We start from the raw sequence: 72,089 nt of genomic DNA on the forward strand, positions 1-72,089 counted from the left end.
TCCGCTACAAGACCATGGTGCTTGCCTACGGAGCTGTGAGGGGAACGGCACCTCCGTACCTTCAGGCTCTGATCAGGCCCTACACCCAAACAAGGGCACTCCGTTCATCCACCTCTGGCCTGCTCGCCTCCCTACCTCTGAGGAAGCACAGTTCCCGCTCAGCCCAGTCAAAACTGTTCGCTGCTCTGGCACCCCAATGGTGGAACAAGCTCCCTCACGACGCCAGGACAGCGGAGTCAATCACCACCTTCCGGAGACACCTGAAACCCCACCTCTTCAAGGAATACCTGGGATAGGATAAAGTAATCCTTCTAACCCCCCCCTTAAAAGATTTAGATGCACTATTGTAAAGTGGCTGTTCCACTGGATATTATAGGTGAATGCACCAATTTGTAAGTCGCTCTGGATAAGAGCGTCTGCTAAATGACTAAAATGTAAATGTATTACTATAGGACAGCTGAAGATCGAATTTGAATACAAATGTTGGAGACAAACAGCAAGGTTTTCTCAAATCTCCGCTCTTGTAAAATAAATGTTAGTCTAAAAGAAATGTGAGATAATATTTAGATTATTTTTATTGTGGAGATGAAGTTTATAAACTGCTTGGCTGGGCTGTTGAGACAGTGGATTGCGCAGTCAGATGGAACAGAGAAAATAAGCATTTTAATGTCATAGATTTAGCCGGTGTTAACTTATGGAATAGACACTGGCTGGAATGTGGTTCTAACCAATACATCAAATCAAATCAAATTTAATTTGTCATATGCGACGAATACAATACCTTACAGTGAAATGCTTACTTACAAGCCCTAGCCAATAAAGCAGTTTTAAAAAATACCTTAAAAAATAAGAATAAGAAATAAAAGTAACAAATAAACATTCAGGATTAGACCAACCCTGTCATGTCTACTCCTACTTCGCCTCAACGTCACTGGTTTACTAATCACTGGCCCTGACAACCATCATAACGCGCACCTCCGCCTCATTATGAGACTCATCTGGACTCCGTCAATTCACTGATTACCTTCCCTACATCTGTCACTCCCTTAGGTTCATTCCCCAGGCAGTATTGATTATGTGTTTCATGTCAAGATGCTACTATTGTTTTGTATCGTTCATTGTTTTGTTAAACTGACCAACTGCTTCTTGACTCCCAGCATCTTCAATACATACCCGTTGCATAAACACACACAAATATATATATTTACTGTATGCACTGCCCTCTGTAGTGCCTTGCGGTCGGAAACCGAGCAGTTGCCATACCAGACAGTGATGTAACCAGTCAGGATGCTCTCGATGGTGCAGCTGAATAACTTTTTGAGGATCTGAGGACCCATGCCAAATCTCTTCAGTCTCCTGAGGGGGAATAGGATTTTTCATGCCCTCTTCACGACTGTCTTGGTGTGTTTGGATCATGATAGTTTGTTGGTGATGTGGACACCAATGAACTTGAAGCTCTCAACCTGCTCCACTACAGCCCCGTCGATGAGAATGGGGGCGTGGTCAATCCTCCTTTTCCTGTAGTCCACAATCATCTCCTTTGTCTTGATCACGTTGAGGGAGAGGTTGTTATCCTGGCACCACACGGCCAGGACTCTGACCTCCTCCCATGGTTGTCGGTGATCAGGTTGTGACACTGTTGTGTCATCGGCAAACTGAATGATGGTGTTGGAGTCGTACCTGGCCATGCAGTCATGGGTAAACAGGGAGTACAGGAGAGGACTGAGCACTCACCCCTGAGGGGCCCCCATGTTGAGGATCAGCATGGCAGATGTGTTGTTACCTACTCTTACCACCTGGGGGCGACCCGTCAGGAAGTCCAGGATCCAGTTGCAGAGGGAGATGTTTAATCCCAGAGTCCTTAGTTTAGTGATTAGCTTTGAGGGCAGTATGGTGTTTAACGCTAAGCGGTAGTCAATGAATAGCATTCTCACGTAGGTGTTCCTTTTGTCCAGGTGGGAAAGGGCAGTGTGGAGTGCAATAGAGATTGCGGCATCTGTGGATCTGTTGAGGCGGTATGCAAATTGGAGTGGGTCTAGGGTTTCTGGGATAAAGGTGTTGATGTGAGCCATGACCAGCCTTTCAAAGCACTTCAGGGCTACAGACATGAGTGCTATGGGTCGGTAGTCATTTAGGCAGGTTACCTTAGTGTTCTTGGGCACTGGTACTATGGTGTTCTGCTTGAAACATGTTGCTATTACAGACTCAGACAGGGACAGGTTGAAAATGTCTGTGAAGACACTTGCCAGTTGGTCAGCACATGCTCGGAGTACACGTCCTGGTAATCCGTCTGGCCCTGCGGCCTTGTGAATGTTGTGCATGGCTACTTTTCAAGGGTGGCTACTTTGAAGAATCTCAAATATAAAATATATTTTGATTTGTTTAACACTTTTTTGGTTATTACATTATTCCATATGTGTTATTTCATAGTTTTGATGTCTTCACCATTGTTCTACAATGTAGAAAATAGTAAAAATAAAGAAACTCTGCAATGAGTAGGTGTGTCCAAACTTTTGACTGGTACTTTATTTACGTAGTCAATTTCAACCCTTGCACAAGCACAGTAGGATGATTTAATGTATATCAGTGCTTGTCCAGTGGACTGGCACTTATCCACATGGTGCCTATTTAGCAGACACACATGTTGTGCGTACAAGATGATTTTGTTCACAACTGAAGATAATGTCCCTTCAAATATGAAAGATCATGTTTGAGAAGCAGTGATGGCAGTGTCTGACTGTTTAACTTACAGAACAACTAAATATTCCTATGTCAAATTTGAATAAATATGAGTTACATTTGGAGCATAGAATAGCATAAATGCAGATTGTAAATAACACCGGTAGTATATATATATATTCTCCACTAACATCAAGGCGGTGACCCGATCCTGTAGGTTCATGCTCTACAACATTCGCAGAGTACGACCCTGCCTCACACAGGAAGCGGCGCAGGTCCTAATCCAGGCACTTGTCATCTCCCGTCTGGATTACTGCAACTCGCTGTTGGCTGGGCTCCCTGCCTGTGCCATTAAACCCCTACAACTCATCCAGAACGCCGCAGCCCGTCTGGTGTTCAACCTTCCCAAGTTCTCTCACGTCACCCCGCTCCTCCGCTCTCTCCACTGGCTTCCAGTTGAAGCTCGCATCCGCTACAAGACCATGGTGATTGCCTACGGAGCTGTGAAGGGAACGGCACCTCCATACCTTCAGGCTCTGATCAGGCCCTACACCCAAACAAGGGCACTGCGTTCATCCACCACTGGCCTGCTGGCCCCCCTACCTCTGAGGAAGCACAGTTCCCGCTCAGCCCAGTCAAAACTGTTCGCTGCTCTGGCACCCCAATGGTGGAACAAGCTCCCTCACGACGCCAGGACAGCGGAGTCAATCACCACCTTCCGGAGACACCTGAAACCCCACCTCTTTAAGGAATACCTAGGATAGGATAAAGTAATCCTTCTAACCCCCCCCCCCCCTTAAAAGATTTAGATGCACTATTGTAAAGTGGTTGTTCCACTGGATATCATAAGGTGAATGCACCATTTTGTAAGTCGCTCTGGATAAGAGCGTCTGCTAAATGACTTAAATGTAAATGTATATGCTAGTACATTTTAGCAGATGCTCTTATCCAGAGCGACTTACAGTAGTGAGTGCATACATTTCATTTCATGCATTTCTGTTTTGTTTTTTGTACTGGCCCCCCATGGGAATTGAACCCACAACCCTGGCATTGCACACACCATGCACTACCAACTGAGCCACAGGGAAGACCTAGTTGTGGTGAAGAACAACTGCATGCATACTCTAATAACCAATTTGCTGGAATTATTGTTGAGAGAGTACTCCATGTCCATGCAAAAATACTACACCAATGTAGCACCTAATCACTGACATGTAGGCCTGAAGTGTTACCTACTTCTACTGTTACCTGATCCATAATCTGTTGATAAATTATGAACCTGTAATCTGGATCACAAATTTGGTTGCCATCGGTGTGAGGATACATCAAGTCAGGAACAACATTCTTCATGCAGACAGCGAGCAGATCTCTGTGCGATTATCCTACCCCTATGAATGCCCCTACACCCCCTATTAACCCACTGCACCACCTCCACAACCCCCTTTTGCTCCTCCAACTTTGAGAGGACCTCTTCTGTGACCCCATGTTCGCGCAGGAAATCCGACGTATTGATGATTGACATCTTTAGGAAGCTGGACCGTTAGCTACAAACTGGACTGCTAGATGTCCTGTGTAAATAGTCGTGATGAACAGTCATTTTGAATGGAGACTGTTTAGTCTAAAATACACTATAGTGACCTAGAAATGTGATGCCATTGCTAAAGTAGGCAAATATTTAGTTGGATACAACTTTGCCATCATTATCAGGTCATCTAATTTACTATAGACGTGACAATGTTGTCATTAGCGAGCAACGTTCATTAGAAATAGCTATAAATGCTAACGTTAGCTAGCTATCTAAAATCCACTGGTCTCCCCTCAATCTAGCTAGCTAATATTATACTGCATCTAAAGTCAGTCTGGCGACATAAAATTGATGACAATGGTTTTCCTACTAATTATTTGCCTCCTTTTAAAATGTAATTTTCCAAGCCACTGTAATGAACAAACTAGATTTACAACTCTCCCGTGTACCAGCTGGCTGGTCTGCCAGTGGTGGTGTAACTACAGTACTATCGGGATCTGTGCAAATGCCAGCAGTCGCATGTGATTATGGCTGTGAAAAATGGCCTGAGTCGCTTAATGTACAGAAAATCTAAAACGTTTTCAACTTTATTCAAGAAATGTTATTTTGACTTTATTCTCTAAATATTGCCACTTGCAACAAAAAAATGTTTTCCAAGTACCACAACCCATGGCCGGCTAGTTGTAAATCTAGTTTGTTCATTACAGTGGCTTGGAAAATTACATTTTAAAAGGAGGCAAATAATTAGTACGAAAACCATTGTCATCAATTTTATGTCGCCAGACTGACTTTAGATGCAGTATAATGTTAGCTAGCTAGATTGAGGGGAGACCAATGTTCATTTGGCCCTAATAGTTTTTGGTACCTGAACAGCAATGACACAAGTCGACCCGGACAAGTTCTTGAAGTTCAGCTCACGTGCAGAGAGAATTGGGGGATTGTTTATCCAGTTTGCTCCTTAGGACCGTGAGATGGGGGAAGCAGAAGTGTTGTTTGAAGATGAAAGCACGTCGAGTACTGTTGGCGAGAAAGATGAGTGGACAACAGTGAAGTCCAAAAATGAACAAAAAGGGCTAAAATTGTTGTGGTAAATGAGTCTGATGAATCATTCCTTGTTGGAGTACGTTTTTTGGATAAAGATGTTTATTTGGGAAACCCTTTTGTAGTCACGAGGATGGTGAGGAGGGCGTTGGGAAAAGTGGATGCAATCAAAGTAACCAGGAATGGTATGGTGTTGATATCATGTGTATCTAAATAGCAAAAGGAGCGTGCGTTGTGGCTTGCGAAAATATCGACAATTGAAGTGAACAGCATTGATTTTCGGAGCAGGGCACCAGTAAATTGTGTTATTTCTGCCGTCCGGTTGGACATTGATAATCAGTATCTTAGGCAAAAAATTCCATGAGTAGTTAATGCATGTCGCATGACCCGCTTGGAGAATGGGAAAAAGGAGCAAAGTGTATCTGTATTATAGATGTTTGATGAGTAAAGTTGGGATATATAACATATATAAGAGTGTTCGTGCAAAACCCAATGCAATGCAAGAAGTGTAAAAAGTTTGGCCATGTGTTAAGTGTTTGCCGACAGAAGGAATATGTTATTGAAGAGTCTTGAATGTAAAATGTTGCAACTGTGGTGGCGATCATATTACTGAATTCCCTGAGTGCCCTGTTAGGGTGAAAGAGGTTGAGGTGTCAAGGATCAGGGTTGTACAGCAAATCTCCTATGTGGAGGCGGTGAAGAGTGTTGAAGGGGTAAGAGGCCACAGTTCTGAAGAAGATATGGTGGTGGATGCACCGCAACCAGTTGCAAAGGTTATACTTCAATCAAGTGATCTGGATACACTTAATGTGAAAAATGTGGATTTTGTAGTATTTATAGCCATAGTTATTAATTGTACTGCACAAGTGTCCAATAAGATGGACATCAAGTCCAATAAGATGGACATCATTATATCTGCAGCTGAGAAGTTTTTGGGCCTCCACGACTTAATGGAAGAAGCACTGCAAGGACTACTGTCACCTGGAAATGCCCTGCCATCACAGGATCCTTCTGAGCCTGGGTAGGGACCTGATTAAAACAGAAAAGCAGGCTGATTCAGTTTAACATTTCGTAGTTTGTATGGGATTTTTTTACATGTATTTTTTACTACGCATTGTTTTCCTTTCAGGATCCTTATTATATACCCGTACAGTAGGTGGCGGAATGCACATATAAATGTTGCGAACGCCATTATACCAAAGAAGAAGAAATAACACGTCATTTCCTTTATAATAAACTACGTTTATGGGCGAATTATAAAGCCAATCAAAAGGGTTTACATGTAATATGTATTCCGTAAAGTGTATTTTGCTATACGTATGTAGCTATTTTGTTTAGTTTGTGGGGAATGAAATACAATACTTTACACAGCGCATATAACTCTGATTGGTCAATATTTCAGATAGTACACTTATCAGCCAAGAAAATGCAAATGCGCTGAGACATAGGTTGTAAACAAAACACAAGGAAGGTGCCAAGCGTCAGCTGCACCTCAGCTGATCGGAAGTGGAGCGCGCAACCCCAAACCATTGAGGCTAACTTAGCTAGCTAGTGAGGGAGAAATGGCTGATACCATAGCTGATACAAGGAGGCTATTCTCCAAGCCTCAGAACTTGAATGACGCGTATGGACCACCTAGTAACTTTCTAGAGATAGACGTGAGCAACCCTGAGACGGTCGGTGTCGGCAGGACCAGGTTTACCACGTATGAAATCAGACTAAAGGTGAGCAAACCATTATCTTGCTCTTTAGGGCAATGAACCTGGTCATCTTGATAAAGGGGATTGCGTTTAGCAAGGGTCACACTAAGAGATGTGTACCAGTCAGATATTAATAATATTCAAACGGTCAAATCAGTTATAGTAGCTAACGTTAGTTAGCCAACCAGCTTTTAAACACGGGGTAACTAGCTAACGTTAGCTGTTGTTAGCATACTAGTTAGCCAACTACTTGATGCTTTAATTCAACTAACGCGTAGTTATAGTGACATTTAACCAATGCAGCTGTATATTAAAAAAAAATTCAACTAATTCTAGTGAGGTTGTCAAAGTATTGATACATTGTATCATTGCATGGGCCTCCAGTTATTTACGATTGCCTAGCCAACTGTCTTGCTAATTGTTAGCTAGCTAGATGTTATCTTAAGGAATGTGTCGCCAATGGCAAGTTACAAATATGTTGTTGAAGGTGGGGGACTTGTTTGTGTCTTGTTTGCAAGAGCTCCACGTCAAACAAGTCAGGGAGCCATGTAGTTAGCTACAGAAGCGAATTTGTATGATCTACTTGCTAGGCTATATTTACTAAAGTAACGAACCGTTAACAAATCCTTGTTGTGCTCCAGCCACACCTCTGTCATCGGGTGTAAAGGGTAGATAATGGTATTTGTCACACACAGAAGTAAAGAGCTTGACAAGGGCGTATTTAAACAGTCCATGAGACGTTAATGTAAAGTCTCTACCTAGAAACCGAGCTAGAGCTCAGAGTCCAGCTCCCTCATTCAGTGAAGAAATGTCTCTTCTCTTATGCCCTGACTCAAATCAAATGTATTTATATAGCCCTTCTTACATCAGCTGATATCTCAAAGTGCTGTACAGAAACCCAGCCTAAAACCCCAAACAGCAAGCAATGCACGGTGGCTAGGAAAAACTCCCTAGAAAGGCCAAAACCTAGGAAGAAACATAGAGGAACCAGGCTATGAGGGTTGGCCAGTCCTCTTCTGGCTGTGCCGGGTGGAGATTATAACATAACTTGGCCAAGATGTTCAAATGTTCATAAATGACCAGCATGGTCAAATAATAATAATCACAGTGGATGTCTAAGGTGCAACAGGTCAGCACCTCAGGAGTAAATGTCAGTTGGCTTTTCTCTACCGCTCCTGCTGTTTCTAGAGAGTTGAAAACACCAGGTCTGGGACAGGTAGCACGTCCGGTGAAGAGGTCAGGGTTCGATAGCCGCAGGCAGAACAGTTGAAACTGGAGCAGCAGCGTGGACTGGGGAGAGCAAGGAGTCATCATGCCAGGTAGTCCTGAGGCATGGTCTTAGAGAGAGCATACTTAAGTTCACACCGGACACTGGAGAAATACTCCAGATATAACAGACTGACCCTAGCCCCCCGACACATAAACTACTGCAGCATAAATACTGGAGGCTGAGACAGGAGGGGTCAGGAGACACTGTGGCCCCATCTGATGATACCCCGGGACAGGGCCAAACAGGCAGGATATAACCCCACCCACTTTGCCAAAGCACAGCCCCCACACCACTAGAGGGATATCTTCAACCACCAACTTACCATCCTGAGACAAGGCCGAGCATAGCCCACAAAGATCTCCGCCACGGCACAACCCAAGGGGGGCGCCAACCCAGACAGGAAGGCCACATCAGTGACTCAACCCAATCAAGTGACGCACCCCTCCTAGGGACGGCATGGAAGAGCACCAGTAAGCCAGTGACTCGGCCCCTGTAATAGGGTTAGAGGCAGAGAATCCCAGTGGAGAGAGGGGAACCGGCTAGGCAGAGACAGCAAGGGCGGTTCGTTGCTCCAGTGCCTTTCCGTTCACCTTCACACTTCTGGGCCAGACTACACTCAATCATAGGACCTACTGAAGAGATGAGTCTTCAATAAAGACTTAAAGGTTGAGACTGAGTCTGCATCTCTCACATGGGTAGGCAGACCATTCCATAAAAAATTGAGCTCTATAGGAGAACTCCAACTGTTTGCTTAGAAATTCTTGGGACAATTAGGAGGCCTGCGTCTTGTGACCGTAGCGTACGTGTAGGTATGTACGGCAGGACCAAATCGGAAAGATAGGTAGGAGCAAGCCCATGTAATTCTTTGTAGGTTAGCAGTAAAACCTTGAAATCAGCCCTTGTCTTAACTTACCTACACTGGCTTCCTGTTAACACTGGAGTAATATGATACATTTTTTTGGTTCTAGTCAAGATTCTAGCAGCCATATTTAGCACTAACTGAAGTTTATTTAGTGCTTTATCCGGGTAGCCGGAAAGTAGAGCATTGCAGTAGTCTAACCTAGAAGTAACAAAAGCATGGATACATTTTTCTGCATAAATTTTGGACGGAAAATTGTGCAATGTTACGCAGATGGAAAAAGCTGTCCTTGAAACAATCTTGATATGTTCGTCAAAAGAGAGATCAGGGTCCAGAGTAACGCCGAGGTCCTAAACAGTTTTATTTGAGACGACTGTACAACCATCGAGCAGATTCAACAGAAGATCTTTGTTTCTTCGGACCTTGAACAAGCATCTCTGTTTTGTCCGAGTTTAAAAGTAGAAAGTTTGCAGCCATCCACTTCCTTATGTCTGAAACACAGGCTTCCAGCGAGGGCAATTTTGGGGCTTCACCATGTTTCATTGAAATGCACAGCTGTGTGTCATCCTCATAGGAGTGAAAGTTAACATGTTTTCGAATGACAGCACCAAGAGGTAAAATATATATATATATACTGCTCAAAAAAATAAAGGGAACACTTAAACAACACAATGTAACTCCAAGTCAATCACACTTCTGTGAAATCAAACTGTCCACCTAGGAAGCAACACTGATTGACAATAAATTTCACATGCTGTTGTGCAAATGGAATAGACAACAGGTGGAAATTATAGGCAATTAGCAAGACACCCCGAATAAAGGAGTGGTTCTGCAGGTGGGGACCACAGACCACTTGTCAGTTCCTATGCTTCCTGGCTGATGTTTTGGTCAGTTTTGAATGCTGGCGGTGCTTTCACTCTAGTGGTAGCATGAGACGGAGTCTACAACCCACACAAGTGGCTCAGGTAGTGCAGCTCATCCAGGATGGCACATCAATGCGAGCTGTGGCAAGAAGGTTTGCTGTGTTTGTCAGCGTAGTGTCCAGAGCATGGAGGCGCTACCAGGAGACAGGCCAGTACATCAGGAGACGTGGAGGAGGCCGTTGGAGGGCATCAACCCAGCAGCAGGACCGCTACCTCCGCCTTTGTGCAAGGAGGAGCAGGAGAAACACTGCCAGAGCCCTGCAAAATGACCTCCAGCAGGACACATGTGCATGTGTCTGCTCAAACGGTCAGAAACAGACTCCATGAGGGTGGTATGAGGGCCCGACGTCCACAGGTGGGGGTTGTGCTTACACCCCAACACCGTGCAGGACGTTTGGCATTTGCCAGAGAACACCAAGATTGGCAAATTTGCCACTGGCTCCCTGTGCTCTTCACAGATGAAAGCAGGTTCACACTGAGCACGTGACAGACGTCACAGAGTCTGGAGACACCGTGGAGAACGTTCTGCTGCCTGCAACATCCTTCAGCATGACCGGTTTGGCGGTGGGTCAGTAATGGTGTGGGGTGGCATTTCTTTGGGGGGCCGCACAGCCCTCAATGTGCTCGCCAGAGGTAGCCTGACTGCCTTTAGGTACCGAGATGAGATCCTCAGACCCCTTGTGAGACCATATGCTGGTGCGGTTGGCCCTGGGTTCCTCCTAATGCAAGACAATGCTAGACCTCATGTGGCTGGAGTGTGTCAGCAGTTCCTGCAAGAGGAAGGCATTGATGCTATGGACTGGCCCGCCCGTTCCCCAGACCTGAATCCAATTGAGCACATCTGGGACATCATGTCTCGCTCCATCCACCAACGCCACGTTGCACCACAGACTGTCCAGGAGTTGGCGGATGCTTTAGTCCAGGTCTGGGAGGAGATCCCTCAGGAGACCATCTGCCACCTCATCAGGAGCATGCCCAGGTATTGTAGGGAGGTCATACAGGCACGTGGAGGCCACACACACTACTGAGCCTCATTTTGACTTGTTTTAAGGACATTACATCAAAGTTGGATCAGCCTGTAGTGTGGTTTTCCACTTTAATTTTGATTGTGACTCCAAATCCAGACCTCCATGGGTTGATAAATTGGATTTCCATTGATTATTTTTGTGATTTTTGTTATTAGCACATTCATCTATGTAAAGAAAAAAGTATTTAAGATTATTTATTTCATTCAGATCTAGGATGTGTTGTTTAAGTGTTCCCTTTATTTTTTTTGAGCTATATATATATATATATATATATATATATATATATATATATATATATATATATATATATTAGTGAAAACAATAGTGGTCCTAAAACGGAACCTTGAGGAACACCGAAATGTACAGTTGATTTGTCAGAGGACAAACCATTCACAGAGACAAACTGATATCTTTCTGACACATAAGATCTAACCAGGCCAGAACTTGTCCGTGTAGATCAATTTGGGTTTCCAATCTCTCCAAAAGAATGTGGTGATCGATGGTATCAAAAGCAGCACAAAGGTCTAGGAGCACGAGGACAGATGCAGAGCCTCAGTCTGACACCATTGAAAGGTAATTTACCACCTTCACAAGTGCAGTCTCAGTGCTATGATGGGGTCTAAAACCAGACTGAAGCATTTCGTATACATTGTTTGTCTTCAGGAAGGCAGAGAGTTGCTGCGCATATCAGCTTTTTCAAATAATGTTGAGAGGAATGGGAGATTCGATATAGGCCGAATTTGTTATTTTAATTTTTTTAATATTTTTTTATTTTATTTTCTGTGTCAAGGTTTGGCTTTTTTAAGAGAGGCTTTATTACTGCCACTTTTAGTGAGTTGGGTACACATCCGGTGGATAAAGAGCCGTTTATTATGTTCAACATAGGAGGGCCACGCACAGGAAGCAGCTCTTTAGTAGTTTAGTTGGAATAGGGTCCAGTATGCAGCTTGACGGTTTAGAGGCCATGATTATTTTCATCATTGTGTCAAGAGCTGTAGTACTAAAACACTTGAGTGTCTCCCTTGATCCTAGGTCCTGGCAGTGTTGTGCAGACTCAGGACAACTGAGCTTTGGAGGAATAGGCAGATTTAAAGAGTCTATCATTTGCTTTCTAATGATCATGATCTTTTCCTCAAAGAAGTTTATGAATTTATTACTGCTGACGTGAAAGCCATCCTCTCTCCGGGATGCTGCTTTTTAGTTAGTTTGCAACAGTATCAAAAATACATTTCGGATTGTTCTTATTTTCCTCAATTAGGTTGGAAAAATAGGATGATCGAGCAGCAGTGAGGGCTCTTCGATACTGCACGGTACTGTCTTTACAAGCTAGTCGGAAGACTTCCAGTTTGGTGTGGCACCATTTCCGTTCCAATTTTCTGGACGCTTGCTTCAGAGCTCGGGTATTTTCTGTATACCAGGGAGCTAGTTTCTTATGACAAATGTTTTTAGTTTTTAGGGGTGCAACTGTATCTAGGGTATTGCGCAAGGTTAAATTGAGTTCCTCAGTTAGGTGGTTAACTGATTTTTGTCCTCTGACGTCCCTGGGTAGGCAGAGGGAGTCTGGAAGGGCATCAAGGAATCTTTGGGTTGTCTGAGAATTGATAGCACGACTTTTGATGGTCCTTGGTTGTGGTCTGAGCAGATTATTTTTTGCGATTGCAATCGTAATAAAATGGTGGTCCGATAGACCAGGATTATGAGGAAAAATATTAACCCCTGTGCGACATCCAGTGAAAAATCATATCGCCATTAGCGTAACAAAATTGTATAAATTTTAAATTATTATTATTATTTTTTAATTATATCGTTTTATAGATACACCTCTCCTGAATCGAACCACGTTGTCCGATTTCAAAAAGGCTTTACAGCAAAAGCAAAACATTAGATTATGTTAGAGGAGTATATTGTAAAAGTAGCCCATAGCCATTTTCCGACCAACCACATGCATCACAAATAACCAAAAAACAGCTAAATGCAGCACTAACCTTTGACAATCTTCATCAGATGACACACCTTGGACATCATGTTACACAATACATGCATTCTTTTGTTCGATAAAGTTCATATTTATATATAAAAACTGCATTTTACATCGGTGCGTAATGTTGACTATTTTCCCTCAAATGCATCCGATTGAAACAGAGCTACAATTTACTAAATTACTATTCGAAAACATTTTTTAAATGTAATATTGTCATTCTAAGATTTATAGATGAATATCTCTTGAAAGCACCTGTAATGCCAGATTTAAAATTAACTTTACTGGGTAATCATACTTTGCGATGAAAGGGTATGCGATACTCTGAAAAATAGGCTAACGTTACAGGTCAGCGCTATCTTGGAACAATCGCATATCACATCTAGTCTTGTATACTATTGTCAATAATCCCTTACCTTTGGTTGTCTTCATCAGAAAGCACTTCCAGGAATCCCAGGTCCACAACAAATGTATTTTCGTTCGAAAAAATTAGTCCTTTATGTTCCAAGAGCTTGTTCTTGTTAGCGCGTCTGAAGGCTGATCCAAATGCTCCGTCGGCCACGGCACAGCCATTTCGAGAAAATGCATTTTTTTCCCATTTAGGTTCGTTCAAACATGTCAAACGTTGTATAACATAAATCTTCAGGGTGTTTTTCAACAAGAGAGCCAATAAGATTCGAGGGGGACGATTGCATTGTGTTTCAAAACGTTTCGAAAGGGGAGGGTAACCAGGGGCGCCGGCGTCATAATGGTGATGGCCCTCTCCGTGTGACCACGTTCCACAGCTTCTCATTCATTCAGTTTTAACAGTAGGAGACTCAAACCACTTTGTAAAGACTGGGGACATCTAGTGGAAGCAATAGGAAGTGCTCAATGAACCATAGCTCACGGTGTGATTAATAGGCAACGTGATGAAGTTGAGTTCGCAATTCAGAATTCCACTTCCTGTTTCGATCTGTCTCGGGGTTTTGACTGCCATATGAGTTCTGTTATACTCACAGACACCATTCAAACAGTTTTAGAAACTTTAGGGTGTTTTCTATCCACAAGTATTAATTATATGCATATCCTAGCTTCCGAGTTTGAGTAGTAGGCTGTTTAAAATGGGCACGAATTTTTTTCAAAATGCGCTGTGGCGCCCCCTATCCTAGGCGACCATCAAGAGGTTAAGATCCACAACATTTATTCCATGGGACAAAACTAGGCCCATGGCCCAAAACTCAGATATTGAGCAATACAGATTACCCCAGTGTTTTTCCCTTCCCCTCTGTTAGTCTGAGCAATACTATTCCAGTGAAGGGTCTCTGTGTAAACTTCAGTGTATTGAAATTGTACTGGTCTGCTTCTCTGGAATGAAGACATGATGTTGAGCAGGCTCAGCATCTGCGAGCCCCACAGACCACTCACCCACCCCAAGCATTTCCTTCCTGCTCTGCTGAGTAAAGGATGGGGGGGTTAAACAGGACAAAATGTATGTCATCACAAAGCCAGACCTCAGGTCCTCCAATTCTCTCCTTGCTTCCCACCGGTGGGGAGAGGACAGTTGGATTGGAATCAAAGAACCATTTTTGACATTCACCTTTGGTTTGATCCATGTTTTATAAACTCCACTATTAAAATCACTCTGCAACAACTGTTGAACCCTCAAATCAGCTGAAGGTGCTCTTGAGTGCTTGTAGAGAGAATTAAGTTACTCAAAGTATCATCATGACAATTAAGATGAGGACAGACAATGCATGGGGTATAACACAATTTTAAGAAAATATATTTTTGAACATGTCTGGTGCTTGTTCTCATGTTTTTATGAAAACTAAAGCAAACCAACTGAATACGGTTACCAACGCAACAACACTTTCTTATAGAATATACTGTTTTTCATCCTCCGCTTTTATCATACGTTTCACACCACTCTTTCCGCCACCTACACAATGTGCAGAATAGAAAACAAATGTCAAATGACCAGATTCATTGCATTTGAGGCAGTACATCAAGAGCTAAGCATGTTATCACCGTACGACCCTCAAGCCTGTCTGATTGTCTGGTCTGTCTCTCTGTTGTTGTTTGCCTCTGTGTCTGTCTGAAGCCTTGGCTGACGGCCCCCATGGTTATTAGTACTGTAGTGGTTTAGCCCCTAGCAGTCCTGTGGTATTTATAGCTTTCTCCTACCTAAAGAAGCCAGAGCGAGAGAAGCCTGTCTGTAGGCATTCGGTCTGAATGTAAGGCTACTGTTCTTGATTAGCGTGTAATAATTAGCATATGCGTGTAATCAGCATTAATTGTGTGCTTCGTAGCCCTCCTTGACCCTGCTTTGCATAAGAGCATGGAATAAGAGGAGCATCCCTCACTTCTCAACAAACGTGGTCTCAACTTTTCTTCGCTTCTCTCTTCATTCCTTTCTTTTCCCTTTCTTTAGAAACTTTACTCCCGATTCTAAAGGTGTTTCAGCTATAGCGAAAGGCCTGCCTGGTACCTTGGTGAGCCTGGAATGCTTTGCAGAGTTAGTGTTTCAGGTTCCCTCACCACTTAGCTATAATATTATTTGGATCGCCCCGTCCCACGTCCCGTCTCCACTCTCCCGGTGCAACTCATCCCCCCCAATACGGCCATACTGAGAGAGCCTTCTTAATCCCCTCATTGAGAGGGGAGAAGAATGGATCAGGCCGGTGGGTAGGGGAAGGCCCCCCCTGGGAGGCCACGAAGGCACTCCCTCGCTCTTCTACCATATCCCTCCATCTCCAACGTCCTTCGCCCGCCCTTCCTAGTGAAGAGAATAGTCACCTTGGCACACGATGACTCTTTAAAGTCTACTCGTATGACAATTGACCTTTTAACAGGTGAAATGTGTGCTCTACCTGCACCAGCAGAGGCAGGGGTCAGGCAGGTCACCTCTTCACTGCAATGCCTATAGGCTAGCTTCTATACTTTGAGTTCATGTTTCTTTGGTTCGTACTACTCATTCTAGGTCTCTGTCCCAACTTCAATATCTGTGGTAACTGTTGCACAACTCTTTTAGACAAGTAGTAGGCCTACTGTAGCCTAAGTAACAATCATTCAATGTCTTGGTTTGGTAGTATACATTTTTTGTTATTACGGTTTTCACTGATATGGTCATATGACATTTCTTTCATGATCAGTGCAGTGGTCATTTTATGGTCACTCGCGTGGCGTATTTCATGATGAAAGGTGACTTATTATGGTCACGTGACAAAAAGTCGCGGTGAGAGCGTGTGTGGTCAGTTAGTGGTCGTTTAGGCCTATCGTTTAGGCCAGTTTCTATGCTAAAACCAGTGTCATGTCCTCAAGTTAACCTACAATTCGCGTGTCCAGACTCGTAAACCTGAGAAATATGGTCTTTCAAAAAACAATGGAATGTCATCTTTGGTCTTTCCATTTGTCATTTGTTATATTTGAAGTGTGCCTTCTGCCTATCGTATGTAGTTTAAATAATCCCCCTGATAATAGAAGGCTATTGCTTATAGGCCTACATTTTGTGGACAACATGTTGGATAGCCTAATTTTAGTTCGCTTTCCAGTTAGTTCATCCACAGGCTTTAGTTGTTGTTTTTTATTTTTTATTTTATTTTTTTCATTCCTTGAATGGTTTTCAGTTGGGTGAAGGACTTCTCTCTCTCTCTCTCAGCAGAGTAGTGTATTTGTTTTCTAACTCAACAAACGGGAGGGGGGGTGGAAGCTTCGCCACCAACATTAGACCTTGCCTTTGGTAGCCTCCATCTCCCCTTTCAGAGAGCACACACTAGAGAGAATGGACTTTTGGATCTCACTTTATTTATGGACAGATGGGAGCATATAAAAAGGCCTCTTACAGCTTTCCTTTCCCTTTCCTTTCTATTTGGGGTGGAAAAACTTTTTGGCCATTAATAAAATAGGGAGGGGTGTGGGTGGCTTGTCAGGCACAGTCAAGTGTAATCCAAAATCAACAGGATCATATCTGACAACTATTTTAATGGAAATGGGGAACATATTGTATCAAGGCTACCATGTCCTACTTGAAATGACAGTATCAAAGTGAGAGTTGATACTATGGCAACAAAGCAGCTTTCTGCCAGCTAGGCGAGTCGGAGAGGAGAGAGGGAAGGCTGTCCGAGCTGTAGGGGCGAGAGAGAGTAAGTGAAAGTGCACAAAGAAAACGATAGAGTGAGACCGACGGACTCAACGCCATTGTTCCCCCCCCCTCTCTTTCCCTTTTGGAATAAGATATGATGAGATGGTATTGTTCTGCCATTTTTCATACTTTGTATTTTTAAAAGGGACAGCTAGGTAAGAAGGGTGCGGGGGGGGGGGGGGGGGGGGTAGGGATGTGGCACTCTAAAAGTTGACTTAATCCATCCTACTAAAATCTAATGCGTAGGCGGCCTTCAACCATTCTCACAGGAGAGGGGTGACCTTTCTCTCTCTGCCCCCCCCCCCCCCAGTTTTTAATTACCTATGGTATTGTCACTTAGAAATGTCCTTGTTTTTGAAAGAAAAGCAAAAGAAAATAGTCCATTAAAATAACATAAAATTGATTAGTAATACAGTGTAGACAATCACTATTGTAGCTGGAGACGGCAGATTTTTTTATGGATATCTACATAGGCGTACAGAGGCCCATTATCAGCAACCATCACTCCTGTGTTCCAATGGCACGTTGTGTTAGCTAATCCAAGTTTATCATTTTAAAAAGGCAGCTTCATTAAATAGTACCCGCAAAACACCAGTCTCAACGTCAACCGTGAAGAGGTAAAAAATGATATATATTTTTTTTAAACAAGGACATTTCTAAGTGGGCAAAAAAATGGGCTTTTCTTTAAAAAAAAAGGACATTTCTAAGTGACCCCAAACTTTTGAACAGTAGTGTCTATATAATATATTTTTTTACAATAAATGCATAATGTTGGTTTAATGCTGTAACACAAAATAAAACGATGAATAAAAGCCCATTACTGCTAATCACTTACTAACCTTAATTTAACCACATTAGTGCAATTCCACATTAATAGAGTGAAATATGTAAAGTTTTCTGTAGAAATTGTCAAAAGTAGTCCTTGTGCATAGAGTTGTATGGTTTGTTTAACTTTGCAATAATTGTTTTTTGTTTGACATCCATTTAAAGGGAAACATCTGAGTGTGTGTGTGTTTTGAAATTCTTTTAATTGAATGACTTTCTTTTTTTCATTCAAAGTAAAGTTTGTTTCCCATTAGTAAAATTCCTGTGAAGGTTGCCACTTCACCTTTTGGAGGGAACAATGTTAAAGGGGAACTGCACCCACTGATTTGGCCTTGTGTTTTAGCCTGCTCCTCAAGAAATGCTGGCAGCCACGACAGAAGCCAAACATGAGATTGCTTGGGGTCACTTTAATAATGTTTACATACTGTTTTACCCACTTTATATGTATATACAGATCCTCAAAAAGTTCTACAGCTGCACTGTCGAGAGCATCCTGACCGGTTGCATCACCTCCTGGTATGGCAACTGCTCGGCATCTGACCGTAAAGCGCTACAGAGGGTAGTGTGTACAGCCCAGTACATCACTGGGGCCAAGCTTCTTGCCATCCAGGTCCTATATAGTAGGCGGTGTCAGAGAAAAGCCCCAAAAATTGTCATTGTTCTCTCTGCTACTACACGGCAAGCGGTACAGGAGCGCCAAGTCTAGGACCAAAAGGCCCCTTAACAGCTTTTAGCCCCCCAAGCCATAAGACCGCTAACAGTTAATCAACTGGCCACCGGACTACTTACATTGCCCCTCCCCTCTATTTGTTTTGTACAATGCTGCTACTCGTTGTTGATTATCTATGCATAGGCACTTCACCCCTACCTACATGTACAAATTACCTAGACTAACCTGTACCCCCCCACATTGACTCTGTACTGGTACCACCTGTATATAGCCTCTTTATGGTTATTTTAATGTTACTTTTCTTTTACTTTTCTTTCTTGTAACTTTAGTTTATTTGGTAAATATTTTCTTAACCAACAATGCAGTTCAAGAAGAGTTAAGGACTTGTAAGTAAGCATTTCACGGTAAGGTCTACACTTGTTGTATTCGGCGCATGTGACAAATAAAGTTTGATTTGATTATACTGTATTCTAGTCATGGCTCATCCTATATAACTACTGTTGTGCACATTTTTTCTATTCATATACTATCCATACACACCATCATATGTATATATACAGTGCCTTAGGAAAGTATTCAGACCCGTTGACCTTTTCCACATTTTGTTATATTACAGCCTTATTCCAAAATACATTTAAAAAATCCTCAGCAATCTACTTACAATACCCCCATAATAACAAAACGAAAACAGAAGTACCTTATTTACAAAAGTATTCAGACCCTTTGCTATTAGACTCGCAATTGAGCTCAGGTGCATCCTGTTTCCATTGATCATCCTTGAGATGTTTCTACAACTTGATTGGAGTCCACCTGTGGTAAATTTAAATTGATTGGACATGATTTGGAAAGGCACACACCTGTCTATATAAGGTCCCACAGTTGACAGTGCATGTCAGAGCAAAAACCAAACCATGAGGTCGAAGGAATTGTCCATAGAGCTCCGAGACAGGATTGTGTCGAGGCACAGATCCATCATTCGTAAATAGATGTTTGGAACCACCAAGACTCTTCCTAGAGCTGGCCGCCCGGCCAAACTGAGCAATCGGGGGAGAAGGGCCTTGGTCAGGGAGGTGACTAAGAACATGATGGTCACTCTGACGGAGCTCCAGAGTTATTTTATGGAGATGGGAGAACCTTCCAAAAGGACTATCTCTGCAGCACTCCACAAATCAGGCCTTTATAATAGAGTGGCCAGACTGAAGCCCCTCCTAGTAAAAGGCACATGACAGCCCGCTTGGAGTTTTCCAAAAGGCACCTAAAGACTCAGACCATGAGAAACAAGATTCTCTGGTCTGATGAAACCAAAATTGAACTCTTTGGCCTGAATGCAGGGACTGGGAGACTAGCCAGGATCGAGGCAAAGATGAACGGAGCAAAGTACAGAGATCCTTGATTAAAACCTGCTCAGGACCTCGGACTGGGGCGAAGATTCACCTTCCAACAGGACAATGTCCCGAAGCCACTCTTGCGTTGTGTGCTTAGGGTCAAGTCTCTGAATGTCCTTGAGTGGCCTAGCCAGAGCCCGGACTTGAACCTGATTGAACATCTTCAGAGAGACCTGAAAATAATTGTGCAGCAATGCTCCCCATCCAACCTGACAGAGCTTGAGAGGACCTGAATAGGAGAAACTCCCCAAATAAAGGTGTGCCAATCTTGTGGTGTCACCATCAAAGTACTGAGTAAAGGGTCTGAATACTTATGCAATATTTCAGTTTTTATAATTTAGCAAAAATGTGTTAACCTGTTTTTGCTTTGTCATTATGGGGTATTGTTTGTAGATTGATGTAAAAAAAAAAAATTTAAAAAAAAATTATATTCAAGTGTGGAATAATTCCAGGGGTCTGAATACTTTCTGAAGTATATGTACATTATATATTTATATTCTGGCATTACTGCACAGTTGGAGCTAGAAACACAAGCATTTCACTGCACTTGCAATAACATCTGCGAATCTGTGTACGCGACCAATACACTTTGATTTGGGTGTGGGGTGTGTTTTGATTTGGGTGTGGTTTGATGTAGGTTTGATGTAGGTGTCCTTGCCACCACCAAGATACACCCATCTGTCAGAACCTTGCCTGCAGTTGTTTCCCCCCCACTCAATCACAACGAACAAACCTCCTGCAGATTGAATTCAATAACAACAGGCAGATATACAGTGAGGGGAAAAAAGTATTTGATCCCCTGCTGATTTTGTACGTTTGCCCACGGACAAAGAAATGATCAGTCTATAATTTTAATGGTAGGTTTATTTGAACAGTGAGAGAAAAATATTTTTTTCCATCACTGTTCATGTTACTGTGACCACAAACACACATAGTCATTGTTCTATTCTCAACGGCAGTTACAATGGTCATAGCTGACACACAAACAGGTATTATATTTAAGTTTGAACAGGTCAGATAAAACCTACCCAATTATGGTCTCCCCATCAAACAACAGAGGCTGGCATCTGGAAAAAGCTTCTACAGTCCTCTCCAACTGTAGAAATAGGCTGAGTTGAGGCAGAGTTCATTTGTGACTGATGGAATGAAAAGGGTGTTGCAAATACTGGACATTTCTTCTATACTATATTATTAGTAATCACATTCAGTCCCACATTGTGGATGTGTTGAGTGCCTGGTCTCTCTCCATTCAGAGACAGTATCAAGCCTGTCTGTTGGTCAGGACTTCATCACATCTTGCAAGTCTCCAAGTGCTGGCTCCATAGATGCATTTGTGAACACAGTCACTGTTCTATTACCAATGCCTGTTAGGGTATGTGATATCTGACAAATAAACATGTACTATGATGAAGTTTGAACAGGTCATACTAAACCTACCTAATTCTGGTCTCCCCATCGATGACTGTTGGTGAGCAGGCAAGAGGTGGGTGGAGGTAAGGTCTTTGCCAGCGCCCTACATTATCAATGGTGGTTATGATTAGTGTGGTGGAACCAACCTGATCGCTGCATTCACCTTTCTGTTTCACTTCAGGGATGTAGTTCTGAGGGAGCATGCAATTGGCACGCTGACTGCAGGAATGTCCTCTAGAGCTGTTGCCAGAGAATTTAGTGTTCATTTCTCTACCATAATGTCGTTTTAGAGAATTTGGCAGTACGTCCAACCGGCCTCACAACCGCAGACCATGTGTAACCATGCCAACCCAGGACCTCCACATCCGGCTTCTTTACCTGCGGGATCATCTGAGGCCAGCCACTCGGACAGTTGATGAAACTGGGTTTGCACAATCAAAGAATTTCTGCACAAATTTTCAAAAACTGTCTCAGTGAAGATTATCTGCGTGCTCGTCGTCCTCACCAGGGTCTTGACCTGACTGAAGCTAATAATGTCCCAGTTCTTCAATGACCTGCATACTCACCTGACATGTCACACGTTGAGCACGTTTGGGATGCTCTGGATTGACGTGTATGACCGCATGTTCCAGTTCCCGCCAATATCTAGCAACTTCGCACGGCCATTAAAGAGAAGTAGGACAACATTCCACAGGCCACAATCAACAGCCTAATCAACTCAATCCAAAGGAGATGTTGCGATGCATGAGGCAAATGGTGGTCCCACCAGGTACTGCCTGGTTTTCTGATCCACGCTTCTAGCATTTTGAAGTGCATCACAGATCAGCCATTTTCACTTGGAAGAGGCTACCATTAAACATTTCGCTCCCTGCTTTTACATGACCATCCGTTCTGGTCTGGATTTTATCAATTTTTATTACGGTTCTGGTTAGCGATTGGATCACTGTCATGGATTTGTATCACTGTCATGGATTTGTATCAGCGACTGTATCACCGTCATGGTTATTTTATCTATTGTCGCCCTGGATGTCTGCCTAGTTGAGGGCCTCTCTTCGGCTTCCTCCTGTTACCTGCTGCGTTGCTCCCCGCCTGCCCTGTTCTGTCTCTTCCAGTCTGGTACAGGTGCCCCCGTCACTCTCTCTCTCCCCAGAGCTTTGCTCACCTACATCATACACCGCATACTTTTTACTGATCTGCTGTTGGACTATTTGATTAGGGATTCTTGCTATGCTTGTATTATTATTTAGGAACGGTTTTATATGAAGTCGTAGCTCATTTTAATATTAGTGTTTAGTGTTGTGTTGGCTACATCTTAGATTCTTCTGTTAACTTTGTGGTTAGTGGTGTGTTTTCTCTTATGTTAATTAATAGGGCAATAAATGAACGTGCTGCTGTCTACCCTTGGCTTTTACATTGGCAATACTTTTTAGAGCCCTTTGCTCTGTGAATGGGGAAATATGACTTTCTCCCTCATGCCTTGGGAGAAAGCACACGCTTGCTCTAGAAATGTGCGTGTGAACTTTGCACATTTCTAACAAACAACAATGGAGAAATCGGACTCATCCGCTTACATGTCAGGACTGTTCTCTTGGTACTTAACCATGTCTCTGGACTTTACACATCTCCTGAAATATGTGGCATTAAAGACTCTGGAGACGGGATTGTCATTCAAGTGCTGTCTGTAAATCCAAATGTTGTAACCCCCGATCTAGACTTGCCATTATCTTGCTGCTTCTACTGTCTGGAAATGTGCAATCTAACCCAGGTCCTGACATTTTTACCCCTGCAAAATTAAGTAGTCAGAGTGGCCTGAAATTTCGGCATATGAATGTAAGCCTTCTGCCGAAGATGGATAGATATTTTGGGAAAATATGGATAACAACTGCCGACACTGATGTATTTATGCTTTCTGAAACCTGGTTCAGAAAATCTATTAGACAAAAATATTGGCATAAATGGTAACAATGTTTTTCGTGCAGATCGTAAATCTAAGGGTGGTGATGTTGCTGTACTGTATACGTAAAAGACAAGTTCTCGTGGCTGTTCTGATTTCTGTTAATTAACCTAAACAATTTGAATCTGTCTTTGAACCTAAACCTCAGCTCATCTTGAAATGTTGTATCTTATTGTTATAGACCTACTACTGCTGGCTCTCTGGATTGTATTTTTGAATTGTTATCACAGCATGTCAACTCTGAGTTTGTCTTGATGGGTGATCTGAATCAGGACTGGTTAACATTAGCTCTGATCAACTAAAAATGATATTTACATTTAAGTCATTTAGCAGACGGTCTTATCCAGAGCGACTTACAAATTGGTGGATTCACCTTATGATATCCAGTGGAACAACCACTTTACAATAGTGCACCTAAATCTTTTAGGGGGGGGATTAGAAGGATTACTTTATCCTATCCTAGGTATTCCTTAAAGAGGTGGGGTTTCAGGTGTCTCCGGAAGGTGGTGATTGACTCCGCTGTCCTGGCGTCGTGAAGGAGCTTGTTCCACCATAGGGGTGCCAGAGCAGTGAACAGTTTTGACTGGGCTGAGCGGGAACTGTGCTTCCTCAGAGGTAGGGGGGCCAGCAGAAGATGAATGTTCAAGTAGAGATACTGGGGTGTAAAGGAGCAAAAAAAATTAATAACAATATGGGGATGAGGTAGTTGGGTGGGCTGTGTACAGATGCAATGATCGGTAAGCTGCTCTGAAAGCTGATGCTTAAAGTTTAGTGAGTGAGATATGAGTCTCCAGCGATTTTTGCAATTCGTTCCAGTCATTGGCAGCAGAGAACTGGAAGGAAAGGTGGCCAAAGCAGGAGTTGGCTTTGGGGATGACCAGTGAAATATACCTGCTGGAGCGCGTGCTACTGGTGGGTGCTGCTATGGTGACCAGTGAGCTGAGATAAGGCGTTGCTTTAGCTAGCAAAGACTTATAGATGACCTGGAGCCAGTGGGTTTGGCGACGAATATGAAGCGAGTGCCAGCCAACGAGAGCATACAGGTCGCAGAGGTGGGTAGCATATGGGGATTTGGTGACAAAACGGATGGCACTGTGATAGACTACATCCAATATGCTGAGTAGAGTGTTGGAGGCTATTTTGAAAATGACATCGCCAAAGTCAAGGATCGGTAGGATGGTCAGTTTTACGAGGGTATGTTTTGCAGCATGAGTGAAGGATGCTTTTGTTGCGAAATAGGAAGCCAATTCTAGATTTCATTTTGGATTGGAGATGCTTAATGTGAGTCTGGAAGGCGAGTATACAGTCTAAACAGACATCTAGGTATTTGTAGTTGTCCACATATTCTAAGTCAGAACCGTCCAGAGTAGTGATGCTAGACGGGCGGGCGGGTACGGGCAGTGATCGGTTGAAGAGCATGCATTTAGTTTTACTTGCATTTACGAGCAGTTGGAGGCCACGGAAGGAGTGTTGTATGGCATTGAAGCTCATCTTTGGACACTGTGTTAACAAACCTCCAGAAAGGCCATATACAGAATGGTGTCTGCGTAGAGGTGGATCAATCATAGACTTAAGTATAACATAATAACACACAGAAATACGAGCCTCTGGTCATTAATATGGTCGAATTCGGAAACTATCATCTCGAAAACGAAACGTTTTTCCTTTCAGTGAAATACGGAACCGTTCTGTATTTCATCTAACGGGTGGCATCCCTAAGTCTAAATATTCCTGTTACATTGCACAACCTTCAATGTTATGTCATAATACGTAAAATTCTGGCAAATTAGTTCGCAATGAGCCAGGCGGCCCAAACTGTTGCATATACCCTGACTCTGTGTGCAATGAACGCAAGGGAAATGACACAATTTCACCTGGTTAATATTGCCTGTTATACACAGACACCATTCAAAGATTTTTAGAAACTTCAAACTTTTCTATCCAAATCTACTAATTATATGCATATTCTAGTTTCTGGGCAGGAGTAGTAACCAGAATAAATCGGGTACGTTTTTTTATCCGGCCGTGAAAATACTGCCCCCTAGCCCAAACAGGTTAAGAACAAATTCTTATTTACGATGGCCTAGGAACAGTGGGTTAACTGCCTTGTTCAGGGACAGAATGACATGAGCCTTACTGGACAAGAAAGCAGGTTGTGCTAAATGTCAAGACTATGATTGGAACAAACACAGGAAACAACATCAGAGAGATGTTTTTGGCCATGTTGGAATACTGGGAAATCCACACAATGTGTAGTGCTGGTCCTCAGGGACAGTGGGACAAACATGGTGAAAGGTATAAGACTGGCAGAGCTTCCAGACTTCAGCTGCAGTGCACACACCCTACAGCTTGTAATCAATGATGGACTATCCAATCAGAGAGCTGTGCTAGACATTATTGCCATGTTGAAGAGCTGTGCAACTCACTTTGACCACTCCGTACTGGCCAAACAGAGGCTGAGGGCCATTCAGGAAGAGCTTGGCCTTCCCAAACACAGCATCATCCAAGCAGTTCAAACTTGCTGGAACTCAACACTACAGATGTTGCAGAGGATGTTTGAACAGAGGCGTGCACTGAATCTGTATTCAGGTGAATACGGACACATCAGCAGTTTGTCTGCTGCACAGTGGGACATTGTCTCTAACCTAATTGAGAGACTGGCACCTATGGAGGAGGTGAAACTGGAGATGAGCCACTCCAACTCTACAGCCGCATGCATCATCCCCAGTGTGTCATTGCTGAAGCTGATGCTGCAGCAGGAGGGTTATTTTACTCAAGGCATCAACTTTACGGAAGACCATGTTGGACAGTCTGACAAGGCGGTTCTCTAAGGCTGAGGAGACATTTGCATTACATTTTACATTTACGTCATTTAGCAGACGCTCTTATCCAGAGCGACTTACAAATTGATGCATTCACCTTATGATATCCAGTGGAACAACCACTTTACAATAGTACATCTATATCTTTTTTTTTGGGGGGGGGGGGGGGGGGGTTAGAAGGATTACTTTATCCTATCCCAGGTATTCCTTAAAGAGGTGGGGTTTCAGGTGTCTCCGGAAGGTGGTGATTGACTCCGCTGTCCTGGCGTCGTGAGGGAGCTTGTTCCACCATTGGGGTTCCAGAGCAGCGAACAGTTTTGACTGGGCTGAGCGGGAACTGTGCTTCCGCTGAGGTAGGGAGGCGAGCAGGCCAGAGGTGGATGAACGCAGTGCCCTTCTTTGGGTGTAGGGACTGATCAGAGCCTGAAGGTACGGAGGTGCCGTTCCCCTCACAGCTCCGTAGGCAAGCACCATGGTCTTGTAGCAGATGCGAGCTTCAACTGGAAGCCAGTGGAGTGTGCGGAGGAGCGGGGTGACGTGAGAGAACTTGTGAAGGTTGAACACCAGACGGGCTGCAGCGTTCTGGATGAGTTGTAGGGGTTTAATGGCACAGGTAGGGTGCCCCGCCAACAGCGAGTTGCAGTAATCCAGACGGGAGATGACAAGTGCCTGGATTAGGACCTGCGCCGCTTCCTGTGTAAGGCAGGGTCGTACTCTGCGAATGTTGTAGAGCATGAACCTACAGGATCGGGTCACCGCCTTGATGTTAGCGGAGAACGACAGGGTGTTGTCCAGGGTCACGCCAAGGCTCTTAGCACTCTGGGAGGAGGACACAATGGAGTTGTGAACCGTGATGGCGAGACAAAGTGCCTGATGCTGGCAACTGTCCTGGATCCACGTTACCAGAGCTACGCCTCACCTCAGGGACAGCACTAGAGAAAGCAAAAGAGTGGCTGAAGGAGGAATCTGACCTACTAAGGAAATCAAATCCCAGAGCCACAGCAGAAGGGACTAGTGAAGAGGAGGACACAGATTCAGGTGCAAAGAGGCAAAGAGTCCGGGTAGATCAGCCACCCAGTCTGGTGGACAGCCTCTACAATAGAATCCTTGGAAGCCAAGAGGGCAAGGCTGAAGTCCAGTGCCGTTTTGAAATTGAGTTGGAGCGTTACCTCACAGAGCCATTGACAGAAAGAGTGGCTTGTCTTTGGAGTGTTGGAAGCAGAATGACGACAGACTTCAATCACTCGCTCCACTGGCAAAAAACGTTTCTCTGTCCCAAGCGAGAGAGTGTTCAGTGAGGTGGGGATCATTTATGATAAGCGGAGGAGCAGACTGACAGGGGAACATGCAGACAAGCTCTGCTTTCTGCTCTACAACCTAAAACTTCTTAACTGGGAATATTGAAGACTCATGTTTAAAAGTTACCACCAGCTTTCATATTTTTTCATGTTCTGAACTTAAATGTTAGCTTTTTTACTTGCCACATATTGCACATTTACTTGCTTCTCCAACACTGTGTTTTTGTGTTACTTAAACCAAATTGAACATGTTTCATTATTTATTTGAGACTAAATTGAATTTATTTACACTACCATTCAAAAGTTTCTGGTCACTTAGAAATGTCCTTGTTTATTAAAGAAAAGCTTTTTTTGTCCATTTAAAATAACATCAAATTGATCAGAAATCCAGTGTAGACATTGTTAATGTTGTAAATGACTGTTGTAGCTGGAAACAAGATTTTTTTATGGAATATCTACATAGGCGTACAGAGGCCCATTATCAGCAACCATCACTCCTGTGTTCCAATGGCACGTTGTGTTAGCTAATCCAAGTTTATCATTTTAAAAGGCTAATTGATCATTGCAAAAGTTTTCTAATGATCTTTGCACAGCTGAAAACTGTAGTACTGATTAAAGAAGCAATAAAACTGGCCTTAAATGTGTTGTCCAACTCTAGCGCCTGAGTGTCCACATACAGAGTTATGCTCCTGTGTGTGTTGGGCCTGATGAGATTAGCGCCTCGGCGGTGACAGATTACCTGTAACCATGATCTGTTGTCGTGGGGATTAACTTCCCAGCATTCCGTGAAGCGCTCCATGCTGTGAAGTACCAGAACACTGGGGGACAGCCCACTGAGAGGGGAGAGAGCAGCTAAGAGTTGAGGGGCGCTAAAGTTAGGCTAATCCCCTTCTCCTGTGACCTGAGAGGAAGGGGGGGGGGGGGGGCGCTGACAACCTCACCTGGTGAGAAAGGGAAATGGGGAAGGAAATAAAGAGTAAGAGGAGAGAGTATGGCTGGATAGACGAACAAGAGAGGAAGCCTACTTCTTCAGAAAGGGGGAGAAAGGAGGTAACAAGAAAGGGGGTACTGAGAGGAAGGATGAGGGGAAAGAAAGGAGGAGCAAGACGGGGAAAAAAAAGTTGTAGTGTTCTAGAGCCCCTCAGACAACTTTTGTCTCGACCTTGTTCTTTATAGGTTTTTTTCCTCTGTTATCAACTGTCAGAACCCCCACATTAGGCAAAGTTTTCTATCTTATCTTTCATTTGACATTTTAGTCATTTAGCAGACACTTTTATCCAGAGCAACTGAGGTCATAAATTTCTATTTAAAAAAAAAAAATCTATACTGGTCCCCCGTGTAAATCGAACCCGCAACCCTGGCATTACAAGTGCCATGCTCTACCAACTGAGCCACATAGTTACTTGTAATTCATTTTCTGATATTAGTAATTGACTTCATTGTAGTTTTTGTGGTGTTAAAAATGGAGTGGCTGCGGTTCCGAATTTTCTGGAACCCAACTTGCTGTGTTTAATGATAGAGATTTCTGTGTGTTTGAAGGATTTTTTTTTTAAATGTAGCTGCTGCCCACTCTGCTGTCTACGTAGCTTCCGCGTCCCCTTCCTTGACATGGAGGATAAACTTCATGTTGTACATTAAGACCAATTTTTTTTACAGTCTATGCTAAAGACATGGTTGACATGTTCAAACTATGCATTCCATGTCTCAAGCACGATTTCGTGTTCTTTTTTCAGAATAGGTGTTAGGCTACATGTAGCTATCATGTTATACACAAGCGACATGATCAACATGTTTGTACAAACTTTGCAAACATAAGTGTGACACAAAGGCACTCTAGCGATTTCATGTTCTTCTTAGCTGCTGAGTTGCATGTAGTCTCGGGAACCCTGACCCTAGGCAACACAGTGACTAGGGTCTGGTTTCAATGATAGACTCTTTTGGCATAGAGGAACTACGTCACTACTTTATCTGCTTTAATAAAATACAGAATATTAGCTAGCAAGATGGAGATCACGGTGGGTATTTTTAATGAGTGCATTTCGCAAGTGGCTAGTTTGCATTAACTACCTTAAAGATGTGCTCTGGTACTTGGGCAACAAAGTATTTTTTAAACCTCCCGCTTTGGGATGGATGTGTCAATGTGTAGCTCATACATACATATGTACATGCATACATGCATACATACATACATACATACATACATACTCTATGAGCAGAATTTCTGTTTTACCTCAATTAGCCACGAAATCCCTTGTTTGAAAGCGACTGTTTTCTTGAAGCTGTGCTATGCCATTTTCCTACATTTCCCCCCACATGGGCCAGCCCCCTAGCAATTCAAGTTCTAGCCCAGGAGCTCCAGCCCCTCACATTTGAGTGACAGCTAGCAAGAGGTATGCCCAGCAATATCCAATGAGGATGCAGGGCAGGCCCAACGGCTCAATGGACACAGCATTAAAAGATCGAGAGAGGGCAATGATGTGGTGCGCATATGTGACGTAGTATGCAATTTTCAGGGACCACTTTTGCTTGCAAGTGCTACTTTCAGAACTACTGGCTAAAAAGTATACAAAAGTACTGTAGAATCTCTTTAACTAAAACCACTGCAAAGGTTTTGCCAGCAAACTTGGGTTTTGAATCACAACGTTCTGGCATGTATGACCTTGTGATTTGTTGGGAGAGTCCCCATAATATTTTTTTATTTTCTCGATGTAGGCAGTGTCTAGTTCCTCTATGCCAAAATAGTCTATCATTGAAACCAGACCCTAGTCACTGTGTTACGGTCCAAATGCAAAGTAGACAGCCTTCGGCCCTAAATCCAATTGAGGGATGGTGATGAACGGAGTGGCAATGTCCTTGGTGGAAATATTGAAGTTGAGCTTCAGCTACTGTTACCTTTAGCTGGCTAGCAATTTTGTATAGTTTGGTCCTTTATTCCGAATTCCCAAAAATATGTTTATGAAGCTAGCTACGTGTTTTTTATTGGCTCCTCACTACGAGTCCGAGCCACTTTGAGCGTCATTCCGATTTGCCAACGCTAAAATCAATGTTATTTTAATTTTTTTTATCCAGCCGTGTTGAGTAAATTTCACACTTTGTGGCCACCGAACTTTGACACGTGACTACAGATTGCATTGAATTGTGGGCTAGATCAACCCGGCAAGTGATCAAAGTTGTTCACTTGCTTCCTCAAGCTAAAAAGAGGGCCGAGAAGGTAATTTTTGAATTGGACCGCCACTTAAGATGGCAATCAAACTGCGTCCTGTTTCGAAGGGGATTCCCCCGAGGGAAACTGGCTAGCACGGTGGTGCTCATTAAAAGCAAGTCTAAGAAGTGGTAGATCTGTTCTATAGATCTGTAATATAACTATGGCAGGACCCAAAGGGCTGAAATGTTGGATGTCTACCCTTACTAAGGACTTACACTTGGTGATGATGTAGTGTTCCCATGAGTGACAGAACACTGAGCCAATCACAGCGCAATGCTCCTATTTTTTGCTGGCTACTCAACACAATTATCTTGCCAAAGGAGAAGTGCTCACTAACAGGGATGGAAACAAATTTGTACACAACATTTGAGAGAAATAAGCTTTTTGTGCATATGGAAAATGTCTGGGATCTTTGATTTCAGCTCATAAAACATGGGACCGACACTTTATATGTTGCGTTTTATATTTTTGTTCAGTGTAGTTCAGTCCTTGACCAATCATTTTCTGTACTATGTATTATTTCATGTGGAGCCCAGGAAGAGTAGCTGCTGCTTTTGCATTGTGTTCTAATGTGCTGCAGGTCGCTTCAGTGAAACATTTCATGAAATTTACATTCCAGTGCTCTTTAAACAGCAACTTACATTTCTTTAGAGTCCGGTCACCACACCCACTGTCTACTCTCTCGCTATCTCTAAGATCATCCAAAGTGCATCCGAGCTTGGTGAGCAGTATGCTAACTTTTTTTATTCTTCAGTCCTCAATATGGATTTTTTTAATAGCCATTCCCCAGAGAGAGAGGTCATGAGCAGATGCGCTCCCACATTTTTCAGCATGTGTTAAAAAATAGATGGATTTGGAGTTAGACAAACTTAGATTTTTGGGGATGGACATATACAGGATGCTATCCTAAACAACATAAGCTTCACTCCAAACCTACAACCTGATTTTGGATGGAATTACTTGGAATGTTTCCTACACTCAAGGATTATTATTCCCAAACTATACAGTCATGGCCAAAAATTGAGAATGACACACATATTAATTTCCACAAAGTCTGCTGCTTCAGTGTCTTTACATATTTTTGTCAGATGTTACTATGGAATACTGAAGTATAATTACAAGCATTTCATAAGTGTCAAAGGCCTTTATTGACAATTACATTAAGTTGATGCAAAGATTCTATATTTGCAGTGTTGACCCTTCTTTTCAAGACCTCTGCAAAGCCTCCCTGGCATGCTGTCAATTGGCTTCTGGGCCACATCCTGACTGATGGCATCCCATTCTTGCATAATCAATGCTTGGAGTTTGTCAGAATTATTGGGTTTTTGTTTGTCCACCCACCTCTTCAGGATTGACCACAAGTTCTCAATGGGATTAAGGTCTGGGGAGTTTCCTGGCCATGGACCCAAACTATTGATATTTTGTTCCCCGAGCCACTTAGTTATCACTTTTGCCAAATGTCAAGGTGCTCCATCATGCTGGAAAAGTCATTGTTCATCACCAAACTATTTCTGGATGGTTGGGAGAAGTTGCTCTCGGAGGATGTGTTGGTACCATTCTTTATTCATGGCTGTGTTCTTAGGCAAAATTGTGAGTGTGCCCACTCCCTTGGCTGAGAAGCAACCCGACACATGAATGGTCTCGGGATGCTTTACTGTTGGCATGACACAGGACTGATGGTAGCGCTCACCTTGTCTTCTCCGGACAAGCTTTTTTCCGGATGCCCCAAACAATCGGAAAGGGGATTCATCAGAGAAAATTACTTTACCCCAGTCCTCAGCAGTCCAATCCCTGTACCTTTTGCAGAATATCAGTCTGTCCCTGATGTTTTTCCTGGAGAGGAGTGGCTTCTTTGCTGCCCTTCTTGACACCAGGCCATCCTCCAAAAGTCTTCGCCTCACTGTGCGGGCAGATCCACTCACACCTGCCTGCTGCCATTCCTGAGCAAGCTCTGTACTGGTGGTGCCCCGATCCCGCAGCTGAATCAATTTTAGGAGACGGTCCTGGCGCTTGCTGGACTTTCTTGGGCGCCCTGAAGCCTTCTTCACAACAATTGAACCACTCTCCTTGAAGTTCTTGATGATCTGATAAATGGTTGATTTAGGTGCAATCTTACTGGCAGCAATATCCTTGCCTGTGAAGCCCTTTTTGTGCAAAGCAATGATGACGGCACATATTTCCTTGCAGGTAACCATGATTGACAGAGGAAGAACAATGATTCCAAGCACCACCCTCCTTTTGAAGCTTCCAGTCTGTTATTCGAACTCAATCAGTACGACCAAGTGTTAACGAGTGTTAACACCTGTGTGTTAATGAGAGAATCACTGACATGATGTCAGCTGGTCCTTTTGTGGCAGGGCTGAAATGCAGTGGAATTTTTGGGGGGGGATTCAGTTCATTTGCATGGCAAAGAGGGACTTTGAAATTAATTGCAATTCATCTGATCACTCTTCATAACATTCTGGAGTATATGCAAATTGCCATCATACAAACTAAGGCAGCAGACTTTGTGAAAATTAATATTTGTGTCATGCTCAAAACTTTTGGCCACAACTGTACATCAAATGTTCTGGCAAACAAGCAGAGACCTGAAAACCCCATCCAACCTGGAGTGAGTAAGGCTTAGTCTGAAGCATTTTTTTTTTACTTTCAAAAGCCAAGAAGAAAAATACATTACAATTATATATTTTACTTAATAAGGACTGAATGATCAAGCTACCAAGCTTTGCTAGGACAAAGAGAGACAACTTCAATTAGCACTGACGTGTGAAGCGAGAGGTGTCGAAGCCTTTTGAGCCCAAAAAATGGCAGGTTACCCCACCCAGATCCAGAAGCCTTGAAGCCCCCTTCTGCTGTTCAAAGACCATCCACTGGCATTTTCTACAAGAAATCTGCCTCCAGAAATAAAAGCTTCTCCCAAGTGGGTGATACCTACTCCCATTGCCTGCTGCACTGCTGCTTGGATTCCACTTGGCGATCTGTTCACCGTCTACCCTGGCCTGTCTCCCCCTGTCTGGTAGGGGTAGACCATGACCCCCCCCCCCCTTTTTCTCCCGAGCTTTCGCTCGCCTCCAGCACACATGCACTGTTGTGGCGAGTGACTCTGAACTTCCAATGGCTAGCCCCAAGTCGTTTATATATTAAAAAATAATGTTGTGTATTTTGCTATTTGCCTCATGACTCCTGCATACTTTGTTGACTATGAACTTTCTTTACCCAACCGTGGGACAGACTATGTTTGTTCCCAACACTCGGGACTCTGACTCTCTATTGGTTACACAGACTTTTGGCTTTCCATTCCATTCTAAACACCTCTTGCTGGCTTTGCATTCATGTTATCTGAAGAAATGTCGATACATTATGATCTTGTTGCCATCTGATGCACATTCAGATGTCATAAATCAGCACTGCAGAGCTCTCCCTGTACTATGTGCCTTGATTGTATTACTGCTGATGATATCTGGAAATGTTAATGTACACCCTGGCCCACCTACTGTTGCTAGCCCCAATTCTGACTTGTGCTCTGATATCTGCTTCACTGATTTCTGCTCCCATAAAAGCCTGGGTTTTCTGCACACTAACACGAGAAGCTTATTACCTGAAATGGATCAATTGAAAGTGTGGGTTCAGAGCTCCAATCCAGATGTGTTGGTCATTACTGAGACGTGGTTAAGGAAGAGTGTTTTGAATACTGATGTTAACCTTTCTGTCCACAAACAATTTGATTTGCTTGTTTTAAGTATTAAACTTTCAAATAGCTCTTTGTTGCTGGGTGTTATTGTCCTCCATCAGCACCGGCCTGTACCCTACCTGCCCTAAGCTCTCTCCTGGCCGCTTACACCAAGTCTGAATTTGTCCTGCTAGGTGACCTAAACTGGGACATGCTTAAAACCTCTTACATCTAGACGTTCCGCTAGCGGAACACCTGGCGTGGCGCGAATTACAAATTCCTCAAAAATACAAAAACTTCAATTTTTCAAACATATGACTATTTCACAGCATTTTAAAGACAAGACTCTCCTTTATCTAACCACACTGTCCGATTTCAAAAAGGCTTTACAGCGAAAGCAAAACATTAGATTATGTCAGCAGAGTACCAAGCCAGAAATAATCAGACACCCATTTTTCAAGCTAGCATATAATGTCACAAAAAACAAAACCACAGCTAAATGCAGCACTAACCTTTGATGATCTTCATCAGATGACAACCCTAGGACATTATGTTATACAATGCATGCATGTTTTGTTCAATCAAGTTCATATTTATATAAAAAACCAGCTTTTTACATTAGCATGTGACGTTCAGAACTAGCATACCCCCGCAAACATCCGGTGAATTTACTAAATTACTCACGATAAACGTTCACAAAAAACATAACAATTATTTTAAGAATTATAGATACAGAACTCCTCTATGCACTCGATATGTCCGATTTTAAAATAGCTTTTCGGTGAAAGCACATTTTGCAATATTCTCAGTAGATAGCCCAGCCATCACGGCTAGCCATTTAGACACCGACCAAGTTTAGCCCTGATCAAACTCCGATTTACTATTACAAAAGTTTCATTACCTTTGTTGTCTTCGTCATATCCGAATAGCGGCGTTTTGTTCGTGCGTTCCAGACACTATCCGAAATGGTAAAGAAGGGTCACGCGCATGGCGCAATTCGTGACAAAAAAAATCTAAATATTCCATTACCGTACTTCGAAGCATGTCAACCGCTGTTTAAAATCAATTTTTCAATTTTTCTCGTAGAAAAGCGATAATATTCCGACCGGGAATCTCCTTTTCGGCAAACAGAGGAAAAAATCACAAAGACGGGGGAGGCCAGGTCACGCGCCTAAGCCCACAGTCCCTTGATCGGCCACTTGAGAAAGGCGATAATGTGTTTCAGCCTGGGGCTGGGATGACAACATTCTGTTTTTTCCCGGGCTCTGAGCGCCCATGGACGACGTAGGAAGTGTCACTTTAGAGCAGAGATCCTTTGTAAAAGATAGAGATGGCAAAGAAGTTCCAGAAATGGTCAGACAGGCCACTTCCTGTAAAGGAATCTCTCAGGTTTTGACCTGCCATTTGAGTTCTGTTATACTCAGACACCATTCAAACAGTTTTAGAAACTTTCGGGTGTTTTCTATCCATATATAATAAGTATATGCATATTCTAGTTACTGGGTAGGATTAGTAACCAGATTAAATCGGGTACGTTTTTTATCCAGCCGTGAAAATACTGCCCCCTAGCCATAAGAGGTTAAACTAAATCCTTAAGTCAGGATTCCTATTTGACTCAGCCATGCCTCCTTGCCCGTCCAACATTTCCTCATCTCCCACTCCTTTTAATGCGACTATCCCCAATGCTTCTCCCTCTTTTTCCCCTGCCCCACTACAAAGTTTCTCCCTGCATGCAGTCACTGAGTCTGAGGAGCTCCTGAAACTTGACCCCAAAAAAACATCTGGGTCAGATGGTTTAGACCCTTTCTTCTTTAAGGTTGCTGCCCCTATCATCGCCAAGCTGATCTCCGACCTTTTTAACCTGTCTCCTTTCTGGGGAGGTTGCCATTGCTTGGAAGGCAGCCAGGCTTAGTCCTTTATTTAAAGGGGGAGATCAAGCTGATCCAACTGTTATAGGCTTATTTCTATTTTGCCCTGTTTATCAAAAGTGTTGGAAAAACTTAAAATAATCAACTGACTGCCTTTTGTGATCTCTATAGTATTCTCTCGGGTATTCATTCTGGTTTCTGCACAGGTTATGGATGTGTGATTTTACGCTACTGCTACTCTGTTCATCATATATGCATAGTCACTTTAACCATATCTACATGTACATACTACCTCAATCAGCCTGACTAACCGGTGTCTGTATGTAGCCTCGCTACTTTTATAGCCTCGCTACTCTATATAGCTGTCTTTTTACTGTTGTTTTTTATTTCTTTACCTACCTATTGTTCACCTAATACCTTTTTGCACTATTGGTTAGAGCCTGTAAGTAAGCATTTCACTGTAAGGTCTACGCCTGTTGTATTCGGCGCACGTGACAAATAAACTTTGATTTGATATGTCACTGCAACTTTAAAGGTCCTCAATGATGTCACCATTGCCCTTGATTCTATGCAATGTTGTACTGCTATTTTTACTTACTTGGCCAAAGCTTTTGACACGGTAGACCATTCCATTCTTGTGGGCCGGCTAAGGAATATTGGTGTCTCTGAGGGGTCTTTGGCCTGGTTTGCTAACTACCTCTCTCAAAGAGTGCAGTGTTTAAAGTCAGAAAATCTGCTGTCTCAGCCACTGCCTGTCACCAAGGGGGTGCCCTACGCTCTTCTCAATTTACAGCAACATAGCTCAGGCAGTAGGAAGCTCTCTCATCCATTTATATGCAGATGATACAGTCTTATACTCAGCTGACCCCTCCCCGGATTTTGTGTTAAATGCTCTACAACATAGCTTTCTTAGTGTCCAACAAGCTTTCTCTACCCTTAACCTTGTTCTGAACACCTCCAAAACAAAGGTCATGTGGTTTGGTAAGAAGAATGCCCCTCTCCTCACAGGTGTGATTACTACCTCTGAGGGTTTAGAGCTTGAGGTAGTCACTCCCGAGTACTTGTATGAGGTATGGCTAGACAGTACACTGTCCTTCTCTCAGCACATGTGAAAGCTGCAGGCTAAAGTTAAATCTAGATGTGGTTTCCTCTATCGTAATCGCTCCTCTTTCACCCCAGCTGCCAAACTAACCCTGATTCAGATGACCATCCTACCCATGCTAGATTAGAGACATAATTTATAGATCAGCAGGTAAGGGTGCTCTCGAGCGGTTAGATGTTTTTTACCATTCGGCCATCAGATTTGCCACCAATACTCCTTATAGGACACATCACTGCACTCTATACTCCTCTGTAAACTGGTCATCTCTGTATACCCGTCGCAAGACCCACTGGTTGATGCTTATTTATAAAACCCTCTTAGGCCTTAGGCCTCACTCCCCCCTATCTGAGATATCTACTGCAGCCCTCATCCTCCACATACAACACCCGTTCTGCCAGACACATTCTGTTAAAGGTCCCCAAAGCATACACATCCCTGGGTTGCTCGTCTTTTCAGTTCGCTGAAGATAGCGAATGGAATGAGCTGCAACAAACACTCAAACTGGACAGTTTTATCTCAATCTCTTCATTCAAAGACTCAATCATGGACACTCTTACTGACAGTTGTGGCTGCTTTGTGTGATGTATTGTTGTCTCTACCTTCTTGCCCTTTGTGCTGTTGTGCTGTGCCCAATAATGTGTGTACCATGTTTTGTGCTGCTACCATGTTGTGTTGTTGTCAGGTGTTGTGTTGCTACCATGCTGTGTTGTCATGTGTTGCTGCCTTGCTATGTTGTTGTCTTAGGTCTCTCTTTATGTAGTGTTGTCTCTCTTGTCGTGTGTGTTTTGTCCTATATTTATATGTTTTTTTGTTGTTGTTTTTTTAATCACAGCCCCGTCTCCGCAGGAGGCCTTTTGGTAGGCCGTCATTGTAAATAATCATTTGTTCTTAACTGACTTGCCTAGTTAAATAAAGGTTAAATATATATATATTTTTAAATACAGTATTTCCAATGTAATTTCTATTTGTATGGCTCTTAACAGTAATTTTCCACTGAGGGATTCATACAAGGCTAGGCCCAAACGCCACAATGGCAAGCATGGGTCATTCACTCCGCATCTACTCTCCACTCTCATAGCTAGTGTGTGGTGAGTGTCTCTGGCACAAAATGGTTGCTGTGATTCACTCAGGTTAATAAAGCTAAGCCATTTCAGACAGTAAACCTGAGTGTTTGAATTAGCTGATATTGCAACAATTGGATTCCTCACTCTACTTTAATATGGCGGTATATTTAGTTGGCCAGTTTCTGCACACACATCCTCTGAGGTTTGCCACGTGCAAGCTATGTGCTGGTGTTTCTTGGTGACATGCTGTTGCTGTAACGTGTTACTCGCTATGCATGTCTGTTTTCTGCTCGCCGCCGCCACCCCCAGCCTGCTTTTGTTTCAGTCGGGGGGATTGGTATAGCTATACTGCGCTTACTGCCTGTAGTTTGTTATTATGGTAATGAGCTTTGCTATAGCAGTGAGCGATCCTGAAGCAGCGGAGCCAACCGCCAAGACCTAATGTATTGTCATTTTCTTTCTAATAAATGGTTAAAAGTAATACGTGGTGTTTTTCTGTCTGAACTACTCATTGGTGGTGGATTGATAGATGGTACCATACAGTGTGCTGTGAGACCAAGTGAAAAAGCTTTATAAATGTTTAGTATCAATATAATTTATCACTGACTTATACTTGACTCAATCTACAATGTAGCCAACTTTCCACTCGATAAGATCATGGTTTAGTTCAAGTGTTTGTTATACTCTAACTCTTGTCTTTATTTTAACCTACAATTTATGCTACCCTTATACAGTATGTTAGCTCTGGTCCCCCTAAGTCTGATTTCTCTCTGTGTTTCAGACCAACCTGCCCATCTTCAAGTTGAAGGAGTCTCGTGTGCGGAGACGGTACAGCGACTTTCAGTGGCTCAGAGGGGAGCTGGAGAGAGACAGCAAGGTGAGCCCTCTGGGGCTTTACAAGTCTCAATACACTTTACACAGGAATAATCGAATCAAACCTGAGAGATAAAGACAACAGTATAACTGATACAAGATTTTAACTTGTTAACATGTGTGTCCCTCTCAGGTGGTGGTACCCCCTCTCCCAGGGAAGGCTCTGTTCAGACAGCTGCCGTTCCGAGGGGACGATGGGATATTTGACGATTCTTTCATCGAGGAGCGGAGAGCTGGGCTGGAGCAGTTCCTCAACAAGTGAGTCTACACAGACGAGATCCTCTGCTTCCTAGAGCCAGGATGTTGTGTTTGGTTGCAATATTACAACTTTTTGATTGATGTCAGGCGTGTGTGTTTGTTAAACATTTCATTTGCAGCCACTCTTAGTTCAATCTTCACCTTAGGAGCCTATGAAACACTTAACATGAATCAGATTTTCTCTCGTCTTTCTTGGTGTCGTTAACAGACTGAACATATTCAGCAGGACGTCTACTCCTTCGTTCTCCTTCATAATTGGCTAGTAAAGGAACAAGAACAGCCAAAGAGGCCGCAAGTGCGTCCCTTAGTCCTTGTTTTTTTCCTAAATTAGTTTTATTTTATATGTGTAATTTTTGATAATTGAGTCTCAAATTACAGCGAGCGGTTCCTCGATGGGTGGTGTGTGCACCCCTGCTTATTTTTTTACCCAAGGTGTTCTCACTCGCACGTGGAGAACAATAAAAGTTACAGTGGTACTGTTATTATTTGCTTTGATTGCAGACTTGGCTATTATCTTTGTTTCATGTGCAAATTATACCTGTTAGAATATTAAGTATGCCTAAAGACTACGGCGAGAAGAGAAAAAAATCCATAAATAGTTTTTTTTCGAAAGAGCGAAGAATGTGTTGGTAATTAAGAATTTTTTTTTCCTCAAATTAAACGCTACTGTTGATCATGGCATTGTTCAGACTTAATAGCTGCACAGCGGAGTGGAGTTGGTTCGCTCTGCTGTTATGAACTGTGATTGAGTGTATTGTGGAGAGGAAAACCATTTACCTAGAGGTAAACATGGTTATCATTTCTAAACAACCCAGCAGAGGAGGAGAGAACAGCACAGTGAAGTTTAAAGGGAAGTTTGCAGGCCATATTGTTCAAAAACAAAAGGTGAGAATATAGTCGGAGTTAGGATGGAGGAGTGGGTACAGGGTTGGGTGCGATCAGGGGCCAGCTTATTTACGGTTTTAATTCAACCCCATAAAAAATATAAATGTCTGTTTTGATTGAGTCATAGAGTGTCGGGAGGGGGGCTCAACTTGCTCATCTAATGGCAAATGGAAGCCTCCTCAAATCCTCCACAATGTTTCTGTTGTACATGAACCCTTGGTCATGCTTGCCCTTCAGAAATATTTCCCTTTTAAGAATGTAGCTGAGTACATAGGATGTTGAGAGTACGTCTGTCATGGGAAATTGGTATTTTAAGAGGAAGTATGTTCTTTTTAACTTTTTTGCTCTCTTTTTCTCCTTTGCGTTCCACCTCCATCTTTCTCTATTTTCTTTCTTCTCTTTTGCTTCAATCTCCCCATCCCTCTCCTTGACCTTGATGGTAATTATGAGCTGGTTTCCAGAATCCTTTCCTCTTCATCAAATTCTCCACTTCCTGCTTCAGATGTAACACGGGGACTTTATGAATTTAAAGATGTTCGCTCTCAATTCCATCATACATAGGTCAGTGGTCTTCTAAATTGCATCTGACCTGATCATTTGGACACTGACAAAATGGAAAACAAACCTGATGAAAATCTGGGCATATTTTGCTTAACTTTTGACAACACTTTTCACTGTACTTTAATGCTGTCCAATTATGGTAATTCTCTCTCGTGGCACTCTCTCATGGAAGCCTTATGTTCCACATAGCGGGCCTGGCCGTGCTGCTGCTCCAGTTTCAACTGTTCTGCCTGCAGCTATGGAACCCTGACCTGTTCACCAGATGTGCTACCTGTCCCAGACCTGCTGTTTTCAACTCTCTAGAGACAGCAGGAGCGGTAGAGATACTCTCAATGATCGGCTATGAAAAGCCAACTGACATTTACTCCTGAGGTGCTGACCTGTTGCACCCTCGACATCCACTGTGATTATTATTATTTGACCCTGCTGGTCACCTATGAACATTTGAACATCTTGGCCATGTTCTGTTATAATCTCCACCCGGCACAGCCAGAAGAGGACTGGCAACCCCTCATAGCCTGGTTCCTCTCTAGGTTTCTTTCTAGGTTCTGGCCTTTCTAGGGAGTTTTTCCTAGCCACCGTGCTTCTACACCTGCATTGCTTGCTGTTTGGGGTTTTAGGCTGGGTTTCTGTACAGCACTTTGAGATATCAGCTGATGTAAGAAGGGCTTTATAAATACATTTGATTTGATAGGAACGAAGAGGATTAAGTAAGGGTGTTATAGTAAAGAATGTATTTTGAGATTTCTTTCAAGGAAAGAAAATATGTGCAATGTACTTTGTGGCCATGTCAGACAGACTGTAACAACAACATGTGTTCATAACCACTTGTAACCTTTGTCTCTCCCTGTTTTGTGTTTCAGAGTGGCTGGTCACCCCTTGGCCCAGAACGAGCGCTGTCTGCACATGTTTCTACAGGACGAGTCTGTGGACAAGACCTATACCCCCTCCAAAATACGACAAGCCTAAGAGAAGCGGGCCACCACGCGGCCCAGCCCCGGGGCACTCTCGGCCCTGGTCTATACTCGGCCAGGCCCCGCTCCACAACCCAAAGGTCTCTGTACTGCTAATGGTCCTGCTCTGCTCCGACCACAAACACTTGTATGATCTGTATTCTTCTTTTGTTTGCAATCACTTTCTTTCATCTCCGTGTTGATTAGGGATCTCATGTAGTGCTCGTTTTCAACTCTCGATTGGATCAAACTAGGAAATGGTCTACATGTAATAACTGGTTGAAAATAATATATCATCGTTTTTGTTGTCTCAATGCCACTACCTTGAGTATTTTACAGTATGTTATCTATATTTATCAGTGAGGTATGTCTTGGATATTTTCATTTTTAAAGAAATATAAAAAAAATACCTTTCCATGTATGCAAACCTCATGTTAAAACCCCATACATTACACACTGTTGTTTTTACTCAATGTCCAATTGGAATGATTGTCCTCACCACCATAAATGTGACTTGGCACACTTTGTCCCTGACTCTGAAAATTGCCCTTTGTGGACGGTCCATCACTTCCATGAACTGAAGCATGTGTCTGTCTGTGTACTACCAGCCAGCACTTCCACTGTTAGTTAGCCTGTAAATTATTTTATAATGAGAAAAAATGCACCAGAGAGGGGAACCCCACAGCATTTCTACCAACTGACCATGTGTTTATGAAATGTGTATACTGCTGTGCCATTTTGTTTATTTTGAAAATTTTCCAATAAAATAGGTCAAACGCACTATATGCATGAGGTGATGTCATGTTTTTCCTGAGTAAAGATTTCAGTGAATAGACACACTTTGGTCCATGCTGCTTCTGATATACATCGGTTAGAACCACATTAATTGGACTGAACGACATTGATTGCTACTGTTTTTAATTGTGCTTGAGGTTTTTTCAATCATTATACTAAATATGAAACGCAATTAAAGGTAAAGCCCTTGATTCATCAGAAAATACTTGAAACCCCTGTGAAAATGTATTGCATCTGGGGCATTGCATTGGCCATGGCTTAATGTTTACTTTACTGCAGCCTAGCTTTAAAACCCATGGCATTTGTTCTCACTGGAGTTTCAGGGTAACGTACCCTTCACTCTGGGTCACGCTCAAGTGATTTTGGATTCCAAAACTGCCTTGTACAGTGCTTTTACTTTCTCCACATTGTTCTTTGATGACATGAATTTTAAATTGAGATTTTGTGTCACTGATCTACACAATATACTCTATAATGTCAAAGTGAAATTTTGTTGGTAGAAAATGTGAGAAATTAATACAAAATTAAAAGCTGAAATGTCTTGAGTCAATAAGTATTCAACCATTTTGTTATGGCAAGCTTAACGTTCTGGAGTAAAAATGTGTTTAACAAATGGCATATGTTGCATGGACTCATTCTGTGTTCAAGAACAGTGGTTAATCTGATTCTTGAATTACTACCCCATCTCTGTACCCCACACATACAACTATCTGTCAGGTATCTCAATCGAGTAGTGAATTTCAAGCACAAAGACCAGAGGATTTTCAATGCCTCAAAGGACACCAATTGGTAGATATGTAAAAAAAAAAAAATGAAAATTCAGATGCTGAATATCCATTAGACTATGGTGAAGTTATTATTTAGGCTTTGGATGATGTAATAATGCACCCAGCCACTACAAAGATACAGGCATCCTTCCTAACTCTGTTGCCGGAGAGGAAGGAAACTGCTCAGGGATTTCACAATGTGGCCAATGGTGATTTTAAAATAGTTAAGAGTTTAATGGTTGTGATATGAGAAAACAGGATTGATCAACATTGTAGTTACTCCACAATACTAACCTATATGACAGAGTGAAAAGGAAACCTGTACATAATAAAAAATATTCCAAAACATGCATCCTGTTTACAGCAAGGCGCTTAAGTAATACTGCAAAAGATATGGCAAAGAAATTAACTTTTTGTCTTGAACACATAGCATTATGTCTGGGGAAAATTCAATCACAGAGTACCACTCTTCATATTTTCCAGCATAGTGGAGGCTGCATCAAGGGTATGCTTGTCACTGGCAAGGACTAGGGAGTTTTTTTTGTAGCACAACAAAATGTGAAATAAGTCAAGGGTTATGAATACTTTCTGAAGGCACTGTACCTGAGAGAGCTGGATAGCATATTTAGTCAAAAAGGAAATGTAAATCAATTAAATTACAATTTGGGACACCCATATTTCAATATAATTTATTCTTCTAATATATTTCAGTACAACTCTCACAAGAATAAAACTCCCACTTTGTACAACAGAGAAAAATATTTACAGCCAACAACAAAATCCACAAATCCAAGTGCTGAATATTTTTTTCCAGTGTTAGTGTCTAACTTCACAAAGTAGGCCTAATCATTTTAATACTTCCCCACACACTGACACACAAACGCAAACTGGTGACATTTCACTCAGCCTTGAACACTGAAACCTGCACATACCAAAAGTTGTTTTATTTCTCAATTCTCGGGTAGCGTTTGTCAAGTCCTTGTGCCTGTCAAAACTCTCTTGTATGGAATCGCCTTCCCTGTGGCTCAGTTGGTAGAGCATGGTGTTTGCAATGCCAGGGTTGTGGGTTCGATTCCCACGGGGGGCCAGTACAAAAATAAAATAAAAAATGCATGAAATTAAATGTATGTATTCACTACTGTAAGTCGCTCTGGATAAGAGCGTCTGCTAAATGACTGTAATGAATCATCACACGAGCTCCTGGAGGTCAGTCAGCATTCTCCTACCTTGAGGAGGTGGCCCCTCCACTTCATGCAGGCAGTTGTGACGGTTCACACCCTTTGGTTTCAGCATTGGGCAAGGGGGCAACGACCCTATAGCACATCTGACCGTGGATCGTGCTGTGAATCATCTTTTTTGGTTTCTTCCATTCGATCAGATTGAACATTGCAATAAAAGATTGAAAGGGCATTGGTCGTAAAGCTTATTGGTCTTAGAGACACTCAAAAAGGTTCATCAATTGCGCACAGATGGCTCATTTCAACTAAAGATTTTCCTTATTTTGTGTAAACCAGAGATTGCAGTATTTTGCGAAATTGTAGCAATCTTAAATTGGCTAGACAACTCTATTATTATACTGAACAGAAATATAAATGCAACCTGCAATAATTTCAATGATATTACTGAGTTATAGCTCATATACAGAAATCAGTCAATTTAAATAAATTTCACATGACTGTGTAGGACCGCAGCCATGGATGGGCCTGGGAGGGCATAGGCCCACCCACCTGGGAGCCAGGCCCAGCCAATCAGAATGAGTTTTTCCCCACAAAAGGGCATTATTACAGACAGAAATACTCCTCAGTTTCATCAGCTGTCTGAGTGGCTAGTCTCAGACGATCCCGCAGGTAATGAAGCCGGATATGGATGTCCTGGGCTGGCGTGGTTACATGTTGTGAAGCTGGTTGGATGTACTGCCAAATTCTCTAAAACGACATTGGTATGGTAGAGAAACGAACACTAAATTGTCTGGCAACAGCTCTGGTGGACATTCCTGCAGTCAGCATGCCAATTGCAGGCTCCATCAAAACTTGAGACATCTGTGGTATTGTGTTGTGTGACAAAACTGCACGTTATAGAGTGTTTTTTTGTTGTTGTCCCCAGCACAAGGTGCAGCTTTGTAATGAACATGCTGTTTAATCAGCTTCTTGATATGCCACACCATTCATGTGGGTGGATTAATTTGGCAAAGGAGAAATGCTCACTGACAGGGACGTAAACAAATTTGTGCACCAAATTTGAGAGAAATAAGCTTTTTGAGTGTAAGGAAAAATTCTGGGATCTTTTATTTCAGCTCATGAAACATGGGACCAACGCTTTACATGTTCCATTTATATTTTTGTTCAGTATACATCCTCAAAACTTAAGCCTAACCCAAAGATTGGTAAAATCAAGGTTTTTATGTTCTTCAAGTTCAATTTGCCAAGTGCTCATTAGAATGTTTGTGTCTGCGAGCCTTAACAGACACTCTTGGCTAGTGCGCGTAATGTTGATATGGCGGAAATAAACTCATATATCGCTTGATTTGTACATGTCAGAGAGGAGCCTTGTGATGGGCACGTTCCCGATGGTCTTCTTGAAAAATACTTCTTCTATGGTGAATGGGCTGACTGACCGCAGAGCTGGTAGAAGTAGGAGCAGCTTCCCAAAGCGGCAGGGCTGAGTTGGATATCTGCAAATAACAAGAACAAGAAAGATGCTGACATTTAGGGTGTTCACCCACTCTGCCCAGAGTTGCCAAAAACGCGCTTTGGTGATAAAATTTCACTTCCCTATGTTTTAAAAAGCATTTGACCAAACTATGATTATTCATGTTCTGAATTGTTCAGTGTGTTCTTTCTCTAACGTGTCATTAACATTATATCCAAAAAGTCAGATTTGGTAACGTAATACATCTGATAATAAGCACCAAGCTCTGTTGACATAGAGCTGCAGATTTCTCTAACTGCTTTTGAGGATTTATATTTTGTGGTGATCATCTTCTGAGCTGAATTAAATGTAAAAGGCTTTGAAACTAAAAAGCTTGGTATACGCTTTAGTGCTCCTTGAGAAATCTTCGAATAAGAACAGGAATTTCGAATAAATATGAAAAGTGTATACTAAAATATTAAAATACTATATGTTATCTCAAAATCGATATCCGTCTTACCTCTCTCTATATTGTTTTATGTCCTGCGGATTCGAGAAGAAAGATGGCGAGTACACAGAATCAAGGCTAGGTGACATGATGCAATTTTCCTGTTTTTTTTACCACTTTTTTTCTCTGGCCATTGATTTAGTCACCCTAATTCTGGCCTTCCTACAAGTGGACCATGGGTTTTCTTAGAAGATTATCTACACAATTAACACATTATTTTACCCATTGGACAAAATATGCTTTTTTGATTGGACACTGAATTATTTCATCACCTTTAAATTTCATTTGAGACTTGTGAGTAATTGCACAGTGACTCCCTCAACAATTTGTGCTTGTAACTGTTTATATGAATTGAACAAGTACCTAGCAAACAGGGGACATCCTAAGGACATTAGGCAACGTTCCCATTAGCTCCCTTTTAGGGTTTCGGCGAAACGTTATCCCACTGACGTTCTTAGATCATTCGGGGGAACATTAAAACATGATTGGGACCATAAAAGGATGTTCATTACAGGTCCCGGTTTGGTCGCAGTATAACGTTATAATAAGGTATTTTGATGTCCACTAGCGACCATTACAAATAGGTTCCTATTAGATTATGACATTACGTTATGCTCGGGACATGTAATGACCGCAATGGGACATTTCAGACAGGTCCTGGTTTGCTACCGACAGAACGTTACGATAAAGTATTTTCATGACCATTAGGGAATGTCCCTTTTGGCTCTGACAGGACGTTGTCCTTATGACGACCACAAAGGGATGTTTCATACAGGTCCTTGTTTTCTCACGTTAGGACGTTGTCATGGTCCAAGAGGGCTCTGTCTAGTTCCCAGTACGTTCCGGAGATGTCATCATGGACGTTTTTAGGACGTTCTCATAGAGCTGGTGATATGGACAAAAAGTAATACATTATGTATACAAAACTATGTGGACACCCCTTCAAATTAGTGGATTTGGCTATTCCAGCTACACCCGTTGTTGACAGGTGTAAAAAAAAAAAAAATTGAGCACACAGCCATGCAATCTCCAAAGACAAACATTGGCAGTAGAATGGCATTACTGAAGAGGTCAGTGACTTTCAATGTGGTGCTGTCATAGGATGCCACCTTTCTGCCCTGCTAGAGCTGCCCCGGTCAACTGTAAGTACTGTTATTGTGAAGTGGAAACATCTAGGAGCAACAACGGCTCAGCCGCGAAGTGGTAGAACACAAGCTCACAGAACGGGACCACTGAGTGCTATGCGTAAAAATCCATCTGTCCTCACTTGTAGCGCTCACTACTAAGTTCCAAACTGCCTGTGGAAGCAACGTCAGCACAATAACTGTTCGTCGGGTGCTTCATGAAATGGTTTCCATGTTCGAGCAGCCTCACACAAGCCTAAGGTCCAATGCAGGCGTTTCTATCTCAATATCAAATCATTTCTGTGTAACAATTAAGTACTGACTGTGATTGTTTTCAATTAAAATTGTCAAAAAGAAACAAAAATAGCTTCTTATCAAAGAGAAATGACTCAAGCAATAACTTTGCTAGGACTGTCTGTGAGTGGTCTGAGTGGGGAGGGGAAAACTGAATACTAGCTGTTATTGGTTTATTAACTAAATTTATGTCATCAGGCAGGCCTAAACTCCATTCCACCAAAACAGGCCTACATTTCAGACAGTCTTTTCAAACCATTCTTACACTTAAAGGGCATCATCATCATTTTACAATTTCACAGTATTATTCCACCCTCATAGTGTGGAAATATATATTAAACACAGGTAAATCACGTTTTTGACTGCACTGGGACTTTAACACAATATTTATTATTTGCAAAGTATGGCAGTAACCCAACTATAAGAGGCAGATGATCTCCCTTTCGGCTGCTGCTGACAACAACTGCATGTAAGTTCTTCTTCTACGTCATAATAATTATATGTCTGCATAGCAAACTCCGGTCGCCACGTCATAGACTGTTCTCAAATGGCCACCCGTAGTATTTACATTGACCCACCCCCCTTTGTTTTTACACTGCTGCTACTCGCTGTTTATTATCTATGCATAGTCACTTTACAAATTACCTCGACTAACATGTACCCCCACACATTGACTCGGTACCGTAGGGCTACAGACGAAACAATTGTGTAGGACATTAAATGTACTGATAGATTCATCAACTACATGGCTATTTAGCAACAATATCATATTTAGAGGTAGCAATCTAGCACACACACTCTTCGAAAAAAAGGTTCCTTAGAGAACCAAAAAGTGTTCTATCGCTTTCTCCACATAAGGAACCTCTAACAGTTGTATATAGAACTTTTTAAATCAAATAAAATATAATGTTATTTGTCACATGATTCAACAGGTGTAGCCCTTACGGTGAAATGCTTGCTTACAAACCCTTAACCAACAATGCAGTTCAAGAAATAGAATTAAGAAAATATTTACTAAACAAACTAGTGAAAAAAAAATATATATCTTAAAGTTACACAAGAAAATGACATAACAATGACAAGGCTATATACAGGGGGTACTAGGCTACTGAATGTGTTCAATGCAAAAGATGCGCTACTCTCTGCAGGCGAATCATTTCAAAACCATATTAGCCTACATACTGGGATGTAACGTGCTGCCATTTGTTCAATATTGAGAGTTGAGAAATAATACTCACATAAAGCTTAGGCTCTCCTCTCTTTATCAAAGTTGCTTTACAAACTGTGTTTTCCCCTCAATTGCAATGTTGAAATGTTGGGCAATCATCGTATGCTTGCGCTTATCAGAATTAATCTTTCCCTCTACTTTGTGCGCACAGGGGGGAAAGGGAGTGAAAGCTGGCAGCAAAACAGGGACAAGGCATATACTTTCATTGCATGGATTTGAATAATGCACATTACTGTTGACTGTTGACTGTTGGTTTTACAACCAAAAAAATCTGCATATATATCCACAAACCTCCACAGGACAATGACACAACGTCCAGAGAACAACCCTGGGGACGTCCCCGGAACAAACCAGAAACTAGACAAAACCTTCACAGGACCATGGCACAATGTCCAGGGGACTTTAGGCAACCATTTCGTGACGTTCTGGAGATGGCCTAACGACAAATTTTGTTTGCAGGGTAACCTATCTTGCTGCATAATAGCCTATTGTAGATACAGTAAATATGGCTATATTGGCCACCTGTGTGCCAAGTATTTTGGTAAATGGAACACATAGATGAATTAAACAAGAGCATATCTGTTTAACCTGTTAGGGCTAGGGGGCAGTATTGACACGGCTGGATAAAAAACGTACCCGATTTAATCTGGTTACTACTCCTGCCCAGTAACTAGAATATGCATATAATTATTGGCTTTGGATAGAAAACACTCCAAAGTTTCTAAAACTGTTTGAATGGTGTCTGTGAGTATAACAGAACTCAAATGACAGGTCAAAACCTGAGAAGATTCTGTACAGGAAGTACCCTGTCTGACCATTTCTTGAACTTCTTTGCCATCTCTATCCATTACAAAGGATCTCTGCTATAACGTGACACTTCCTACGGCTGCCATAGGCTCTCAGAAGGCGGCAAAAAGCTGAATCGTGGCTTTGCAGGCTCTGGCTGAAACAAAGTAGCGCGTTTGGGTAGTGGCTGGTTACAGTACTGTGAGACTCAGGCTCGTGCCCGCGTCGACCGAAAGCTTTGTTTTCTTTCCTCTGTTTACCCAAAAGGAGATTCCCGGTCGGAATATTATCGCTTTTTTACGAGAAAAATGGCATAAAAATGGATTTTAAACAGCGGTTGACATGCTTCGAAGTACGGTAATGGAATATTTCGATTTTTTTTGTCACGAATTGCGCCATGCTCGCGACCCTGATTTACCATTTCGGATAGTGTCTAGAACGCACGAACAAAACGCCGCTATTCGGATATAACGATGGATTATTTGGGACCAAACCAACATTTGTTATTGAAGTAGAAGTCCTGGGAGTGCATTCTGACGAAGACAACAAAGGTAATCAAACTTTTGTAATAGTAAATCTGACTTTGGTCAGGGCTAAACTTGGTCGGTGTCTAAATGGCTAGCCGTGATGGCTGGGCTATCTACTGAGAATATTGCAAAATGTGCTTTCACCGAAAAGCTATTTTAAAATCGGACATATCGAGTGTATAGAGGAGTTCTGTATCTATAATTCTTTAAATAATTGTTATGTTTTTTGTGAACATTTATCGTGAGTAATTTAGTAAATTCACCGGAGGTTTGCGGGGGGTATGCTAGTTCTGAACGTCACATGCTAATGTAAAAAGCTGTTTTTTGATATAAATATGAACTTGATTGAACAAAACATGCATGTATTGTATAACATAATGTCCTAGGGTTGTCATCTGATGTAGATCATCAAAGGTTAGTGCTGCATTTAGCTGTCTTCTGGGTTTTTGTGACATTATATGCTAGCTTGAAAAATGGGTGTCTGATTATTTCTGGCTGGGTACTCTGCTGACATAATCTAATGTTTTGCTTCGTTGTAAAGCCTTTTTAAAATCGGACAGTGTGGTTAGATTAACGAGAGTCTTGTCTTTAAAATGCTGTAAAATAGTCATATGTTTGAGAAATTGAAGTAATAGCATTTCTAAGGTATTTGAAAATCGCGCCACTGGATTAGACTGGCTGTTGCGTAGGTAGGACGAATTCGTCCCGCCTAGCCCAGAGAGGTTAAAAAAAATATCTAGCAACTGTTTGTTTTTATCAAATGTCTCACCTGGTGTGTATGTAACTGTTTAGGGTGAGCTGTGCCTCATCCTGGAGTGCAGCAATGGCACTGGCGTTGCGGAAACTCCTCAACTCCGACCCGTCATGCGTTGGCACTGCTTGAAGGGAAAAGTCATAAACAGCATGGTTACTGACTGCCATTATATTCATGCTGCACCTGACAAATGCATTGCTTTCAATGGAAATGTTCATACATGAAAAAGTACTTCAGACATCTGCATTGTAATGTTAAAAAACATGTTATTTGGCTTTTATGTCCTTGACTATTCGATTTATTTTGGGTTTTTTCTTAACTATTGGTGAACGTGCAGGGTTGGGGTCAATTCCATTTCAATTCCAATCAATTCAGAATGTACACCACATTCCAATTTCAAATGTTCATAATTGAAAAGCATTGAAGAGAATTGGAATTTCAGTGTACTTCCTGAATTGACTGGAATTCAAAAAAGTTGTGTAGGCACGGGTGGGCCTGGATGGGCCAACCCAGGCCCACCGAATCAGAAAAAAATAAAAAAATAAAAAATAAAATGCTCTCTACTTGCCAGAGTTCCAAACGGGACATTATTTGCCTTTTTACCTAAACATGCAAACATCATCAAATATAATTCTTATCATTATTATTCACGATTCAGTCAGGATTATCCGTAATCACACATTAATGTAGACGTGTTTAGAAACATTATTTTCTTATTTACAATAAACGTGACTCCAAAATGACACAATAGATTATTTACCATTCATTTATATTGGGCCCAAAATAATCTGAAACGCAACCAAAACAAACAGCAAATGCATCCAACAAATTGGTAGAGTCACACGCTTGATGTAGTCTTTGCGTGCTATGAATATGGGACCAAATACTTAACTTTTTACTACTTTAAAACACATATGTGAATTTGTCGCAATACTTTTGGTCCCATAAAATAGTACAATGAGTACTTGTACTATGTACAATGTACAAATGTACAATGCACTATGTACAGAAAGTGCTGTAATTTCTGTACGGTTTACCCAATATGGATGAAAATACCCTCAAATCAAAGATGCACTTTAACATCAGATTCATTGTATCATTTCAAATCCAAAGTGCTGGAGTACAGAGCCAAAACAACACAAAATGTGTCACTGTCCCAATACTTTTGGAGCTCACTATAAGTCAGTGTTTCTATGGCTATATGCACCATTCCACTGCCTATTTCACTTGTTCATTTGGCAAACAAAACAGCTCACAATCCAGTTTATTTATCACAGTCAACACAACTATATTTTAGCTTTAATGAGCTTTAAAAATGCAAAACGTTATCTCAGCCTAATGGCAAAATGTGTACAATAGCATGAGATTAGCTATAAAGCTGCACATTTTTATATTTTCCCCATGGCAAAATGTGTAGAATTGCTGTCCCCCCACTAACGAATGTCTGACTATTTTACTGAAATTAAATGACATTGACCCCAACGCTGCCTTCTTATAGTGGGGATAATAGTGAGGATAATTTCATTTCAAATAAATGTTGAGTACCCCCTCTTCAACTCACCAGCTTTAAACGTGACGATGCACTTCAAACAGGCAAACTCAGTTGCGTCCAGACGCAGCTGTCTGAAGCAGGTAACGACCTCTTGCAGGGTTTGTATTTCTGAGATTATTGTATTCATCCGCTGGGACTCTGTGTTGTCTGTATTCATACCTTGATTGGGGGGGGGGGGGGGGACAATAACGATATTAGCTACGAAACATATGCAGAAACATTTACAAAGTTTTGTTACATTGTATTGAGGATAATGTGAATATTTCGAAAAACAGAAAAGGAATGGAAAATCTGTCTCCATTTTCGTTCTGAAAATTTAAATGAAAATAATCTAAACGAAACATAACATAACGATAGTAAGTAGCCTAAGTACAATAAGTAGAGTTAACCTGTTGATCATATAGGTTACATACCGGAAACAGCGAGCAGGGTGTTGGAGTCCACCGGAATGGCCCACTGCGCTATGCCCAGAACAAACAGTTCCCTCCAGGCTTCCTCCAGGAGGATCAGCTGCAAAACGGATTACAAACCTCAGTCAGCACCCATGAGCATGACTAATATACTTTTATGAAAATATAGATATGGATTTATATGGATTTATACTTGGCACACATTAGTCGTATTATTCTATTCATGGATTTAGGCCTATGGAATTGCAACTTTTCTTTTTGGAAAGGGATAGCTTAATAAAGTCGCTAATTGGCTAATATCTAGCCTATAATATCCATATACAGAATATAGTGGCTAACCTGGTCAGGTAAGGGGAGCGTGGAGAAGGCGGGCACGCTCTTGGCCCACTTGATGCTCATGAACAGCAGGCGCGCGGCTGACTCACACACCGACTCAGTAGCAACCTCATAGAGGTACATGGGCGTGCCGCTGACCTCATGAGGGTACTGCAATGCAAGAGGTCAATAAACAAATAGCGCCTGTGGGTGCTATTTGAAAAATATATATAATGTGTTGTAGGACTAATAAATAACATGCTAATATATACTGCACGTTGGTGATAAACAGGCCAATGTGTGTATTTCATAAAAACTCTAAGCACCAAAATTAGACTAAGATGTAGGCTATAAACTCATGTTGCCTGCGTTGGATTTAGGTGAAAACATGAATGACAGATTGTGTCCCTCGAAGCTGCTGAATCAGGACCAGAATATCAACTTATAAACTGTTTAAAAGTGGAGAAAATAAATAACTTTGCAACGTGCATGGCCTTGTTGACTCATTGCCCACATAGCGCTGCTCCGTGAGTAAAGAGCGAGCGGAGGACAGAGGCTTACCTTCGGGGTGGGCTGGGCAAGTCCCACGATGGCCTGCCTCTCCGGCGTGCAGGCTACTGTGCTCATCTCCAAGTTATGTGGCTCCAGTTGTGTGACCGTAGTGAAAAAATGCGGCCTCGGTAGGCTCGAGCCCGGGAAGTGGGTCGATGAACCGTTCACCTCTTTGTGCCCCCGGAAATATAGGGCGACCTGCTTGCGTATGGTGGACGTCCTGGGACCCCTCTCGTGCTGAACGGCTGAGAAATGGAGAGCAGAGACAAGACTCTTTAGTAAAATAATGGTCTGTGAATGCCTTAATTAAAAATGTTTTTATTTTGTTCGAAGATTGGTAAGGTAAAAGGCTTAGCCTCTCATGAGAACTTTATGAATACGTCCACTGTTTACCCAGCTCTCAGCTGATTCCGTTAAATACAGTTTTCCATCCGATTTGGCCACCTTAAACCGAAATGTCATAGCGGGCGTATGGCCAAAATAATAATTTAATTAAGCCTGTTTACCGTCTTTATTCATGTTCACTTCGAGACATTTTTTCAAGCGGCACGCTCGGCATTGGTTTCTGTGCGTTTTGTCCACGGGGCATCCTCCCTATGATGGAAAAGAGGGAGAGAGAGACAGAGAGCGAGAGGGAGGGAGGGGGAAGAGAGCGAGAGGGAGGGGGGTGAGGAAGCGAGAGAGAGAGAGAGAGAGAGAGAAAAAATCACAAGACAATTAACACGTTGTTTGAGGGAAGAGAAAATCAACAGGTGAAGGATGTGTTATTATCATAGCTATTGACTAGATCCCCCGCGGCTCAGCAGCGGTCTTATCCCCGAGGATAAGTAGTGCTATCCCGCCCACTGCTGGCTAAATCCTCGGGTTAGTGTCATAACATTAGATTGGATTACACCTGATAAATTAAAGCTGGACTGTGTTTAACGCCAGTCAATGACCCTGGTAGGTGATGCAATTAGGCCTTGTCGTGCCCTGCATCGCTGGGCCCTCTCAGAGACACATCTCAGGGGAGATTTAACCCTGCCGACTCAAGGCTGACCAATAACGTAAGACGCGTAAAAATGTGCAGTGTGTGCGCCAAAACTACAGGTCATATTTGCATACATTTAGGATAAAGTCACCGCCTGAATTGAAAATAGATTTACCATGAAATTGAGAAACACTGTAGTTAGGCCTATTACCTGACAGCCTGATTTACAGACGTATGTTCTGTTTCTGCGGATGCTCCTCTTGAAGAAGCCAGAGCAGCCGTCACACGCATACACGCCATAGTGTTTCCCAGAGCTCCGGTCGCCACACACTTTACACGGGATATCCAAGATACGACCTGGATAAAAATAAATACAAATTATTTTATTACTTTTGATAGTTAATGTACTTTGTGCCTCAAAATCAAAAATCAGAAAGGTGTTTTACTCGTCATCAAAGGCTTGGAAGAGCACACATCAGAATAAATTCTGTATTCAAACTCATGCACTGTACCTCCTCCACCTCATCACCCCCTCCCTCCCTTTTAATGAGGGACGACAAAACAAAATACACAACGTGACAATGGGCAGCGTCCCGTGCCTTAATAGGTCACCCGCCATGGGCATGTACACGCGCGCGTATCTTGTGAGTTCGTGGGAAGCGTCATATCTGAGGTCTCTAAAGACAATGCCCGGGGGCACACAATGGAGACATTAGGGAAAGTGTTAACTTAATGATTTTCCCCATTGAACCTCGTCTGACTGCCCCGATCTCGACAAGCTGCCAACTCCCCCTCATAATGGGAATCGACAGCTGCTTTATCCCGCAGGTCTATAGGCCTGCGGATTAGGGAGTGAGACGGTACAGAGAATAATGCGCACCAACTCGTTTCACCAACTCAAATGAAGTGTATGTAAATTGACCCGGGAGTAAATGAAACAAAATTGATTTCTATAAAGATTTGTTTTCAAATCTATTTGAAAGAATTATATTTGTATGTATATGAGGGAGTAGTTTTATGGCGGATACGCCGGCTATGTAATTACACTGACGTTTTGCCACCTGCTCACTGATTCACCAGTGACCCATCAAAAAGGGTAGTAGCATGGGAATTCGGCGAGGAGTTGGGACTTCAATACACCAATTATACAAAGTGTTTCAAGAGTGGTTGTCTATTAGGCTACATTTCTATATATATTTTTTTTTTATAAAAAAAATAAAATATTTCACCTTTATTTAACCAGGTAGGCAAGTTCAGAACAAGTTCTCATTTACAATTGCGACCTGGCCAAGATAAAGCAAAGCAGTTCGACACATACAACAACACAGAGTTACACATGGAGTAAAACAAACATACAGTCAATAATACAGTAGAAAAATAAGTCTATATACAAAGTCAGCAAATGAAGTGAGATAAGGGAGGTAAAGGCAAAAAAGGCTATGGTGGCGAAGTAAATATATCACGGGGTTAAGGATAAAAAAATCCAGCATACATCTAAAATAATTAGAACAAATATTTGATGCCATGGCTACAACAAAAACAAATAAATAGGCGTAAACGAAGTGACTCAAACTATTCGTTAAAAAATAATGACTGTATAAACTTTAAAACAATAAATACAAGTTGACAATAGCCTAATTGCGCATCTGAAACTATTATAGGCCTAGAAGTAGGCCTATATAACGAAAGAATCCAATATAAATGTTTTCCTCACTGAACAATTATAATTAGGCCTACGCACTAATAAAGGGCAAAATTAATATAATGCTGTTGGAGAAAAATAAAATAAAATGAGCTTGATTTTGGTGTGAGTGGGAACACGTCTTAACTTCTCTCCATGGGGGTCCCAGTCGTCGCCATTGTGTGCCGTAATTGCTTAAAAATATATGGCATATTCCATTAACTTAAATACCATCAGTCCCAAAACCTGCTGAAAGAAGTTAGTTTTACTGACTGAGCGAAAGGTTTTTGTGACCAGCCACAATGTGTGCAATGAACTTGGAGGAAAGCAATAGGCTATAATAATGATTGTGATGTTGATGGCAGTAGATTAGGCAGTAGATTAGGCTACTGCCTGAGATTTTCCAAGGCGTAAATAGCAACCAACCAGGCATTGGTGAAACGAATAATAGCCTATGAGTTTTAGGCATATTTCGTTTGGACGTGCATTCAGTTTAGCAACACTTTATGTAAGAATAAAAATACATGTAAACTAGTACAGAATATATAATATATGGCTAATTGTTGTCTCATTATTCCAGTTATTTGCACACACATTCTGTATTTCACACACACACACACACACACACACACACACACACACACACACACACACACACACACACACACACACACACACACACACACCATCAAGACTAAGTTGTTAATCAATAATAAGCTGACTTTGCTATCATGCAATGGTGGCACATTGACCCATTGTCCTACCTCGATAACCCTCACTATAGACTTTCGAAGTGCAGGACTTTAAATTGGAAACAGCAAGAAACTGTAGCCTATAGTTTGTGTTCTTATTCAGCCTCATGTAGGCCTAGATAGTATGTGTCTTTCGCACACTATTTCAGGAACATTCTAACCCTAACCCCTTTTACATGTTTTACCTCTATTCCTTCTCTCACCTCCTCAGTCTTGTAACTCACTGTACTTGCAGTGTACTTTTCCATGAGATACTAACGCTATAACAATCAACAACAAATAACTAGAATTAAACAGTTAATTAATCAGCGCATTATCTTGTACAGTGCTCAATGAGTCATATTTGTGGGGAGTATGCCCAGGCTACCATTGTCACATTGGAAAAAAACAAATAAAGCAATTTTATGTAATAACAAAATTGACTTCATCATTTAAGTTATAAAACGGGTTAGCAGATGTAGCCTACAGCAACTCCAAGGTAAACGCAAATTGTCGCTGACTTTATTTCGGAATGTTTCAACGCTTTTCACATAATATCCTATTACTTTTCGATTAATACATGTTTGAAGTAATACAATTATAAATACATGAATACCTCATTATATGTGAAGGACAAATAGGAACTGTAGCCTACTTACTTGACTTAACATTCAGAATATCCAAACACCCACTTGTTGAACAGGTGGGTTTGCTCATCGTGGACAGTGTCGTTCTACACTGTTTTATATTTTAACAATCAAAATCCACTGTCGGTGCAAAAGTAACAGCTGAAGAATATCAAAAAATGAAATATAGCCTACAGTTTTCCTTAAAACAATTAGATTTCTATAATGTCGCCCAACTTGATATTTTCCAAGGATTACCAAATTCTAGTTACCAAGATGGATTTTGGAGTATTTGCAAATCTTGGACGTTGAGTCACACAAGGTCCATGCAGTGTGGACAGTAGCGCGAAAACCGGATAGAGATCCGTCTGCAAGCGGCGAGTGGCAACAGCTCCACGTTTGCTCGGAACTCAACACCGCGCACAAAGTTGTTTAGAAAACTGCCGGATCGGCGCTCCAGAACAAACGGACTACCCAGCGAGTCCAGTCTAAACCAACAAAAAAACAAGGCTCTTCTTAACTGTAATATTTACGAGAAGTGTCAGAAAAGGCGGAGGGTGGAGAACTCCGCTTGCTTCACCCACTTAGCTTTTCCATGCTTTCTACTCCCAACTTCTGTGTGCCAGCATGACGTCACCCGGCTCACAGGGACTCGCTTGGAGGCAAGTGAAGTGGGAAAGAAAACACTGGGCTGTATAGATGTATTAATATTAAGGGGTGTTGTACATCGCTATTGAATTATTCTCTATTTCTAACCATTCTTTCTGACTGCCGCGTCTATAACGTTTTTGTGCAAATGTTTAAATAGGTGCAATCTCTTCAAAGGTTAGTTAACATATTTGAACACAATTGAATGTGCACCTGTAGCGCTTATGTGCATGGTGCATTAACTTGAAAGTGAGTTGTTACTAGTATTGTCTAAAACGAATGTCGATCGATTATCATCGAGAGGGTGAGTTATGGATTTTGTCAACGGTAGACCGTTTGGGCATCCCTCCAGGGCTATGTGTGAAAGATAGCGGTTCCCACAGACCTTTTGTAGTCGGCAACGAAGCAGGGGTTCTGGGTTGGGGACTCACACGCTAATGTAGCCTAAACTAGAGCAGTGTGGTGGTCTCTCCCTCGCCACCTTTGCCCGCTTGCCGGGGCGGAAAGATGCAGCCTCTCCTCTTCGCCTCAGGAGCAGGGAGTGCGGGGGAGCTGAGGCGAGGGGTCCGCGCCGGTAGACCCATCATTGCCCGGTAACTCCAGAAATCCATAATTCTGTTTCTAATTATGAACATTCCCACGGTAGCCCAGAGGTCATATAGACGTTAAAAGTGTCGATTTAAACAGACAAGGGCGGGGTACAGTGGCGTAGTTAATTGCAATTAGTCGTTGTCATGTCTTTCACCGTTAAAAATGCCTTAATCATGGCTTGCTTGGTTGAGTCAGTTTTGAGTATGCTCGAGCTGGTCCAAGTACTAACTTCTCTAAGTATGTTATAAATAAATACATCGAATATGTTAAAGCTAGAATCCTTAACTGAAACAATAACAAAGCGGGCATCCGACTTTATTTTAGTTTTGGTAAAACCTGAAAGATGTGCCTGGAGAAATGTAACCACTCTCAAATTCATTGACATAGCTATGGATGCAAGGACTGACCGTCTATGATATACAAAGTTATAGTTTTAACCATGTTTTGAGTCTATACATTGTTTGTCTACATTTACATTGGAATAAAGCTTATATTTTGGGTTCTGATGGGGTATGACGGGTGAACTAATCTCATGAGGCATTTAGGCCATGCGTAATATTCTTCAACAATCAATGGGTATGTCATTAATAAATTCAAAAATGGATGTAGCAACTAAGGATTCTAGCTTTAATGAGCAAACTACCCAAGTTGATATACACAGGCTACAAGTGCAAGTGCCTCAGATACTGTCTAAAAAAAATAGAAGGTATTTTAGTAAACATTTTGTTTTACATATGAAGGAAATAACTGCTTTAACAAAATGTTTATGATATTCCATACTTAGTAAAATGAGCTTTATTTCACACAATTGTTTCTATGCTAGGCTATGCTAGGCTATGCCAGGAAGGGGGGGGGGGGGGGGGGGGTGAATGTGCGAGATAATCTCCCTAATCCTCGTCATTCACCGATAGCCTTTACACAAATATAACCAACATCATTGTTGCCCGAATTGCTTGCTTTAACTTTTTGTTTTATCAACACGCTTCATCTCCAGCAGTCAATGAAAAATCCTTAACAAAGGACAGTGGATTGTCTAGAGGCCTATCTGTTTTTTGCTTGACGGCATCAGTATGCATGTAAATTGTCAGCATTACTGTAAATTGTCTTTAAAATTTCGAGAAACTTATTGGAAGTCATTATAACCCTATAAGCTATAGAATGCAGATATTACCACCGTGGATTGTTCCACTATGAAAATCAAAGACAAAGACGAACAGTTTATGTCGCAACCGATCATAAACAGGAAACCTAAGTCTGTGAAAAAGAAATGGGCTATTAAATAATAAAATAAGGTGAATAAATTCGAATTTTCTAGTTTTAATATATGCAAATCTCAAATTCTACAATCAAATTAGAGTCAATTACAAATGGCTAATATAGACTACAGTAGTAAACAAGTCCAATTTCATCACCATGGACGGCACCGATGAAGAGTCGATAAAACATGAGAGACATATCTGGCTTTGAGGACTGACTGTGGGGTTGGGATGAGGGCTGAGGGTAGAGGCAATCACCCAGACCTTGCCCTGTGTTCACAATTTCGGTTTAGTGAAGTGTGGGGGACTGTGTTCATTGTCTTGAAGGGCTTCTCTGGAAAACAAAGTTGGAATGATTAAAAAAATTAAATAAACTGCAACCTCAAAAAGTCATCATGCAATTACCATCCACAATAATCCCACATTTTATTCGCACCCATATTTGTGGCCCTACATCAACATGCCCCTATGGATGAGTGCCATTGTTACATTTTAGTGGCCCTTGGGGCATTGGTCTGGGCTTACCACTGGCTCTGTTTCTATTCTGCTATCACTACCATGCCAGTGTCCCAGTTTCCTTACCACTACTGATCCCAGACAGCCAGAGGGATGGCACACCCCCTTGACCTGTTGAATGATGGGTGGCCAGACTGCCATCCCTGGCCCACTACCCTCCATTCCTCCCCCTACCCCTCTCCACCCAACCATTCCTGAACCACTACTCCACCCACCTCCCTCCACCAAAACCGGCCTGTCAGGGGGTCAACCCAGGGCATCCCTCTCTCTGTCTGGGTCTTTGGGATTGGTACAAAGAGGAAGAAACACCCAGCCTCTCATAGACTCAGACTCCCTGGTCGAACACACATGCACACACTAACAGGCACATCTCCTCTCCCCCAGACACATCTACACCCCTCTACCTGTACAACACACCTGGCTACAGTTAACCAAATTCACCTAATAGGAACCTTCCAACAACTCATCATGCCAGAACCCAAACCTGCCATAAGTCGGTGCCGTACAGTGTGGTCGGTGCGGTAGGATTCTCATTTGATAAATCTATTTGTGGCGAATTGTCAGTGAGAAACTTCCGCTCGAACTGCCTCGGACAAAACTGGCTGTTGGGGAGAGCAAATCCTGCTGCATGAGGGTGGGGACAATGGGATTGAATGTGTTGATGTGCGGCCGATGGCTGGGGAGGGACAATGGGCGGATTAGTCCGTCCCCTGGCTCACTGATTTGAGATGGCTCCTCTCGGGCCCTCACTGTGGGGAGTCCCATTGTCCACCTCCTGATTCCCACTTCTCACAAACTCCAAACAAAAGTCAATCTCTTTCTCAAGGGGGAAAAAAAATATCGACCCGGGCCGTATTACCCTCTCCACTCCAGAAAGTGACTCAAAACATTATTTGCCAGGGATGACTAACTCTGCTAACTTCTTCAACTTTTCTAATTTTCCCCTCTTCTTCTTCTCTCCTTCCTTTATTTAGGGTTTCTATCTGAGGGTCCATGGTGGGTAGTGGGAAGGTTCTATACCCCTCCTTGATCTGAAGGACTCTCAGCTGGTGTTTTCCGAGTGAAGTGGAGCTGTAAGGCACCTGTTGGAGGCTTAGGCCTGCAGCCTGCAGCTTTGCGGCCCGTGGTCCATTAATATTAATATATAGCTACAGAGATGCCATCACGGGCCGCTCTGAAATCGGTCTGATGTCGCCCCTGGGTTCCCTCTGGACCGACCTCTGCTTTCAGTCACTCGTGAAGAGCCCCTTCTTTTCTTTATTTTTTCCCGTCTTCGCTTTTTCTTTTTTTCTATGAAAAGGCTCATTAACAAATTATGACAGCTGAGTAGAGAGGCTTAGATCGTTCACACTGCAAAGACAAACATGTTAGAGCCCAGGAGGCAGGAGAGCAGGCTGCAGTATAGCAGAGTAGGGAGCACTGTTGGGCTGGCTGCTTATAGCTGCTGCATGACTTCATTGATCTATCTATGCATCCATCCACACATCTGCTGGGTACAGAACAAACTGTCTACACACAGTTACAGGGCCTGCCGAAACTATACAATGAGGCATTTGGTTATGATTATGATAAGTAGAATTGACACTAAGCAGAGGCTTATGTTATATATTTTGGATTCCTTAATGTTCTGAGTTCAAAGACTTTAATAAAAGCAGGGTGAAATACTATATTCTAAAGAAGTACAATAACTATATTGAGTAGTTGCACAGTATCTGAAAATTAATTTCAGGCTCAAGACAAAATAGCATTAAAGAAAAGTGTACAATCAAACACACACACACACACACACACACACACTCTATCATGTCTGTGAACACTACCGCGACAAAGACTGGTCGTGGTCGTCAAATGGATTAGTTAAACAATGGTCGTCATTAGGTTTGACCACAATAATGGTCGCGGTCATCTCTGGGTTCAACTGCGGTCATCATGGTAGAGTGAGAATCATTATACTCAAACCACTCATTTTGTTGTGGTTGCAGTCCTCAGACAATCAGATTAAAGTCACGGTCGACCCTCAGGTGCAACAGAGCTCCATGCCCAAGTTGGCTGACCAGGCCTGTGTACGAAACGGCATCCTAGTCTCTATACTGTATAGTGCACTACTTTTGACCAGGGCCCATAGGTAGTGCACTATATAATATAGTAAGTAGTCTGCCATTTCAGACACTGCCCAGGTTAAACTGTCATAGCTTGGGGTCATGATCCGGTCTGTCATTGACCCCATTTAACCCTACAGCATTGGAGTTGTGTGTCTTAATACAGAGCAGACCAGGTGACTGGGTGTTACTGGGGTCTGGGTTCTGCACACAGACAGTCACTGATATTGCTGTTCCTACTCTTACTATTGCTGGTGATGTGAAAGGTTCTGAAAAAGAAAAAGCTCTGTGAATACTCACAAACAAGATCCATTCCATCGCTTGTGGAGAAGTCTAGAAATACCAGTGTGCTGGAGTATCTTTTTCAAATATTTGTTTTCCACCATGCTATAGGTGTGAACTATTATTTTTTCAACATTACAGCATCAAACAATTACCTTGACTAGATTCTCACTGCTGAATGCTCAGTGATTGCTGGTCTAAATCTGAGGAAATAGAAAATGGGATATAATTTCAAAAGCACCTTAGTCACACGTTTAAGTTACCTACAAATTCATCAGCATACAGTAAAGTAATTTTGTTGTGTTGTTATTTTAACCCCACCCCATCCCTTTACTCAACACTCAATTACAATTTCCACAACACATGTGTGCAATTATGCAAAATAATAACTCATAAACCACACAAGTTTAAACAAAAAATGTATCTTCTAGATACTGTTAAAGCAATAAAGGGTAAAAAGCATATGATGAGGTAAAAAGCATATTGAATTGAAATCTTTTCAATAGTGAAAAATGAACAGTAACATTGTGACGTGGGCACTATGTTGTTGACGATGTGTGTAGGCTACTGTGGGAAGATCACACCCCGGTCATTATGTGAGGGAGGCTTGTGGTCTGACTAGGGGGGCACAGGGTCAGTAGGGATAGTGAGGTTAATGCTATTGTCTTTCAGAGAAAAAACACTGGTTGTGTTGTTGTGGGGACTCAGGACTGTCCTCTCTTTGACCGGTATGTTGTTAGGCCAATGCAACCTCCAATGACCCAACTGCTGGGATGCAGGTATTGGGTCACTTAGTTGGGTTGTTTCCTTTAAAAAGAGCAAGGTTGGGTTTTTGATTCTGGTTATTGATGCTGGGTTGTTGAGATATGACCCAGCGGGTCAGATCAGAAGAGTGGAGGCATAGCTTAGTAGGTGTGTGGCTTTTAGCTAGTTCTTTTTGGTCACCCGCGAGAGTAAAAGTAATTCTGGTTCATCTGTTCTGTTGTATTTTTATCACAAGTTAAGGTTGAACACTGAAAATCTTGTAGTTTTAATGAGGCTTACACAAGTGTATGAGTTCCTCAAGAGCCTATGCATATCTAAATGTTCATATAGTTACTCCTTTGTTGCAATAAAATAATGTTATTCATTTTATAATAAAATATGTAATGTGCAAAAATATTGAAGGAAAATTGAAATTTCCAGTGTACAAATTTAACATAATGAACAGGAATGACATTTACCTTCACGGGTGACCAAAAATAACTATCTGAAAGCTACACCCCTAATGGGCTACCCCTCCTGAAAATAAACTATTACTTATAAAAAAAGGCCCAGCTGCTGGGTCAACCCCTGAAAGTGAATAAAAACTCAAGTGACGGTTAAATTAAAGTAATCCAAACAACCCAACATGTTGGGTTATTTACACAACCCAACTGACTGGATCAAAATAACCCAAACTGGGTTGTTTTTAACCCAGCATTTCTTAGAGTGAAAGCACTATGATGATGATTTGTTTTACGACTACTTCATATTTTTTCTAGGAAGGAGGAATGGGGCAGGGGGTAAACGATTGGGGGGGCGGGCTTCGTTCTTTTAAAAATTATTAACAATAACGTTAGCAAAGAGGTACGTCTTTTTATTTTTCAAGTCAGTGCAGTGTCTTTCCCATCCTTTAATTCCCTCACTAAAGTTTCAGATGCAAACAAACACACAGATGCTGTCCTTTAGCCCTTACGCCCCTGCCTCAACCAAGAACTATGATTCATAACCTTTCTGTAGAGAGAGAGAAAAGGAGAGAGAGAAAGAGAGAGAAAAAGAGAGAGAGAGAGAAAAAGAGAGAGAAAGAGAGAGAAAAAGAGAGAGAGAGAGAGAGAAAGAGAGAGAAAAAGAGAGAGAAAAAGAGAGAGAGAAAGAGAGAAAAAGAGAGAGAGAGAGAGAGAGATTATTTAGAAGACTTTCTTTATTGGAACATGTGCAGGCAGTTCAATCACAAAGGACTTAAATAGGATATTTTCTGTTCTCTATAGTTGCTTTCCCCTTTTAAGTGCAGAGAGGGAAAAAAGTAAGTTTACAACTCCCTCCTCAATGGGGGCTCTTCACTCTCAGGTTTCTGGGACCTGAGTGACCTACGAAAGTTAATTAGGAGGTTAACAAAGAGCAAGCCGGAGCAGAATGCCTCCCCTCTCCTCCAGCCAAAGATGTCATCCATTAATTAGGAAAATCTTTAAGGTGGCCTTATTGAATTTACCGAAAGCCCAACAGTTGGAGGGCAACAGTTTTTTGATCAAGCCCTTCCCCAAACAATGCTTTTTCTGGGGGTTAAAAAAGAAGAAGAAGAAGAAGAACAAGAAGAATAAAAAGGGAGGAGATTGATAGAGTTGGAGGAGAGAGTGTGAAAGAGAGAAGGAAAAAAGGGAGAAGAAAAATAATAAATGTATGGGTTTCCAGTGCGGTACAGTTTAATGGGGGTACAACTCAGATTCACATGGGTATGGGGGGCATACTTTTAGGATGATGTCATGCAAAGGCAACCTGGGGGCTTGGGAAGAGGGAAAGGGAGGAGGAGGCAGCATGGGTGTATGAGGGTTGTAGGAGGGCTCACCATGCTCAAGCCACAGGGGCCACTCAAAGTTAACATTGCTGTCTGCATCTGGGCCAAGTCCTTTTCTTTTGCAGATCTGGGAGAGGCTTTCCTCAGCACACCCTGCACCACCACCCTCCTTTTGCAAATCAGAGCAGCGGCTTCTTTACAAATATCTCCTATTTAACTAACTGCTGAAATTCAGGGGGGTAAAATAATCATGTAAGTTAACAAATTAGTGGGTAAATTCACACACATCAGGTATGCTTACTTTCATTTCAGTCTTATTTCCTTAAATACACCCATAACCGGGTAAGGCATAATTAAGTCAAAATTAACATTTCTCTCGCAACAATAAAGCATGTTTGAATTAACATGTAGTGAAGTATCTTTTGATTTTCCACAGTAATAATTTTTGTTGACTCATGAAACTTTGAGAATATGAGTGAAATGTCTTACAATAGGATATGCCTTAGCCTGTCCACAAGCTCAAAGTAACCAATCACAGAGGTCGAGTAGTGAATGAGGTGAGCCCCCTCTCCTCCATAAAGGGATCCACTCGCCCGCCAACTAGTCATTCTCGAGCATGCCTCTCTTCCTTGCGCTCTCACTCATATTCTCATAGAACCGGTTCAATTTCAATTCTATTTCAAATACTTGTTTCGATGTCTCACTATGGGATATAGCCAACTCCCGTAACGCAGACATGCTCTCCGAAGCCCAGGTACTTACAACAGCATCACCCAACAGAGGCTCTGACACTAATTGAGTATGCCCCCCCCCAAAAAGGTGCAGTGACAACCAGTCGGTAAAGACCTCATAAAAGTATGAGGGGGGGCCCCATAAGCCAAAATACAAATCCTCCATCAGCAGATGCCTTAGAACAATGCCCAAGAGGTAGCCATATCTCCGGTGGAATGAGTCCTTTCAGGGCTGTAACCCTTGCTATTATATTTTCCAATACAATAGCCTCCACTATCCAAAAATAGCCATTGATGAGGTAGGGGGCCTCCGAAAAAATGCAGGGGTTGTTGTCGCTGAAGCGCAATACTCTCGCTTTCATCTAAGAAAATGTGCAAGGCACATGCTGGACACAAATGGTGGAGTGTAACCACAAACTCCAGGGCGCCGCTGACCCTAGGCATAAAGGTGGGGTTTGTGTACCAAGGTTCCCAGGAGGACACCGGGGAAAACTGAAGGCACGAGCGGTGGGCTGACAGCACGTGCAGCCCACTCATTCACTTTGCAGGTATAGGGAAAAGCAGGTTAGAGAAATATTACCTCCCTGCTTTTCAGCGGCACAAAGGTTGCCATGGAAAAGCTTCAAGCACAACAGAGGGCTTGAAGTTGTGTCACAAATCACCTAGTAACCGCACCAAGTGCCATGTTGGAAGACCAAACTCAGTCTGTTGAAATTCCTCCAATCGTCCACATGGCTAGCTGCATTTTGCAACCAATGGAAACTTTGGGAAGATTGACCATTATTTTGTTTTTCTAAGGACCCAAAAAACAGAAGCAATGGGAGAACCTATTCAAGTAAGTAAATATATGTTGAAAGTGATACAAATTCAATGTATTATTAGCTAGCTTGTACAGAAACTTAGCTAGTGTGCATGCTAACTCAAATGAGCCGCTAACATAATGTTCGCTAGTTAGCTAATTATACATACTGTATAGCTAGCTACGTGAATTAAATATCAGAAGTTTGCTAACTTCATATTAGCTAGTTCGCTATCTATATGTATTTATCATTCTAACTCCAAATGCATTTGTAACTAGGTAGATAGCTAGCTAACAGCCATGGAAGAGGTTGAAAGGATTAGCTAGCACCTCTAGCTATCAGAGAAGGAGTAGGCTACTCTGGATAGGGCCCTTCTAGTCCCTAGCGAGAAAGTATAATACAGCCTGTTTCTTTCTGTTTTCTGTCCTTGGATACAGAGAGCCGTCAAACCTTGTCTGCAGATGAAGAGGTCCCAATGAATGTCCCAAGAGAATAAGGGTACATCCTTGTATACCATGGATTATGTTAGCACATTTTGTTAACAAAAATACAGTTTAAAAGTCACACAATGTATAAACTTAGTACAATTGGAGCAGGCCAACCCTGCTGGGTGTGCAGGGTTCTGTTCCAGGCCAGTACTAACACACCTGATTCAATGTATCAAACCTAATTAGTTAATAATCAAGTGTGCCTTTGCTGGGCTGGAACGGAAGTCTGCTCACCCAGTAGATCAGGGATCAGTGGAGCGATGTTGGCCACCTCTGGTATTGAAATGTTTTTGTTCACCTTTACATATATGACTTAACTTACTTGTACACTTTTAAATTATATGGGGTGGCAGGTAGCCTAGTGGTTAGAGCGTTGGACTAGTAACCGGAAGGTTACTAGTCCAAGGTTCTGCCCCTGAACAAGGCAGTTAACCCATTGTTCCTTGGCTGTCATTGAAAATATGAATTTGTTCCTAACTGACTTGCCAAATTAAATAAAGATATGAAAGTGTTGATTATTTGAAGATGTGTTTTAATTGTCAACTTAACTATTATTCAAGATGAACTAGTGTTGATGTTGGTTAATCACAGATCAATAAAGAGGGGAAGAGAATCTGTTTCTGTGTTGTATTCTCAAATGAACATTACCTTTTTGTTCAGTCATAAGCTCTCCAATTCGTTTTATTTGATCGTCACAATTCTTTCAGGACATCAGCCATGTGAACCCATTTTGCAGATGATAATGGCATGCAACACCAACGCAGCCTTAGGCTACAGCAGTGGTTCCCAACTCCAGTCCTTGAGTACCCCCAACAGCACACTTTTGTTGTAGCCCCGGACAAACATACTTGATTCAACTCATTGAGGGCCTGATGATTAGTTGACAAGTTAAATCAGGTGTGTTTGTCTGCGACTACAACTGTACTGTTGGGGGTATTCGAGGACCGGAGTTGGGAACCACTGGCCTACAGAATGATGGCTTTAGAGACAAATTATGCATGATCCGAAAATGTGTTCAGAGGCATTGTATGGATGGTGTGACGCAATTGTGGAGTCTCTGGAGGCATGCAGAGGCCAAATTGAGCTCCGTACCGCATCGCTGTGCGCCTCTGACATTTTGTAACAATGCGGAGGGCTCCGTATAGCTCCGCATTGACATGCTTGGTTGACGGTAGGTCGGGCGAGAGGTCCTGTATAAACACAAACTCATTTCCTTGACAACTTCCTTCACAACAGCTCTGCGCTGCTCCGCAAAGCGCAAGAACTATCAATGTTCTGACAGTTACTGACTCCGGCCGCAAAACCTGACTCTATAGGGGAGGGTCCGGGTGGGCATCTAGCCTCGGTGGCGGCTCCGGTGTGGGACTTAGACCCTGCGCCGCTCGCGGATCCGCCGTCTTTGGTGGCGACTCTGGTGCAGGGGATCGTCGCCGGAGGAACCGGACCGCCGACCGTCGCTGGAGGCTCTGGACCGCCGACCGTCGCTGGAGGCTCTGGACCGCCGACCGTCGCTGGAGGCTCTGGACCGCCGACCGTCGCTGGAGGCTCTGGACCGCCGACCGTCGCTGGAGGCTCTGGACCGCCGACCGTCGCTGGAGGCTCTGGACCGCCGACCGTCGCTGGAGGCTCCGGGCAATGGATCGTCACGGCAGGCTCCGGGCCATGGATCGTCACTGCAGGCTCCGTGCCATGGATTGTCACTGGAGGCTTCGGACCGTGGGCCGTCTCAGGAGGTTCCGGACTGTGAAACGTCGCCGGAAGCTCCGGACTGTGAAACGTCGCCGGAAGCTCCGGACTGGGAACTGTCGCCGGAAGCTCCGGACTGGGAACTGTCGCCGGAAGCTCCGGACTGGGAACTGTCGCCGGAAGCTCCGGACTGGGAACTGTCGCCGAAAGCTCCGGACTGGGAACTGTCGCCGGAAGCTCCGGACTGGGAACTGTCGCCGGAAACTCCGGACTGGGAACTGTCACCGGAAGCTCTGGAATGGGAAGGTGCACTGGAGGCCTGGTGTGTGGAGCCGGGACAGGTGGCACCAGACTGGTGACACGCACCTCAGGGCGAGTGCGGGGAGCAGACACAGGATGTACCTGACTGGGGACACACGCACTTCAAGAAGAGTGCGAGGAGCAGGCACAGGACATACTGGGCTGTGGAGGCGCACTGGAGACCTGGTGCGTAGAACTGGTGCAGGATATACTGGACCATGGAAGCGCACTGGAGGTCAGGAGCGTAGAGCTGGCACAACCCGTCCTGGCTGGGGGGCGCTGGCACAGGACGCACTGGGATGTGAAGGCGCACTGGCGACACAGTGCGTAGAGCTGGTGCAGGATATCCTGGACCGAGGAGGCGTACTGGAGACCAGGAGCGCTGAGCCGGCACAACCCATCCTGGCTGAATGCTCACTCTCTCACGGCAAGTGCGAGGAGCTGGCACAGAACGCACCGGGCTGTGAAGGCGCACTGGTGACACAGTGCGAATCACCGCATAACATGGTGCCTGAACGGTCACACGCTCCTTAGAGCGAGTGCGTGGAGGAGACACAGGACGTACCGGGCTGGGTAGGCGCACTGGAGACCAGATGAGTGAAACTGGTGCATATGACACCGGACTGGTGTCACGCTCCTCAGCACGCCTGCTCTGCAGCGCTCTCAATGCCAACACCTCTCTCCGGAATCTTTCGTCGAGTTCCTCACTCGACTCCCTGACTGGCTCACACCTCGGCTCTGCCGACCACCCTGTGTGCCCCCTCCCCAATTTTTTGGGGGGGCTGCCTCTCGGGCTTCCGCCGTGGTCGTGAACTTCGGAGTCGCCGTTGATCCTCCCTCGCTGCCTCTCTCTGCTCACATGGAAGGCGATCCATTCCTGCCTGGATCTCTTCCCATGTCCAGGATCCCTTTCCGTCCAAGATATCCTCCCATGTCCAGGATGTCTGCTCCTCCTGGCCATGCTGCTTGGTCCGTTTGTGGTGGGATCTTCTGTTACGTTCATTGATTGAAGGATCGGACCAAGGTGCAGCGTGGTAAGCGTACATCATCCTTTATTAGATGAACACCGAAACAAAACCAAAATAAATACAAAACAAAAACGTAACATTCAGTAGGGCATACAGCACAATACCAAAAACAAGATCCCCAAACTGAAGGTGGAAAAAGGCTGCCTAAGTATGATCCCCAATCAGAGACAACGATAGACAGCTGCCTCTGATTGAGAACCATACCCGGCCAACAAAGAAATTGAAAACATAGATTTCCCACCCTAGACACACCCTGACCTAACCAAATAGAGAATAAAAGGGATCTCTAAGGTCAGGGTGTGACATAATTTCTCCAGTCATCAGTGGTGGAAAAAGTACCCAATTGTCATACTTGAGTAAAAGTAAAGATACCTTAATAGAAAATTACTCAAGTAAAAGGGAAAGTCACCCAGTAAAATACTACTTGAGTAAAAGTTTAAAAGTATTTGGTTTTAAATATACTTAAGTGTCAAAAGTTAATTTCATTGTGAAAATATACTTAAGTATCAAAAGTAAAAATAATTTCAAATTACTAATCTTAAGCAAACCAGATGGCATACATTTCTGTTTTTTTAATTTATTTACAGATAACCAAGGGCACGCTCCAACACTCAGACATCATTTACAAACAAAGCATGTGTTTAGTGTGTCCGCCAGATCAGAGGTATTCAGGGATGACCAGAGATGTTCTCTTGATAAGTGTGTGAATTAGACCATTTCTTGTCCAGCAAAGCATTCAGAATGTAACGAGTACTTTTGGGTGTCAGGGAAAATGTATGGAGTAAAAAGTAAATCATTTTATATAAGAATGTAGTGAAGTAAAAGTAAAAGTTGTCAAAAATATATATAGTAAAGAAAAGTACAGATACCCTACTTAAGTAGTACTTTCAAGTATTTTTACTTAAGTACTTTACACCAGTCATAAAAAGTGTAGTAGAATTGCATGAAATGTTT

General features: G+C 42.6%; 2 protein-coding genes across 4 annotated transcripts; one reads left to right on the forward strand and one right to left on the reverse strand.

Annotated features, from left to right (window-relative positions):
* The first annotated feature begins 6,515 nt into the window (after positions 1 to 6,515).
* On the forward strand, positions 6,516 to 42,714 carry snx3 (sorting nexin 3). 2 transcript variants are annotated; one of them, XR_014380530.1, is made up of 5 exons: positions 6,516 to 6,969; positions 39,181 to 39,276; positions 39,406 to 39,530; positions 41,166 to 41,348; positions 41,840 to 42,714. XR_014380530.1 is itself a non-coding variant. In NM_001141411.1 (4 exons), the coding sequence occupies exons 1-4, from the start codon at positions 6,808 to 6,810 to the stop codon at positions 41,943 to 41,945; spliced, it is 489 nt and encodes a 162-aa protein (NP_001134883.1). In that variant the 5' UTR covers positions 6,760 to 6,807; the 3' UTR covers positions 41,946 to 42,708. The 2 variants fall into 2 exon arrangements, 1 of the variants encoding a protein (NP_001134883.1); NM_001141411.1 differs by lacking the exon at positions 41,166 to 41,348 and having other exon boundaries at positions 6,760 to 6,969; positions 41,840 to 42,708.
* Positions 42,715 to 43,734: 1,020 nt separating this feature from the next.
* Positions 43,735 to 59,366, reverse strand: LOC106571797 (nuclear receptor subfamily 2 group E member 1). Of its 2 annotated transcripts, none has more exons than XM_014145257.3 (9): positions 58,211 to 59,366; positions 55,351 to 55,496; positions 54,676 to 54,763; positions 54,179 to 54,414; positions 53,642 to 53,788; positions 53,306 to 53,402; positions 52,902 to 53,051; positions 51,356 to 51,461; positions 43,735 to 46,162 (listed from the first exon to the last, which is right to left on the reverse strand). In XM_014145257.3, exons 1-9 carry the CDS (start codon positions 58,266 to 58,268, stop codon positions 46,000 to 46,002), a joined length of 1,191 nt encoding a protein of 396 aa, XP_014000732.1. In that variant the 5' UTR covers positions 58,269 to 59,366; the 3' UTR covers positions 43,735 to 45,999. The 2 variants fall into 2 exon arrangements, with proteins under 2 accessions (XP_014000732.1, XP_014000731.1); XM_014145256.3 differs by having other exon boundaries at positions 51,356 to 51,464; positions 58,211 to 59,364.
* Positions 59,367 to 72,089: the final 12,723 nt, after the last annotated feature.

Source organism: Salmo salar, chromosome 15 (assembly GCF_965601325.2).
Source record: "Salmo salar chromosome 15, fSalSal1, whole genome shotgun sequence".
NCBI lineage: Eukaryota > Metazoa > Chordata > Actinopteri > Salmoniformes > Salmonidae > Salmo > Salmo salar.

Coding starts and splice junctions, on each gene's coding strand:
- snx3 (NM_001141411.1), top strand. CDS start 6,808: ATGGCTGATACCATAGCTGATACAAGGAGGCTATTCTCCAAGCCTCAG. Junction 6,970..39,180: donor CGTATGAAATCAGACTAAAG/GTGAGCAAACCA, acceptor TCTGTGTTTCAG/ACCAACCTGCCCATCTTCAA. Junction 39,531..41,839: donor CTGGAGCAGTTCCTCAACAA/GTGAGTCTACAC, acceptor TTTGTGTTTCAG/AGTGGCTGGTCACCCCTTGG.
- LOC106571797 (XM_014145256.3), bottom strand. CDS start 58,268: ATGAGCAAACCCACCTGTTCAACAAGTGGGTGTTTGGATATTCTGAAT. Junction 54,764..55,350: donor TCTGTAAATCAGGCTGTCAG/GTAATAGGCCTA, acceptor TTTCCATCATAG/GGAGGATGCCCCGTGGACAA. Junction 53,789..54,178: donor TTGCCCAGCCCACCCCGAAG/GTAAGCCTCTGT, acceptor CTTGCATTGCAG/TACCCTCATGAGGTCAGCGG.